Source organism: Microtus oregoni, unplaced genomic scaffold (assembly GCF_018167655.1).
Source record: "Microtus oregoni isolate MIOR12 unplaced genomic scaffold, Mior012 000055F_ref0000237, whole genome shotgun sequence".
Classification (NCBI taxonomy): Eukaryota; Metazoa; Chordata; class Mammalia; order Rodentia; family Cricetidae; genus Microtus; species Microtus oregoni.
Window position 1 is genome coordinate 13,689,474 of NW_024543831.1, and position 66,437 is coordinate 13,755,910.

At 51.5% G+C, this 66,437-nt stretch overlaps 1 protein-coding gene and 1 long non-coding RNA gene across 2 annotated transcripts; one reads left to right on the top strand and one right to left on the bottom strand.

Annotated features, from left to right (window-relative positions):
• Nucleotides 1–631: 631 nt before the first annotated feature.
• LOC121438243 lies at nucleotides 632–3,671 on the bottom strand. Its single transcript, XR_005973082.1, has 4 exons — nucleotides 3,660–3,671; nucleotides 2,565–2,633; nucleotides 2,054–2,110; nucleotides 632–643 (listed from the first exon to the last, which is right to left on the bottom strand). It is a non-coding gene; the product is annotated as an uncharacterized LOC121438243 (long non-coding RNA).
• Nucleotides 3,672–5,053: 1,382 nt separating this feature from the next.
• On the top strand, nucleotides 5,054–40,687 carry Cspg4 (chondroitin sulfate proteoglycan 4). The gene is made up of 10 exons (XM_041638632.1): nucleotides 5,054–5,223; nucleotides 23,819–23,982; nucleotides 25,624–29,163; nucleotides 30,495–30,977; nucleotides 31,214–31,390; nucleotides 33,148–33,346; nucleotides 33,455–33,589; nucleotides 33,694–33,860; nucleotides 37,251–37,434; nucleotides 37,731–40,687. The coding sequence occupies exons 1-10, from the start codon at nucleotides 5,136–5,138 to the stop codon at nucleotides 39,563–39,565; spliced, it is 6,972 nt and encodes a 2,323-aa protein (XP_041494566.1). The 5' UTR covers nucleotides 5,054–5,135; the 3' UTR covers nucleotides 39,566–40,687.
• The last annotated feature ends 25,750 nt before the right edge of the window (nucleotides 40,688–66,437 follow it).

The window sequence follows — 66,437 nt, forward strand, 5'->3', positions numbered from 1 at the left end:
AGACATCAGATCCCTGGAGCTGGGGGTTCAGGCAGTTGTAAATTGCTTGGTACAGCTGGGCAGTGGTGGCGCACGCCTTTAATCCCAGCACTTAGGAGGCAGAGGCAGGCGGATCTCTGTAAGTTCGAGGCCAGCCTGGTCTACAAAAGCTAGCACCGGGACAGGCTCCAAAGCTACAGAGAAACCCTGTCTCAGGGGCGGAAAAAGTTACCTGATGTGGATGCTGGGAATTGAACTCAGATCCTCTGAAAGAGTGATGCACATTCTTATCAGCTAAGCCATCTCTCCAGACCTCTCTCCACCTTATTTTTGAGACAGAGTCTTTCACCAAATGCAGAGCTCCCAGTTTTAAAACAAACTGGCTAGCCAACAAACTCCCAGAAACTGCCTATATCTACCTCCCAGATCTGGGATTACAGGCTAGGTCATTCTTAGCTTTCTGCATGGGTACCGCGGATAAAAACTCAGGTCCTCACATGCACTCAGTCTTCTCCCCGGCTCCTCCAGGAGGATTTTCACTAGGACAAGTAGTCAATGCACCAGGAATGGCCACAGCCCAGGCTGTGCAGGTTTGTGTAGCGTACAAGCTCCAGACAGGGTGTAGCCCCACCAGCTTGCTCCAGGTCCCTCTCCTAAAGGAATCCTGAAAGTCATAAACAAAGAGTGAGGCGCTCCAGGCTCTGCCCTTGGGTTTGCAAAGCCTCCCTGTCTCAGCGAGAGACCATCAGCCCAGGATTATGGTGGCTCTGTACAGAGGAGGGGAAAGCACAGATAGGTGACGTGACTCATCCAAGGCACACAGAAAAGGGTTGGCAAGACCCTGCTGCTGGCTCCTCACCCCACATTCTTTCCATTGCCCTACCCGGGCCGCCAGCTCAGACCCACATCTAAAGCCGTTGCAAGTGTTGGTCCCAGGCCCAAGCAGGTATTTCTCATCCTTCCAAGAAACCCAGCCGAACCCCTCAAAGGTGCCCAACGCATGCCGGACCCTGAGCGAGTACACGCACAGATTTTCCACCTAGCTGGGGCCCATTCAGCCCCCCTCCCAGAGGCTGTCTCTGCAGGTGGTCACTGTCCATCAGAACAGCACAGCAAGGGCTAACAGCATACAGCACAGCAAGGGTTAACAGCATGAACTAATATTTAGAAATAGCACATCCCAGAGGAGTCAGCTGTGGCCAGCTGGTCACAACCACTGAAGCCACAGCCTTTGTGGACATGGTATGGCAGGGGGAGAGCCTGCTCTGGGGAACCTGAGAGGCCCTGAGAGGGTAGACCACTTCTGTCCCCACCCCATAGCCCCAAATATGGCATAGGCGTGGCCCAGAGCCCCCCTCCCAGGGATTGGACAAGCAATGTTTCCCATTGGCCTCCCATCCACAACCTTGCTCCCAAAGCAGCAAAGACAACTTTTCAGCTTCTGAATTGTGTAATTGTTGGGACTAACTGCTCCTGCCCGCTGGAGTCTGGCTGCCTGCACTTGGAGGAGCCCCACCAGCTCCTGGGCCAGAAGCCGGAGCAAGACCACTCCTAACAGAGGCTTCGCCTGAGGCTCTGCAGAGGAGTTCCTGATTATGAAACTACAGAGCCAAGGAACCAATACCTAAAGCCCATGTCCCCTTGCACAGGGTAGTCTGTGCTCTGTGTCCTTCATGGCAGAGGGCCAATTCCCTAAGGGCAGGGCCCAGTTGAAGCACAGCGCGGCACAGACACCGCCCCTTTGAGGGCACAAGCACACGCCATTTACCAGCAGGCTGGCTTTGGCCACAGGCTCCTTGGGTGGAGCCAGTTGGTCAGGGTGCATAACACCCAGGCTGAGGGCAGGGTGGGGCTGCAGCCATTCCCAGCGCTGGCATGCTTAGTCCCAGATGCACTGGGGATGGGGGACAGTAAAAGTAACCAAAAGAGCTTGGCCAATCTGCAGGGCTAAACATTGGTGGGGAGTAGAAGTCGTTAGGTGTCTGTTGTCTCGTTCCCCTAGAGTTCTTAGGGAAACAGAGACATATACTACAGATCATTGAAACTTCAGAGAATTTGTAACCCTCTGACTTACATTATAGGTGGAACGTTCTGAGCCATCCTCTTTCCTTGTCTGCTTGGGTGTCCTGTCCTGTGAAAAAGGTGTCACTGTAGGGGGTGGGAAAAGCACTGAGTTACCCTCGCATCCCATCAGTCTAACTAGAGAGAAGACTCTATGGAGTCTACACAGAAAGCTCAGTGTGGGGAAAAGAGGCCAGAGAGGGCTTCCTGAGGGGAAAAGATGTGACCAAGGAGGTAGGGGCAACAGAAGCTGCCTGTGGATGTCTGGTCAGCCCAACTCGAGGAAAGTCATGGCAAAGGTTAGCAGGCAGAATGGAGGCAAAAGTCAACCTTGAGAATGCCAGGGAGGTTTGGGTCAGCTCTGCTCAGGACAGGCATGCCCTAGAGGCTGGGGTGAGGACAACGGAAGAGCTGGCATTAGCCACATCCAAGAGCACAGCTCTGAGTCAGTGGGAGATGATTAGCCTTTCTAAAGCTTCAGTCCAGGGTTCAAGTCTCATGCTACAGACTAACAGAGGTCAAACCTGTCTGCCCAGAGCCCCAGTGACCCTTCAGCTTCAGAGCCGCAGCTTTCTCTTTCATCTGAAAACAGACTTATTTCCAAAGGTGTCAAGATCTCAGGTGAATAATTCTTAATCTCTCTCCCACACCCTCCACCCCAGGAACTAACTTTGTAGTTGCAAATGACTTGCATTTCCGATTCTCCTACTTCTACCCCAGTGTTAGGATTAAAGGCTTATGTCACCATATCCAGTTTTTTTTTAATGAATTTTATTTTGTGCGTATTTACGTGAATGTATGACGTGTATGCAGGTACCCATGGAGACTATAAGATTATCAGAGACGCTGGAGCTGGAGGTACAGTTAGTTGTGAGCCACTCAATTCGAGTGCTGGGAATCAACTCAGGTCCTCTGCAAGGGCAGAAAGGACTCTTAATTGCTGAGCTATCTCTTTAGTCCCGTGCCCAGTTTTTATGCTGTGTTGCAGAGCAATCCCAGGGCTTTTATATGCTGGACAGGAACTCTACCAATAAAACTACATCTCCCTCCCCACCATCCCAGTTATAAAGGTTGAATCTAGGGCCTTGTGTATGCTAGACAAGTGTTCTACCGCCTAGTTATTTCCCTTGGTGAGTGCTGTACAAACTGGGAACCCCCAGGAGAGATGTACAAGCTGGGTCATGAACGCAGTGCCTGCTGCATTCTTCTTCGGGTCTGTGTCTCCCAGCCCCAACTGGGGCTGGGGAAGGCTCTGAGCTCATCCTGTCTTAAATCTCAGCCTTGAGATGGGCAGCAGCTACTTGTCTGAAGGATCCCCAGGCAAATGATTCCTGGTGGGGGAGGGGGGCAACGAAATCTGTGGGTAGGGGCCAAGCAAGATGGGAGAAGACGGGCGGTGTGGGACCAGTGCGAACCTCCCCTCAAGTTTCTAATTCATAAAAAGGCAGACACCTCCTTTCCCTTTCATTCTTAAAACTCTTTTCCCTGAACATTCCCAGAAGCCTCGGCTCCCCAACCCTGGATCCATATTTGGACAGTAATTGGCCCCTGATGAGGACCAAGTGCCTGGCTGACTCAGAAAAGGAAAACAAGAGAGGAGGACTCAAGGCCTCACCTACCTAGGGTGCCTGGATAGTTCTTAAGTTTGTCAAAGTCCCTGTAAAATAGTAACAAATAGCACCTTAGCCAGTTTTAGCGGATACTTATTGAACACCTACTATACACAAACAACTGCCTCTTGAGGGGAAAGTTGAAGGTTCACAGAGGATACTCCATGGGGTCGGGGGAGGTGAGTAAGTTGTATACAAACTGTGAAGTGCTGGAATGTACAGAATGAAAAGGGGATACAAGACAAATAGATGCACCTACTGTATGCCAGCCCCTGGGGTAGGCATTTGAAACATACTAAAACACTTAATCCTTATAAATTCACACTAGCCCAGACCAACTTACTCACCCCTTTCATCTCGCTCAGCCTCAGATTCTCCATTCGTGGGGCTGGGTTCTGTGGAAAGTTATGAAATGTACTCGATCTGACTGCTGCTTGGGGACAAGGATTGGGACGAGGGTGTACAGTGGAGCGTGGGCTGCAGCAAGGAACCCAGCGGAGGGACATGTGTGACAGAGGAGAGGTACAGGGGTACCTTCGGACACTGGAGAAACCTAAGCCGGGTCCCGTTGCAGCTGGGGCTGGCGAAACACAGGCACTGGGAAAGGCCACAATACTCCGCTTTTTCCAGCTCTTGGTTGGGACTAGGCAGGCTTTTGCCTGGGATGGAGCCAGGAGGAGAAGGCCCCAGCCTGAAGCTGTTAGGTAGGAGCTAAATCCAGGGCCAGATTTCCAGGAGGCAGTGGGGCGAGGGAAAACACCCAGATTCTTAGGTCAAGAGGCCTGTGCTCCTGGCAGGAAAGGCCAGGCACCTGCCTTTGACCCTGAACTCTGAGCTGGGCTCCTCCTAGACAGAATGAGGGAAGGGTGCTCAACCCCCGCCTTGAGGGTTGTTTTGAAACATATGTTATGATCGGACTGAGCTAACCGTAGGGTCGAGATCCGTAGTCTTTACAGGCAGAGAAAGTACAGTTTGTTGAAAGAGGAGACCAAACTCAGGGTCCTGTCTAGCGGTCCGCTCAGTGGAATCCTCAGAGTCCTGTGACGGTGGGGGCAGCTAAACCCTCACCATTCCCTCAAGGGCAGAAGAGGACTTGCAGCTCACACTTCCTTTCCCATTCTTAAGCGATTCCTGCCCACAGTGTTCTGGGGGGTCTAAAGTCTCAGACACTTTGTCCCAAATCCTTAAAACAGGGCATGAGTCTGCCTTCGCGGTAAAAGTTCTTCAACCCTGACCGAGAGCAGGAGCCCAGAACGGCCCCTTTAAGAAGGTTGGGGGTGGGAGCAGACATCGGGAACCCCCGCCCGAAAAGCAAGCGCGGGTCGGCGCCTGCCCCGCCCCCGGAGTTAAGTACCGGACAGCCCTTGCCTCCTAGCCCGCGCGAGGAGCCCTGCTCCCTCGACTTACGACTGGAGACTCGCTGCTGTCCAGACTCGGCACGCTCTGTTCCCTAGCCTTTCAAGTCCAGACACCCAGCCCGCCGCGATGCTTCTCGGCCCAGGACACCCGCTGTCAGCTCCAGCCCTGACCCTGGCTCTTACTTTGGCCCTGCTGGTTAGATCTGCATCTCCCGGTGAGTGAGGGGCTGAGACCCTGACCCAGCCTAGGGGATCTATGTGGAGACTGCACTCACAGGCCAGGATCAAGAGTCCAAGGGCCCGTACTTCTTCCCCAACCTGAGGGTCTGGGAGAAAAGCTTTGATCTCTGTTTATCGGGACTCCAGCTATCCCAGGTTGTCTGACTTTCTTGACCCTAGAAAGTCAGACCCGAGGAAAGGGGCCCCTGGAGTCAGATTGCCAAGGGCGTGGTTCTGCCCACCCAGATTGTCCGGGTCACTCAGGCCACCTCAGTGCTATCCAATCTCTTTGCCAGACAGGTTTGGGGTGACCCTAGCGGTACTTAAAGAGCACCCAGTGGCAGTAATAAGTGGGCATCCTGAACACAGATACCCTGAGCCAGAAACGGGGAGTGTTGTGCGGTGGGAAGTGAAGAGGAGGCTTCATGCACAAAACCCTGTGTGTACCCAGCACACCTCTGCCATGGCCTCCTCTCAGTGCCTAGCCTCTGGACCCTTTCATAGCTCTGCACCCCGCCTTTCATGCCAGGGCTGGCTGGCTTCTGCCTCTACCTACACCCACCCTTATGTCTTTTTCCCCCCATCACTGCTTTCCTCACTGAAAGGACCTGGTTGGTGACAGACAGAACCACCCCCTCTTCAGGTCCCAGAGTCAAGGCTTCTACCCCTCAGATATCTCAGCCCTGGGGCACCCCATGCCACACCCCCTGTCCCTAGCTGTGGTGCCTGACCAGCAGACTGAATGGAAGTGTACCTTCTGAGAGGTGCTAGTGCACCCCGCCTCTGTCACAGAGCCAGGAACTCCAGCATTACAGCATTCTTCCTTTGCTGTAGACGAGGGCTGAGGTGCCATGAGATCTGCAGCCTCAGGGCCCATCAGTCACCACTACCCATGTATGAATCAGGCCTTCAGCCTACCTCCTTCAGGACCATTTCCAAGGGCAACTAAGAGCAGAGAAGGAACTCGAGTCTCCCTTCCAGGGACCCAGGCCACACCCTTTTCATCCGATGGGGGAAACCAGCTCTGAAGAAGGGGATCACAAGGCACCCCGAAGGGAATGAGTCAGAGAGGGACCCCCTGCACTAACGTGACTCATGGGTAGATACAGGCTCACCATTTCTGCTTCACAGACTTTGCTTTCTAAAATTCCACAACCCTGGTGGCGAACAGAGCTGAGAGACCTGAAAAGGGAACACCTGAGGTAGCTGGGGGTTCGGCTCATCCAGGCCCCAATTTCCAGCCAAGAGGTTGTTCCCAGCAGCCCCTACCTACATGGGCTTCAACTGAGAACAATTCCCAGACATCATCTTAGCACTGACAATGTGAGACACAGCACTAGGGCTGCGCAGAGATGGGCAAGCTGAACCAGGGTGTGGCATTGCATGCCTGCAATGCCAGCACTGGGGAGGCTGAAGTTAAAGGATTGCACTGTGGGTTCAAGGCCAGCCTGGGCTTCAGAATGGGTTGCAGACCCGTCTCAGCTAGAGTGAGACCCTACCTCAAAGACAAACAAAAAATAAAAAAGTGCAGGGTGGAAAGGAAGAAGAGGGGTGAAAGAGAAAAGGGGGAAGACGAAGGGGGAAAATGGAGATAATTTGTGTTAATTCAGGAGTTAGAAAAATGAAGTAAAATTCAAAGAGCAGTTTCTAATTGTGTAGAGAAAGATCCACATGCAAGGTGTGGAAGAAATCAGATGCAAGATGGGTGGGCCAGCTGTCCTTGACTCGGCCCTGGAGAGTGGGAAAGGAGTCTGCACTCCTGTCTGCGGTCCTCAGCCTGGACAGGGGCAGGAGGTGGGTGTAACAGGGTGTTGAAATAGAAAGACCAGCGTGACTGGAAGGCGTATTTTGAGCACAGGACAGGAAGAGCCATTGGGCTGGGACACAGAATCCTTAAATGGCAAAATGAAGCCCATAGCCTAGGCACTGTTGGTAAGGAGAAGAGGGTACAGGTACAGCGCAGGGAGCAGCCTGGTGCCTATGCCTAACAAGAGACCATCCTGGATTCAGCAAGAATCTGAGCAGGGGGGAGGGATGAAATAGCTGATATTCTCCCCTATGCCAGACAGAGCTTCTGCATAGCACACCCAACTCTGTTACCGCAACACTGTCTAGGAGGTTTATACGTGGGAGCTGAACTCACGGCCCAATATCAGGAGTCCGGGGGAGGGGGTGGCTGTGTTTCTTCCCCAGGCTGATTTCTGTTTGTGGGGCCTCCAGCTATCCCATGCTGCCTGGCTTTCATGACCCATGGAGTCAAATTGACCAGACCCATCCTGGGCTCTGCCTGAGGAAAGTGTCACTACAACACCTCTCTTGGAGGTACTTGAGTTCTCTTGTCCCAGCCAGGGCACACTTGGGTGGCTCCCCTGCACCCTATCAGCATTCCAGAGTATCCAGGTCATGGGATCTGGAAGGCAAGTTTTCTTGGCAACCATTTGGGGCAATGTCTCAACTGTACAGACAGGAGAAATGAGCCCCCAGAGAGGAAGCCAAAGTCTAAGGCCTTTGCAGAACCCCAGATGCCCAAGAAGAGCCCAAAGGAAGAAATGGAGTCCACTTTTCTGAGCTCTGTGGGAGGCCCTCGGCAAAGGACCAGAGGCCAGGTGAAAGTGATGTCCGAAAGACAGGCTGGGAGACAGAAGGTGGCTTTCCAGTACAAGAAGGCTTGGCTCTAACTCAGCACCTGGGGTGTGTCAGGGTACAGCTCTGAGGACATTGACTCTCATACCTCTTCTCTGGTCCGGCCTTACCTGGGATATAAGGGCCTGAGGTGGGCCTACATAGCGGAAGCAGTCAGGATTATCTGGACGGGGATCTGAAGAGATGGAGCATTTAAGACAGCGGTGCTCCGGGACCCAGATACTAGAAAGAGAGTCAGAGTGGATTGATTCTGTTGGCTCGGAGAGTGATTTGCAGGGCATCAGTGGCGTGGAGACAGATGAACCTTGTGTCCGCACTGTGCGCGCTGGCCCGGATCTCTGAGGCAGGGCAGAGGCCAGGGCCTTAACCCAGCCCACCCAGACTCTAGAAAAGCTGCCCCAGAACCAAACATAACTGAGCTCCCGCTCCCAGTGTCCGCATGCCCAGGCAGGACAAGAAGAGCCTTTTAGCAGTGCCTGACTGGGGAGGGCTATGGGGGAGGGTAAGCCATGCCAGGTGGGCCAGGCTGCTGGTTGCTTGGACCAGAAGAAGAGAGGGCCACAGGGAAAGGAACAGGCATGTGTGGTGCTCACACAGGAAGTGTATAGGCTCTCTGGGAACTGGGCATGCTGCCCAGGATGGGGTAGGGGAGGGGGACTTGGATATCCCTGACGTCCATGCTTGCTTGTTCACTGGAGCACACAGATGGGGCGCGCACATGAGGACCCACAAGCGCAGGCCATGGTGGTATCTGACTGCTCTCACAGAGCGTGACAGAGGCAGTAAGGTCAGGAGTAGCTGCTGCCTCCTCCAGCCCTCTACCAGACAGACCTGGGCTTGGGTGGTACCTTGGGGGACGTGAGGGTCGGGCAGGGCAGAGCTGTACCTCCTGGTCAAGACCAGGAGCAGATAAATTAGGGTCCTATTTGCTAGGATTTAGGTCTGCTTCCTCTTTGGTTCTCTGTCTTACTAACTCCCCGACAAATGCTGGCCATGTCCAGAGCCCCTCCGGCATGCCCTCTGCCCCAGCCTATGTCAATTCTGCAAAGCCTGCCAGAGATAAAACTCTTGCTCTAAGTGCAGACAAGGTGGGTCTGCAAGGAATCTGGGCATTAACTGGATCAGCACCAATAGTTGCGTGTTCAGATCCTTTCTAGGGCAGGGTTCCTTAGCCCTCTGGCCACCAGCAGAACCCAAATCTCCTAACAGGAAGAGAGTAAAGCCAGCTCATCATGCAGCCTGATCATTTTCTCCCAGAGCCAGCCCTGTTGGGTGCTGGACGGAAATCATCCCATTTTATAGAGGAGGAAACAGGGTTCAGAGAGAAGTAAGGACTCCCCCAATCACTCAAGGCATTCTCATTCATTCCAACAGAGTGGGCCGTCCCAGATCAGGCCAGCAGGGTAGAGGTATCCACTAGTGACCTCAGGGCCCCACCCCACAAGAAGAGGGATATCTTCTAGAGAAGTGCAGGTCCCTCCAGCAATTGTTCCCACCTTTCCAAGCCCTCCTGCCTCATAGCAAATCCTCCATTAAAAGCCTCCACCTACTCCCAGCTAGGGCAGCAAAGGAAGCCACACATTTGTCTCTGATATAGGTTGTAGCCTGGGGCTGCTGTCAAGGTGGCTTAGTGGTGTGGATCGCCCATGTTCTGGAGGTAGCGTGGGTGGCCCTGGCCAAGATCAGTGCCTGTCTTGTTGACCAGTCCCTCTCACTCAGTGCCTGCCCACGCCTGCTGCCTCAAAGCCTGTGCAGGAGCCCGCTCTGCCAACTCTGGTGTGCATTAGCCAGGCTGCCAGCCATGGCTCATGCTTACTTAAATGTTTCAGTATGTCCCCACCCCCTCTGCCTCCACAGACCTAACAGCAGAAACTGACTCTAGACCAGCCCCAAGTGGGTCACAGCAGGGCTCAAGAGGATGCTTGCTCTGGAATCACACAGTGCTTCCTTAGTAGATTGGGGGCCAGGCCTCCCTGCCCTTTGTCCTTATTCCCTGGCATGTCACCCATAGGAGCAGCAGCCCCGTGGGAGCAGATGTCTCATCTCCTTCTTCCTGGCTCTTGAACACATAACTGAGCGCAGGGGTGTTCCACTGGGGGCTGTGGAGGTCACTGTGCTGACCAGGGATTTCAAAATGTGCCTCAAAGTGCCCCCAGGGGTCACACTGCAGCCCACCTGGAATTATATGATTCTGGGACTATGAGATGCCTGTCTGACCCAGTGCACATGGAGCAGCTTCCTGAACAAATGTTTATAGATTGAGTTTTATGTCCTTTTTGCCAGGAGTGATAGCACATTACTATAATCCCTGTACTCAAGAGGAAGAAGTGAGATTGAATGTTCATGTCCAGCCTAGGCTATATAGCAAGACCCTGTCTCAAAATTGATGATGATGATGATGGTGATGGTGATGATGATGGTGGTGATGAGGATGATGATGGTGGTGGTGGTGATGATGATGATGGTATAATGTTAGGCTAGCGATGCAGCTTCTTTGGCAGCTTGTCTAGCATGTGTGAAGCCCTGGGTTCAGTCCCCAACAGACCCACATACACTGAGTGTGATGGCATGCACCTGTTATCCCAAGACTTGGCGATAGAAGCAGAAGGATCTGGATTTCAAGGTCATTCTTGGCTAAATAGTGAGTCTAAGGCCCTTAAACATTCTAGACTCAATAGTGAGTGAGATCCTGTGTCAAAAAACAAAACAAAAATATTCTGTTTTAATAGAAGATTCTATGGCAGAGAGAAAAGAGAGAGGAGGAGAGAGAAAGAGAGAGAGACATTGAAGCTACTTCAAAGAATCCCACTCAAGACTGATTGTGGGGTTTCCCGTGGAGTCCTTCTCCGGGCAGTTGAGCAGGAAGCCTGAAGTCAGGGATGAGCCCCTGAACACAGCCTCCTTACACCCAGACTCTGAGGTTTCTCCTGTCTTATACTCCCACTCCGCCACTCCTACAATCAAATAGGATTCCTGAACATTCAAGTGGGCAAAAGCGTCATTGTCTCACTGCCAGCAGACCCCACACCATCGCTACCCTGTGCCCTTCCCTCCCTACAGTGCAGCAGCCTCCAAGGTCAAGGTGAATCATGTCCTAGTATCTGACTGAGCCAGCCAGTTAGCATCTGCTGTTCCCAGCACCCTTCCACATCTGCCCCAGCTGGTCTCCACAACTGGACTTCCCTTCCCCAATCCTTTGAGCTTCATCACCACGGCCCCTTTTTACCACTTATGGTAAAAAGTCTTTTTACCGCTAATGGCTCTGAGACCTATAGCCTAGTAAGCTTTTCTCTTGGGGCCCTGTATAAAGCAACCTACTTTCACCGTCCCTCTGTCTCCTGACCCAGGGATAGACACTCAGCAAGTGTGCGTGCGTGAACATGTGTGTGCCCACATGTACACATACACACACACAGTGCATTGTTCCGTGGGCTCTGGCAAGAACAAGGTCCAGGTTCCAAGCCGGCAAGCCCTAGGGGAAGTCCCCCAATTCAAGACACACACCCTGGCCCAGGAAGGACCTCTGACTAAGTCTGGGCCAATCTGCTCTCTGGGGAGCAGAGGAGACTGGGGAGAGGAGACCAACTTCCGTTCCCACCTAAGAGCAAACCCTTCCCCGCCCACATTTCAGGAGGGGGCAGCTATAAATATCAATGGGCCCAGGATGCTGATTCCCACGAGGAGAGTTCCTCCCTGCTGCAGCTGGGGCAAGGCAGCCTTGCCTCCCCACCCCCTTCTGGCAGAGGGAGAACAAATCACCATTTTGGGGAGTCTCTGGGCTATGGATGAGTTCCTTTCCTATTCTCATTTTGACTCAACCCCCACCTTTCCTGCTCTCAGCCCTGGGCTGGACCTTCTATGGGGAGGCAAGAGGCTAGGCACAGTGGTTACAAACATAGTGTTAGAGCGCTCATCTGGGAGGAGATTCCAGCTCTAACACTCTCGTGTGACCTTGGCTTGGCCCCCTCTGAGCCTCCAGTTAGTCCTTTATAAAACAGGAAAGAATAATTCCTGCTTCTCACATGTGTTAAAGACAATGAAGCCAGACCGAAGCCTGGAATAAACAAACGGTCTGTGGGCCCTTGTGCCCGAGGTTGCTGGTATTCGTTCCTCCTGTCTTTCTGGTGTGGGTGGCTCAGCTGTGAGGTGCTTCTGCTCAGGAAAGGTTCCAAGGCAAGGACTCAGCGAAGGCTGCCAGTCTACTGCTGCCCACTCACCGCACCCCCAGGCCAGGACCCTTCACAAAGTGGAGACAGGGCTCCACATCTATCCTGCTTGAGGGCTCAGGTTCTGCCCTGCTCACCTACAGGAGCAGAAGGCCCCTCCTGAGTGCCCAGAGCCTGCTTCCCACTAGCTGAGAGCCCTGAACAAGGTACCCTAAGCTGGCATGCAACTGAAACTCAGTCAGAGGATGCCAAGTGAGTGTCCAAAGGTGCTCAAACCCCAGGCCCAGAGAAAGCAAGTGGGCAGGGAAAAATGGCCCCAGTACTGTTTATGAGCAGGGGACCCCAGAAGCCTGTCGTTTTCTTGCCCTCTGCCAACCCCACAGGGCTTTTCTTGATACACTGTCCAATTCTGACAAGAGCCCAATGACCTTGACATAAAGTGGCTTGACATCAGAGTACCACAGGGCCACTAACCACTTGTAATCAGCAGTGGTAGCTACATAGCAACGGGCAGAAATGCAGGCTGAGAGAAGTTGAAAAGAAATCTCTGGGATGTTGGTGATGTCCGTGTGTGAGCCCCATGAGGACAGGTGAGAAGTTAATTTCCAGAGAGGTCTACAGGGTGTGAAGTCCAGCACTGTGACTCCAGAAGAACCCTTGGAAAGAAGGACTACCCAATCCTAAGTCTTGGGTTGAGATCCTACTGTGTGGATACCTCTGCCTTCATTTCATAGCGCATTGGGAAAGGGCAGGCTAGCTCCCCGGATGTGCTAATAGAATCCAGGCGCCTACTCCTGGCTGTTTCTGTCTCCAGGCATCTGGGGCCCGTGGGCTTCTGGTCACCCATCTGCAGCCCAGCTGAGCCCTTCTAGAAATAGGGAGTGAGATGGAGATTTCTTCCTCCAATTAGTGACATCTGAGAGAGAGGTAGGGGACTTGAGCCTATGTTTACTATGCGACAGGTTGCAATATCTGACCCTGCTGTGTAGCCTTCAACAGACCCCTGTCCCTCTCTGTGCCGCTGCCTGGGAACTTTAATCTCCCAGTTCTGAATCCAAGGTCTTAAGAATGAGATGGGGGCTCAGCTTCTAGCTAGCTGCTTGTCCTGGGCCACACAGTAAGATGGGCTTCAGGGCACTGATGAGCCAGTGTTCTCTGGCATTGGGAATCACTTCCCAAAGTTAGCCCCAGACCCTGGGGCTCTCCCAGAATGAGCGCTTCCCTCCACCCCCGGGTTCCCATCTTCCACCCCCTAGCTTGGCCCCACCCTGCCAAAAATAAACTCCGACCACCCCATTTTGTCCCAGCCAGACCCACCCAGCCCCTCCAGAGCCAGTTGAGTCACTGCTCGGGACTGCTCCTTTTTTTAACTGTCTGAGTCACCGGTTGTGGCTATGGCTGCATGACACATGCCCAAGCTGCAGCCAGCCCGTAGCCCCTAATAAGAACAACGGTGACAGCGGTGACAGCGCCTGCATAGCAACTGGCAGCAGGTGGCTGTCCCTGCTGCTTTGGCTTGGAACCTCTCAGGACTGGGAAGCGCACTCTCTAGTAAGCCTAAGGTGCAGCTGACCCCAGAGGCCCTGCCTTTTTATTGCCCTTCCACCAGACCTGGTCTTGTACACTCAGAGAACCAGAGAGGGGTCCCCAAGCCCAGGGTCTAGGGATGAGTGAGAAGGCCTGGCTTCTAGAGTGAAGGTCACGGAGATGTCCACTATTGCCCTGGCCTATTTGGTTCCAGCTCAGGTCGCACACTGTGCCTGAAATGCCCGCTTGTGGCTTCCCCTGTTGCTCCTGCCTACCACTGGGATGCTGCTGTCTCTCCCAGACTCTTTCCACCCCATCTCTGCTTCTCCATCTTGACCATCCCTGTCCCTGACTGGCTCTCTCAATTTCTCCCATATCTGTGATTCCTCTCTCTCCATCTCCTCCTTCTCCATTGCTAGCTCTGCATCTTTGCCTCTCCCCCTCTGGTCCAGCACTTTCTTTCTGTCATCCTCTACCCAGTTTGGATGACAGTCTGAAGTGCTCCCTCTGAAGATGGCACCCCCTAGATGCTCCTCCGTATTCTTAGTAGACAAAATAGACCCACATCCACCCATTCCCAAATGGGAGTCTGGGCCCTGGAGACCAATAATCCCGAGAGAAATTTTCCATCCCCCTCACCCAGGCCCTGTCCCCTAGCCCAAAGCATAGACGACATCCTGTCCCAGGGAATGTCAGGATCCCACAGACACTTCCTCAGAGCCTGGGGAATGGGGAGGGGGCCTGGGAATGGCCCCTCCTTGAGCACTGCCGGAGCAAGGGCCTGCACAACTTCAAATCCTATCCTCTGTCTGTGGCTATGCCTCCAGCTATAAATAGGGGCTCACAGTCTATTTTCTTTAAAAACAAGCGTCAGACTGGGTTACCATGGCCAGAAAAGCACTCCCTGGCTGGAACAGTCTCCCACCCTTCCTCAGTCACTGTGTCTAGGCCCCTTAGGTGGTTAGCAGGGCTGGAAAGGAGGTTAGAGGTGAGACACAGTGGAGAATATTCAAGGCAGTCTCCACGGTGCTACCTGGGCCACCTGGGCCACCTGAGGGCATGTGGCCACCCTTTATACACCCTCCCTGCCATCTCCCTTGATGACACAAGTGACCTTGTGCCTGAGATCACAGTGTCAACAAAAAGAAGTGACGGCACACAACTCTCCACAGTTGAGTGACTTTGAGCCCCAAATGAAAGGAGGGTGCCTTGGCTGTAAGACAAGGGGAGGGAGGCATGAGGTCTGTTTTCAGGGAGAAAGAAGAAAGAGCTAGATCCAAGACAGGGCATGGGTGTCTGCTAGATCTGGACAGAAAAGCCTGAGGTCCAGCAAGGCTGGCGCATGGTTAAGTTCAAGGGAGATGAGGATGAAGGCTGTGGACAGGCACAAGGTCACTCAGGGTCTTCCACATGAGTTTAACTGTGGCTACTACCTGCAGTGGAAGGCAGGAAGCTAGCTTAGGTGGGCACGGGATGGTAGCCATCTGCCTTGTAGAATGACACAATGGGAAGGGAGATTAATTTGAGGGAGAATTTAGAGGCAGAGGCAGGATAGATGGAAAATGGATATTCCTTGGCTGTGAGGATGGAGGAATATGTGCATCCAGGAGAACTCAGACTTCTGTCTATCGTGGCTGGAAGTGGAAACTTTACTGGGCCAGTGTGCAGGTTGGGGCAACATGACCTTGTTTGCTATGAGTGGGGTTGGACATGGGGGTTACTGGCCCAGATGTCCAGAGCCACTGGTAGTGGACCTGGGGCTCAGTAAAAGAGGCCATACCTGAGACTGAAAGAAAAAAAAGATGGGCACATAGTAACAAGAGCAGGATTTAGCTCCTGGGAGCCACAGGTGGCAGGAAACGCAATGGGACCCACCTCCAACAGGAGGCAGACCCACAGGAGATGTGAGACCTCCGTCAGGGCTCTGTGCATGGCCTGATTAGCCCTTGACTCCGTGATTTCTGGGCCCGACCTTCTAGCCACAGACTCTACGGCTGGGCACTGGCCACTGTGATGTTTTGTTGCTCAGCCCATCTGAGACAGATCTCCTTGATAGAAATTCCCAAGACAGGCTAGGCTGTGGTGGCACACACCTTTAATCCCAGCACTCGGGAGGCAGAGGCAGGTGGATCTCTGTGAGTTCGAGGCCAGCATGATCTACAAGAGCTAGTCAAGCTACAGAAAAACCCTGTCTCGGAAAACCCCAAAAAAAAAAAAAGAAAGAAAAGAAAAGAAAAGAGAGAGGGGGAGGGAGGGAGGGAGGGAGAGAATGAGGGAGGGAAAGAAGGAAGAAATTTCCAGGACTAAGGAAATGGCTTAGAGGTTAGGACTACTGACTTCTTTTCCAGAGGACATGAGTTTGATTTCCAGCACCTGAATGGCAGCTCACAGCTGGCTATAACTTCAGTTCCAGGGAATATGACACCCTCTTCTGGCCTCCACAGGGACTGCATGCATGAGTGCCCAGACATACAACAAGGCAAACACCCATACACATAAAATAAATAAATAATAAAGTTTTTTTAAATGAAATTCTTGAATAGGACCAAATGTCACCTCCTTTTGATCTCTACTCCTCTGCCTACTGGTCCTTCCTCCACTACATGTCCATGGTGCTCCCTCCACCTACATGTCCATGATCCTCCTTCCATCTACATGTCCATGGTTCTTCCTCCTTCTACATGTCCATGGTGCTCCCTCCACCTACATGTCCATGGTGCTCCCTCCACCTACATATCCATGGTGCCCTACGTGGGGACACGAGCCTGGGTCTTACCCTGAAGAGCTTCTAGCATGCAGGCTTGTCTCTTAGTGGTAAAGCACATGCTTAGTATCACACACACAAACACATACACTGCCTGTCCGCCTGTGTGTCTGTCTGTGTTATAGGAGACAGATGATCCCTAATCCAGCTCCTGATGAGAAGCATCTATCTGGAGGTCTCTCCCTCTTCTTCCCTAAATGTTAGACATGATTGTTCCGAGGAACATGAACTGTTCTGCACACAAATGCCACCAAGCTTTAACTTCAGAACTGCCCAGGCCCACAGTCATTGTTTCCTATCCCAGCTCACCCCTTCCATCTCCAAATCCAGCCTGCCAGGCAAGGGAACTCTGAGATACCTTCCCAACACCCACACTCTCATGACTGGTCTGTGGCACTGTGGTCTATGTCTGTATGAGCTGCCTGTGAGAGGACTTGGCCCAATAGACACTCTCAGAGTAGCTCCCCACACACACACACTCCAGGCCTAGTTCCTAGACCCCCTTTTCTCCACTCTCCCTGACCTCCAAGATCCCAGTGGGCAGGACTGGCTCTTAATCACTGGCTTCTGAGAAGACTGGGCCACCTCTTGCCAGCCCCTCCCTCTTCCAGCAGCTCCCAGAGCCCACCCACAGCTGCTCCAGGAGAAGCCAGGCCTCCTCACCCTGCCAGCCAAAGCAGATGCGTTCCCTCCGGTCCTCCGCTCCTCCCACTTCCACCCGACCCTGACAGAGGGAGCCTCAGGGGGACAAGAAGGGAAAAAGTGTGTCTTCCCCAGGAAAGATGCCAAGCCTCACACCCTCCTCCCACCACAGCCAGTGCAGATGCTTCACTTCCGATGGCAGCCACCACTTCTGTGTGCATACACCTCCCTGCTGGCACCCACATCACCCAACTCTGGCACCACACCCCCAGGGACTTCAGCCCTGACCCCTGTCCCTACGAACCCCTTGCACAGGGAATTGTCGTCTCTAAGCCTCAGTGTCCCCACTTATAAGATGGGAGGTGTCTCAGGGAGATCCTGCTAGGGCTCCAGGGAGTCCCTTCTTTTTCTTTTGCATGCCATTAACCTTATCCCAGCCTGAGCCCACTGAGATGGGAATCTCACACCCCCGAGGGCCTGGCCAGCAAGGGATGGGGAATGTGGGAGAGAGCCTAGAAATCCACCCATCTGAACAAGGAGGAAAATTATAAGGCAGAGAAAAGCCTCTTGGAATTGCTCCCCCCCCCACCCCCCATCGCTGGTTCCTCCCTCTTTGCCTCAGGCTGGGGAGCAGCGGAGCTCTACAAAGACTCCTTTGAAACCCGCTTCCTCCAGTCCCAGCCTCCAGCCTGGTGGACTCTGCGCTATTGGTTCCATCACAACCTCTCATTTTCCCTCCTACTTCCTCTAGTGCCCCACATGGCCCCCGGGCTGGGATGTGTGGCTGAAAGCCCAGGACACTAGCCCTGCCCCTAGAGAGCTCACAGGGCATCACCCAGCGCCTTCCTGCTTTCTCTCCAGGAGCCCGCATCCCTCATGTGAGCCTCTGCTTTGAAAAGCATCCTCAGTCTATGGCCCACAGCATGGCTGAGTGGTGGTAGTTGTTTAGAGGACCAGGAGCTGAGGCCAGGGCCAGAGGTGGAGCTCAGGCAATAACGGAGGAAACCATCTTCTGTTCTTGCCTCTTTGGATTTTCAGGGGACCAAAAAGTCAGTGAGAGAGTGAAGGTCCAAGTGTGATTCTTGTAGCCTCACAGTTGTTGGGGTGAGGGGAATTCTGACCCCAGCAGAAGTCTTGGTGTTCATTGGCGGAGGCCATTTGCCTGTGACTGTGACAGTGCTTGGTGGTCCGGCACTGCCCTGGGATGGGGTCTCGTCCTGAGAGGGAGAATGAATGAGTTCTACTCTAAATCCCAGTCCCTTGTGATTTTGAGCTAGCCCGGAATCAGATGGGTTTAGCTAAAGAACAGTGACCATGTGCCGTCTTCAGGGAGCCCTTAGCAGGGGGAAGTGACGAGGCTGCTCACCCCAATGTCATGCCTATGGAGGCTGTCGCCCCTTTGGTCCGACCTGAATCTGTTCCATTTCATCTTCTCCTCCTAACCTTCAGAGTAGCAGAGGTGAAGAAAGGTGGTGGCCAGGGTCAGGGTGGTAGCTTGGCCTCGGAGTGGGTGAGTGTGCTGATGGGGGTGGGAGGTGGGGAGCAGATTTGGAAGTAGATAACCACCCCCAAGCTAGGCCCACTAGGCAGATTTGCCCTTGCCAAGGGGTCCAAGAAACGGGCAGTATGGTAGATTATCCTGTAGTCCTGGTCAACTAGGATGCAGAAACCAGTTCTATGAGTCTTTGGACCCGGGGTCTCCTCCCCCCAGACCTCACTTTCACCTACATGCTCTGTCCAGGTGTGCCGACCCGCACCCACCCCCACACACACCCTAGTCTGTGGGGACTCCATAAGCTGCTTTTGCCTCCCTACCACTTTGCTCCCCCAGCCCAGAGCAGGGAGAGCCAGTAGCCAGGGCACCAGTCTTTGGTGTAGAAAAGAGAAGGAGTCCTTGGAGATACAAGGAGAGGCAGACAAGCTGGCCTGAGGGCTGGGTGACCTCAGAGAGAGCTCCGTGGCTCATGCAGGGCATTGGGCCCATTGCTCTTACAAAGGCTGTATTCAGCCCCAGGTGGGTCCCCCACCCCCATGGCCGGTAGACAGAGAGCCCTTCATCCCTGCCTCAGCCCTCCCAAGAGTCTGGACCACAGACCTCTAGACTCCCTTGAAAACTCCAACCTCACCCTGCCTTCTCAGACCTGGAACCAGGATGGATTATTACACCAATGGCAAACCCCACAGGCTTCAGTAGAGAAATCCAGCTTCCCTGAGGCAGGATCCTCTTCTTCCCCATTCACTGGGCACCCTCATTGCAACCCACAGCAGTAGGCTTCTGCCTTTGCTGTCTCCCTTGGCTTTTCCATCTCCTTTTCTAACTCTAGGCTGTGTCCCTTGCATTCAGTCTTCGTGAGGAGGGGCACTATGTCTCATTTTCAGTGTTTTCCTCAGATTTTCTCTCTCCCAGACTGGCTCTTCTTTTCCATCCCAATTGCTGCATTAGGCTCTGTGTGTGTGTCTGTGTGTCTGTTTGTCTGTGTCTGTGTATGTACCTTTCTCTGTGTGTCTGTGTCTCTGTGTGTGTCGTGTCTGTCTGTGTTTGTCTGTCTCTGTGTCTGTCTTTGTGTCTCTATGTGTGTGTCTGTGTGTATCTGTGTGTCTGACTGTCTGTATGTGTGTATAGCTGTGTATGTATCTGTCTGTGTGTCTGCCCGTCTGTGTGTGTATGTGTGGCAGTGTGTGTGTGTCTGTGTATCTGTCTCTGTGTCTGTCTGTCTTTCTGTCTCTGCGTGTGTCTGTGTGTATCTGTGTGTGTGCGTCTGTATGTGTGCGTGTCTGTGTGTCTGTCTGTATGTGTGTGTGCCTCTGTGTGTCTGTCTGTGTGTCAGTCTGTCTGTCTGTGTGTCTGTGTAGGTACATGCATGTGTATATAAACAAATGAGTGACGGATGAAGCTTGGTCCCCTGTCTCTCTCACCTACCTCTCTTGCAGCAGCACTGGGCGTCACCCCATGTTCACATACCCAGGGCTCCCACCCCCACCCTGCACTCAGCTGGGCAGCAGGCACTCCTACTGCCATCCTGCCCAACAGCTCTGGGCTCCCATTTTCTCCCTTATAAAGTCAGGCGACGGCAGACAACGAGGAATGCTGGTGCTGCCCATGACGCAAGCCAGCCGTGGAGGCCAGCCTGACTGCCCTAGGCTATGAGGGGCTGTAAGCATGGAGCTCACAGGGGTTCACTGCCAGGGTTTGGGTGCTGGGGTGAGGTTCAGACAGTGGCTGAGCAGAGACCTCAAGCTTACCTTTCTGAGACCAAGTCTGATAGCTTCCCCACTGTGTCCCCGATATGTCCTGTGCCACAGAGAACTTTGATGTTGTGGAACTTGTTCTGCATGGGTGGATGCAGGATGGGTAGCCAAAGGCCTGACTCTCCGGTACTTCCTAGGACAGGGAGTTGTCTTCCCAGTTACAGGAAGATGGGCATGAGGGATAAAGGTGAGAGAAGAGAGAACAGGAGGGTCAGAGGCCTAAGGTGGGCTGTGGCAAGACCGAGAGTCATAGGCAGAGGCATTGAGAGGACAGATGGAAAGAAAGACCATTGGCTTGCAGAGTTCGGAGGAGTATGAGGAGCTGGGTCTACAGCAGTGCCCCAGCACAAGGTAAAGCATGTAAACTGAAAACCTTGCACCTTGCTCCCAGCCAGGCAGGGAGAGCTAAAACACATAGGTACTCCCTACATAGGGCCCCTTTGTCCCTAGAGCTGACTGACCAGCCGAAGGTTGAGCATCCTAAGAAGCAACTTCAGGTGTAGCATGATAGTAATCCTGTAATCCTACCAGGTGATGCAGAATTCAAGGATAATGTCAACTACATAGTGACCCTACCCTGACAAAACTAAATGCTAAGTGCTCCCTGGGGCAGGGACCAATCCCCATGGACGCACTTAGTCGTCCCAGGCTTCCAGGAGGAACCAGCACAATCCAGGGCCTGCCAAAGGGTGGCTATCTTGAAGACTGACCAAAGCTGCCCCTGACCATCTGTGAGAGGGACCATCATGGCAGGACATGAGCTCTTTCTGTCTCCTGACCCTGAGTCTCAGGAAAAGCATAGAGCCACCCCACCCTGGGGCCCAGACAGCAGCTCCCTGTTCATGAGAGGAAGGGTGGGAAGCCACGAGGACTTCTCCACCTTCGGCAGAGCTCTGGGATGGGAGGGGCAGGAGCCCTCTAGGAACACATGGCCTCTTTGAGGGAGCAGGCCTGCCCAAGTAATGGCAGGCAGGCAAGGGAGGCAGGACGAGCTGGGCACAATCGCTCCTCTGTCCTAGCGGCTCTGAGCCCTTACGCGTATATACAAACACATAGCCTTAGACAAACCCCAAAGACTCCCGGCAGCCACCCACACACTCAAGCACATGCACGCACATCTGCGTAGCCCTGGACACTCACCTGTAACCTAAGCCCACACACAGGCAGCAAGCAGCCTTCCTGCCTCTCCAGTTCATCTCCCAGAGCCTAGGGCGTTTGCCCCTCCCACACAGAGGGCTTGGCCTAAGCACACTACAATAACCTCCCCTCCTCAGCCCATACCACTAACTCTCTCTGCCTGTAAGTTATCTAGAACCAGCAGGGGGCATGGGAGCTGATGCCGCCACCCCCTTCCTCCTCCCTGCAGAAGGATCTCTGCATCCCTACCAGCCTTTCACTGATCCTAATCTCTGAGAGTATTTATTCCCCTTCCTTGGTGATACCACCCTCACCTCCTCCAGGAAGGCCTCTGAGATTGACTTCTAGCTCGTTATTTCTTCATCCCGCACCCTCTTTATATCAGAAGGCCCCTTTCAGCTGCCCCCTACCTAATGACAGCAATTCTGGATGCAGCCTATCAGAGGGAGTAAGAGGAACACGAATATGGAGGTGAGCGGTAGTCCTGTCAGAGTTTCCAAAGCCCCAGCCAGCTTGGCTTTAGAGGCCTCTGTTCGGACAAGGGGGCTTGCCTGGCCTGCACACTCGAGCAACACAAGGCAGCCAGTGTGAGCGACTCTCCACACAGGAAACAGCAGGGCCCAGGCCCTCAATGGGCTTATTCAGACCCCAGCTCTCTGGAAAGTACCTCTGCTTCCTGCCACCCTCCCACTTAGCCAAACGGGCTGCTGCTCTCTCTCCTGTGGGAAGAGAGCAGAGGCAAGTGGTTCAATGGTTAGGGCCAGCCGTGTTCCTTGGTGCCTGACCCACAGCCCTGGCTTCATGTAAGACCTAAGAAGTTGACATACACTTTCTGTGCAAGGGAGTTTTGGCCAGATCGCTCTCACCAGAGAGAGAGCGCCCTCTTCCTTGGGGGTGGTGAGCATCCCAGATCTCCTTTGCAATGTTTGCCTCTGCAGGGTATAAATATTCTCGGAGTGGGCAGCATCACCTGGCTCACAAAATCCCTAAAGGTTTACTGCTTAGTCTCAGCAGCTGCTCCAAGCCACTCCAGCCCACCGAAGTGGTGGCTCCATCCGGTGGGGGCTGTGCGCCCCAACCTCTGTACCCTGGCTGCCCTTGGTTTAGCCTGCAGCCTTTCCCTCAAGCAGATACGGCACCCCCCACAAGCACATACTGCCTGCCAGTTTCCTTGGTCTGAGGTTCCCTGGCACAAGATATGCGGAGCCTGCAGAGCCTGCCAGCCACACCTGGGCAGGTGGCTTTGCGCTCGCTCTATCCAGGAGCCAGCAGAGAGATTTCAGCTCAGCCCTGAGAACAGCATTATCTTTCCCGGCCATCCTTCCTGGGGCGGAGAAGGCAGGCGCAGGCCCCTGCGGTGGCTGATGCTGCTCTCTCAGGCGGATGTCAGCTGGCTCAGGCTGGCCAGGGCCCAGCGCTTGTGTGGCTGATGCCAGATCACCTCTATCAGAGCCATCAGCCTGACTGGGCCCTGAAGTCTCAGAGAGGCCTGACTGGGATGAGTCTTTTCCTCCTCCTGTAGCCTTTCCCCAACGCTGGATATCTGCAGGCCGTCAAGGTTTTAATCACCATGAAGGAATGGACCAGAAACCGGTGGTGGGCGGGAGACAGACTGAAGGAGGGCGATCTCAGAGTGGTCCAAAGGGAGCCTGGCTGGCGGTCACTGACCCTGGGGAGACCTTGTCTGTCCTGCTGCCTGAGGATGCTTGCTTTGGTCCAGCCGGCAGACCCGTGGTCCCTCCTACCCTTGTGCTCAGATTCAGTCCTGGCTTGGCCTAGAGAAGGAAACTCCGCCGTTGTCTTCCCTGGCTCCTTGGGCAAGCGTGGAAACAGAGAGCCCGGATGTGACTATTCACCAGAGACTGGTGGTAGTGCTGCAGCAGGAAGCAATCGCAGAGTGATGGAGGAAGTTCTGGCCCATTCTGAGGCTGACACTACGCGTGCTTTCCATCTGGCCTGAGAGCCTTTGCTTCTTGGCCGACTCCAAGCACTGAGCCGCCCCGCCCCACCCCATCCCCAGAGGCACAAGGAAAATAGCACGAGAGAAGAAATTACCTGTCCACATTCCACCATCTGGCACCAGCTCTGGCCAACCACAGAGGCGAAACATGACCGTGGCAAGGGGTATGAAGAGCCCACCCTAGGAGCAGGAACGTGACCAGGGATCCCCTGTTCCCAGGGACTGTGCCCACTAAGAAAGATGATCAAGACAAGACAGGGAGAGACCAGTCCCAGGACGGGCAGTCTCCAGGGCCCAGAGGTGGTGGAAACATGTGACTTCAGGAACCCAAGCAGTCCCCAACAGCTGGAGTCCTAACAAGACCCCTAGACAATGCCACAGAGAGCTATGGGACGCATTAGCATGGAGGCCCCTCCGGCAGCACAGCTGTCTATCTCTGCGATACCTCGCCTCCTCCTGCCAGGAGCCTGGCCTTGAGCACAGATCTCTCTTTCTCTCACCAGCCTCCTTCTTTGGGGAAAACCACCTGGAGGTGCCCGTGCCCACAGCCCTGACCAGAGCAGACTTGCTGCTCCAGTTCTCCACACCTCAGCCTGATGCCCTGCTTCTCTTGGCAGCAGGCCAAGCTGACCACCTTCTGCTCCAGCTCTTCTCTGGATGCCTGCAGGTGAGTGGCGCGCCCGGGGACAGGGATAGGCGTTCCTTCTCTAGCTTAGAGCGCCTTGCTTCTGGCTGTGCAACCTCATGGACATCACCTCTGCCCTGGGGACTTGGTCTGTCCACTGTGAGTGGGCGACATCCCAGAAAGAGTCTTTCTGTTATGGCGCTTCTGCCTACTTGCTGACTCGGAGCTCACTTCTCTTCCTAGCCCCTGGCTGGCCATCTGGACTTGAGAGCACTGAACCGCTTCCTCTGTCCACCTCTTCACAGTGTCTGACTGACTGACAGGCTTTCTCACTATGGCCCCGGCTTTTCTCTTTGCCTGCCTTCCTCTCCCCTGTGCCTAACCAGTCCTCCTTCTTTGACATCTCTGTGTGAGGGAGCTAGTCCCTTTTCTAGGGAGTGTCCCATGCTACTCACCTGACTCAAGTCCCTCCACTGGGGTTTCCACTTCCTGCTAGGCTCCCCTGTGGTATTGTGATACACTCTGTGATCATAACACTGCCATTATCACCTGCTTCTTATTTCCTGCTTTAAGATCAATATTATTAGCAAGGGGGCATTTGGCTCTCTCTTGAATCTTCCTACTAATCGTGAAGAGTTTATGGTCCTGGCCTTGGACACATCTGCTTTTGTGCCCCATTGGGGTTGGGGACTGTGAACCCTATCATCCTAGGGCTGCCATGGCTTCTTGCTGCCACAAGGTGTCACCCAGGGCCTGATGCAGTAGTCACAGTGGTGCCCATCACTGTACAGAGATAGTCTGTGGATAGCTAAGGTCTTGTACTCTGCCACCACCCACTCTGGTTCTAGTGTCCATGTCATGGAGGGAGCCTTCTCTGCTGGATCCTCAAAACAGCATCTGGGCTGCTGGGATGGCTCAATAGGTAGATGCACATCTGTGCAGCCCTGATGGTTGAAGTTCAGTCCCCAGAACCCACAAAGTGGCAGGTGAGAACTGACTCCTGAGAGTTGTCTTCTACACGCACATGCACACGCACACACACGCACATGCACACGCACATGCACACACATGCACATGCACACACACGCACATGCACACACACGCACATGCACACACACGCACATGCACACACACGCACATGCACACACACGCACATGCACATGCACACACGCACATGCACACACACACATGCACACGCACACACACACATGCACACACGCACGCACGCACACACATGAAATTAAAAAAAAAAAAAACACAAACCATCCCTTTAGGTTCTTATCCTGTACAGTGAGCCAAGCTACTTTTCCTTGCTAAAGGGGTTCACCAGGAAATTCCAGAGTTCCTATTGCTCCTCCAGAAGTAATTTTTCTAGAATCCAAACCAGGTTTTCTGGCATTGCTCACCCAAGGAAAAAGAGGTAGAATGAGATTGTGGATAGCGCTGCTTCACGAGAGAGCCTTGCTTTGTGGAAATCCCTGAGGTTAGGATTACACAAAGTACCATGGAACCTTGACTCTGCCCTGTTACTGTTGGTCAGTGAGGGACGCATGAGTGATGTCACGAACGCCTTTGTCCTGGTCCCACTTTGCGGGGGGCTCGGTGTGAGAGACCCACTGTGCTTTTGTGGGGTAGATAGGAACGTCCCCTATTCCCACCCCTGATCTCCCTATCTCTCTCCAGGTCAGACTCGTCCTGGACCAAAAGGAGATGAAGCTGCAGACCCCAACAGACATAGTGCTGAGTGATTCTGCCCCCCACACCATAGTGTTTACTGTCTCTGACGGCTTGGCTGTGCTGTCTGTTGATGGAATTCTAAACACCTCGGCCCCAATCCCAAAAGCCCACCTGGAGGTCACCTATGGGCTCTTTGTGGGGGGCCCTGGAAGCCTTGACTTGCCTTACCTGAAGGGAATCAGCCGACCCCTGAGGGGCTGCCTCCACTCAGCCACTCTCAATGGCCGCAACCTTCTCCGTCCACTAACTCCTGACGTTCATGAAGGTTGTGCTGAAGAATTCTCTGCTGGTGACGACGTGGGCCTGGGCTTCTCTGGACCCCGCTCCCTGGCTACCTTCTCTGCCTGGAGCACTCAGAAGGAAGGCACACTGGAGTTTACCCTTACAACGCGGAGTCAGCAAGCCCCCTTGGCCTTCCAAGCAGGGGACCAACGTGGCAACTTTATCTACGTGGACATATTCGAGGGCCACTTGCGGGCTGTGGTTGAAATGGGCCAAGGCACCATGCTGCTTCGTAACAGCGTGCCTGTCGCCGATGGGCAGCCCCACGAGGTCAGCGTACACATAGATGCTCACCGGCTGGAGATCTCTGTGGACCAGTACCCTACACGCACTTTCAACCGCGGGGTCCTCAGCTACCTGGAACCACGTGGCAGTCTACTCCTTGGGGGCCTGGACGCAGAGGCCTCTCGCCACCTCCAGGAACGCCGTCTCGGCCTGACACCAGGGGCTGTCAATATCTCCCTGGTAGGCTGCATAGAAGACTTCAGTATTAACGGCAGAAGGCAGGGCCTCCGGGATGCCTGGTTGACCCGTGACATGGCAGCAGGCTGCAGGCTTGAGGAAGATGAATACGAGGAAGAGGCCTACGGCCCATATGGAACTTTCTCCACCCTGGCACCAGAAGCCTGGCCAGCCATGGAACTGCCAGAGCCATGCATCCCCGAGCCAGGACTGCCTCCTGTCTTTGCCAACTTCACCCAGCTGCTTACCATTAGCCCGCTGGTGGTGGCCGAGGGTGGCACAGCATGGCTGGAGTGGAGGCACGTGCAGCCCACACTGGACCTGATGGAGGCAGAGCTTCGCAAGTCCCAGGTGCTGTTCAGCGTGAGCCAGAACGCACGCCATGGCGAGCTGGAGCTCGACATCCCAGGAGCCCAGACCAGGAAGATGTTCACCCTGTTGGACGTGGTGAACCGGAAGGTCCGCTTTGTTCATGATGGCTCTGAGGACACCTCTGACCAGCTGATGCTGGAGGTGTCAGTGACCGCTCGAGCCCCTGTCCCTTCCTGCCTTCGAAGAGGCCAGATTTACATTCTACCCATCCAGGTGAACCCTGTCAATGACCCACCCCGCGTTGTCTTCCCGCACGGCAGCCTCATGGTGATCCTGGAACACACACAGAAACCTCTGGGACCTGAGATTTTCCAAGTCTATGATCCAGACTCTGCCTGCGAGGGTATCACCATCCAGCTCCTTGGTGTTGCCACTGGTGTCCCTGTGGAGCACAGGGACCAGCCTGGAGAGGCAGCAACTGAGTTTTCCTGTCGGGAACTGGAGGCAGGCAACATAGTCTACGTCCACCGTGGCGGGCCTGCCCAGGACCTGACGTTCCGGCTCAGTGATGGGATGCAGGCCAGCGCTCCAGCTACGCTGAAGGTAGTGGCTGTCCGGCCGGCCATACAGATCCTCCACAACACGGGGCTGCACCTAGCCCAGGGCTCCGCTGCAACCATCTTGCCTGCCAATCTGTCCGTAGAAACAAATGCAGTGGGACAGGATGTGAGCGTGCTGTTCCGAGTCACCGGCACCCTGCAGTTCGGGGAGCTGCAGAAGCAGGGGGCAGGAGGGGTGGAGGGCACTGAGTGGTGGGACACACTGGCATTCCACCAGCGCGATGTGGAACAAGGCCGCGTGAGGTACCTGAGCACTGACCCACAACACCACACAGAAGACACCGTGGAGGAGCTGACCTTGGAGGTACAGGTGGGCCAGGAGACCCTGAGCAACCTGTCTTTCCCCGTGACCATCCAGAAGGCTACAATATGGATGCTGCGGCTTGAGCCTCTGCATACCCAGAACCCTCATCAGGAGACCCTCACCCTCGCCCACCTCGAGGCTTCCCTGGAGGGGGAGGCAGGCCCGTACCCTCACACTTTCCGCTACGAGTTGGTCCAGGCCCCCCGGAAAGGCAACCTGCAGCTCCAGGGTACAAGGCTATCAGATGGCCAGAGCTTTAGCCAGAGTGACCTGCAGGCCGGTCGCGTGACCTACAGGGCCACCATGCGGACCTCTAAGGCAGCGGATGACTCTTTCCGTTTCCGTGTGACGTCCCCACCGCATTTCTCCCCACTTTATACTTTCCCCATCCACATTGGTGGTGACCCAAACGCTCCTGTCCTCACTAACGTCCTCCTCATGGTACCCGAGGGAGGGGAGGGAGTCCTGTCTGCTAACCACCTCTTCGTCAAGAGTCTCAACAGTGCCAGCTATCTCTACGAGGTTATGGAGCAGCCCCACCACGGCAGGCTGGCTTGGAAGGAATCGAAGGACAAGGCCACCCCAGTGACCTCCTTCACTAATGAGGACCTGCTGCATGGCCGGCTGGTCTACCAGCACGATGACTCCGAGACCACCGAGGATGATATCCCATTTGTGGCCACACACCAGGGCGAGGGCAGTGGTGACATGGCCTGGGAGGAGGTGCGCGGTGTCTTCCGAGTGGCCATCCAGCCTGTGAATGACCACGCCCCCGTGCAGACCGTCAGCCGAGTCTTCCATGTGGCCCGGGGTGGACAGCGGCTGCTGACCACAGACGACGTGGCTTTCAGTGACGCTGACTCGGGTTTCACCGATGCTCAGCTGGTGCTGACCCGCAAGGACCTCCTCTTTGGCAGCATCGTGGCTATGGAGGAACCCACACGGCCCATCTACCGCTTCACCCAGGAGGACCTCAGGAAGAAGCAAGTCCTGTTCGTGCACTCAGGGGCCGACCATGGCTGGCTCCAGCTGCAGGTGTCTGATGGGCAACACCAAGCCACTGCCATGCTGGAGGTGCAGGCCTCAGAGCCCTACCTTCACGTAGCCAACAATTCTAGTCTTGTGGTTCCTCAAGGAGGCCAGGGTACCATCGACACAGCTGTGCTCCACCTGGACACCAACCTGGACATTCGAAGTGGAAATGAAGTCCACTACCACGTAACAGCTGGCCCTCACTGGGGACAGCTGCTCCGGGATGGCCAGTCAGTCACCTCCTTCACTCAACGGGACCTGCTGGATGGAGCCATTCTCTACAGTCACAATGGCAGCCTCAACCCCCACGACTCCCTGGCCTTCTCTGTAGCAGCAGGGCCAGTGCACACTGACACCATACTACAAGTGACCATTGCCCTGCAGGGCCCCCTGGCCCCACTACAACTGGTCCAGCACAAAAAGATCTACGTCTTCCAGGGGGAAGCAGCTGAGATCAGAAGGGACCAGCTAGAGGTAAGGAACAAGGAGGTGAGCATGGCCACGGGCCAAGCAGAAGGCCACCTCCATGAAGGGGATGTTACTATGGAGACTCAGGGCTTAGCAGTATTACATAGCTTCAGTACTCACCTATATGTGCTTTTAGGGACTCTGTTACACATACATCTCCCTGTAAGCTGCATGTACCTGCAGGGGTCACATATACACACGTGTCCTTGTTATGGCTAACCATGAAAAATCTGGGCTCTAGTGAGACGCACGAAATCTATAAAGTAGAACCCACGCATATTTATTAAGTTCCCTAGGAGGTTGCCATGGGCCATGAGCTCTGAGGAGTACTGTGGCTCAGATCCCCTGGCCTTCAGTTCTTTTCCCAGACCCCAGACCGGGACCGTGAGGGTCTATGCAGTGCTTAATAACTCAGGGAGTTCGTAGTACGACGCTGCCCAGCAGCCTCACAGCCTTGCTGTGCCACTCAGACCAGATTCTGTCTTGACACCCTTCTCATTCTGAGTGTTGGAACTTTGAGGAAGATCATGACTAAACAAGTCAGGATGTGCACACATTGGAGGAGATAGCGTGTGAGCCCTAACTGTGGTGACACACCTTTAATCCCAGCACTTGGGAGACAAAGGCGGGTAGATTTCTGTGAGTTCAAGGCCAAGCTGGTCTATTTAGTAAGTTCTAGGCCAGCAAAGGCTCAAAAGAATGGCAGGGGCTAGGGGAGCACATAATACAGACGACCAAAACTAGGGATAGCGTTTTCAGCAAAAGGAATGTGCTCTGCAAGGGCATAGAGTCAGACGCGTAAATCTGAGGGTGGCACTTAGACTTGTTTGTTTGTTTGTTTGTTTTGTGTCTAGATCCAGCTTTGAGGGAGTACTCGGGAGCCTTTGGGCTGGACCTAGCTCAGCAAACTGCTTATAACCTGTAGTGTGGGAGCCTGTGCTTCTAGGAATGGTAGAAGTGCCCTCTAGTGGTACACAGTGGCAGCCATAACAGGATTGGGGGCTGAAAGCCCTAGAAAAATCCACCTAACAGATCTAAATAGTGCCTGAGCAGAGCCCCAGCAGAGAAACGTGTGTGTGTGTGTGTGTGTGTGTGTGTGTGTGTGTGTGTGTGTGTACGCACACACTTTTGTCACTTTTATGCCTTTGATACTGAATCTGGTTGCGACCCCTCTGGCCAGCCGGCCATGAGTCTAGACATTTTGCATGTGAACCCAAATGCATGTGAGCAGCAATATCCTGGCAACATGAGCAACAGGTGGAGAGCAAGCCTGTTCTGCCAGCTGAGGTCCACAACAGCCTGTGACCCCGTGTGTCCCCATGGTCTCTGTTGACCAGGTAGCCCAGGAGGCAGTGCTGCCCGCGGACATCATGTTCTCGCTGAGGAGCCCCCCAAGCGCCGGCTACCTGGTGATGGTGTCCCACGGTGCTTCAGCGGATGAGCCGCCCAGCCTGGACCCTGTGCAGAGCTTCTCCCAGGAGGCAGTGAACTCAGGCAGGGTTCTCTACCTGCACTCTCGTCCTGGAGCCTGGAGTGATTCCTTCTCTCTGGATGTGACCTCAGGCCTGGGTGACCCTCTTGAGGGCATCTTTGTGGAGCTGGAGGTGTTGCCCACAGTCATCCCCCTGGAGGGGCAAAACTTCAGCGTTCCTGAAGGTGGTACCCGTACCCTGGCCCCTCCACTGCTCCAAATCACTGGGTCTTACTTCCCCACACTGCCAGGCCTCCTCCTCCAGGTGCTAGAACCACCCCAGCACGGGGCCCTGCAGAAGGAGGACCAACCTCGAGACGGGAGCCTCAGTACCTTCTCCTGGAGAGAGGTATGTCTGTTCCAGAGACCTCAGGGCCGCAGCTCGGCTCTAATTGCTGCTACTATTTTATGCTTTATTTCACGTCTTTCTCTGGGAGCTGGCAACCATTGCTCCCTGCCTTCTTACCTGTGGAAATGGGTTCTAAAGGGGTCTGTCTTCTCCTGCACCCAACAACAGAACATTGAGGGTGCTGGTAAGTCTTAGGCTAGCTGAAGTCTGACAACCAGCCCTGGGTCTGCTTGTAGGTGGAAGAGCAGCTGATCCGCTATGTGCATGATGGAAGTGAGACACCAACAGACAGCTTTGTCCTGGTGGCCAATGCCTCGGAGATGGATCGCCAGAGCCAGCCCATGGCCTTCACCGTGACCATCCTGCCTGTTAATGACCAACCACCTGTCCTCAGCACAAACACAGGCCTGCAGGTGAGTTCACCCCTGGGACCACCCCATCTCCACTTCTGGAAAGAGACTAGGGTCCCCTAATTCTCCCCTTTGCTCGGGGGATGCTGTCCTCCTCAGTTTCATCCTCTAAAAGGATTTGCTGCCACATACTAGGTTACCAGGCAGAGAGACGTGATACGGCACTGAAATCAGCGCCTCTATGAGGTCTTGCTCCTGGGTACTTAGAAATAAAGTGGGAAGTCTTGCTTTCAAAAGGTCATGCTTGACCTCACTGTTCCCTGGACTCGCCTGTAGCAGAAGGCTTCCCTCATGCCAAGCCCAAAACACCTGACAAAATTTCCTACAAGCCCTGTAGAGTGAGCTGCAGGTGGGGAGCTCAAGCACCACGTCAAATAAAGACCACAGCTAGACTCCCCAAGCTTCTGTGCTTTCCAGGCTGTGGCACCCCTGTTCTGTAGAAATGGGAGCTGCGGTCCACAAGGACAGCGCTCCACGATCACATGGTATAGAAAGGATATAGCTTGACAGGCCTACTTGGGACAACAGAGGTTGGACTAAGGTTTGGATGACAGCATCTAGAGCAGTAGTTCTCAACCTGTGGGTCACGACCCCTTGGGGTTGAAGGACCCTTTCACAGGGGTCACCTAAGACCATCAGAAAACATAGATATTTTTACATTATGATTCCTAACAGTAGGAAAATTACCATTATGAAAGATAAATGAAAATAATTTTACGGTGAGGTGGGAGGTCACCACAGCATGAGGAGCCGTGTTAAAGTGTCACGACATTACGAAGGTTGAGAACTCCTGTTCTAAGGATAGACCGCCACCAGGAGAGCTTTGGGAAGCTGTAGAAGGGCAACTTTGGCTGCTACTGACCTGGGGTCTGACTCTTTTGTGGCAATCTGTGGAGAGGTGGTATAATGTTGCCTGTGGGAAGCGGTTAAATTGGAAAAGCAGGACTTGGTTTCGATCACTAAGGATTGCCTAGGACCACAGGTTGGAAATGCTGTGTGGCAAATTGGCCACCAGATGGCAATATCCACCCATGTTCGCTCCCTGGAGCCCGACAGTGAAGCTTTCTCTTCCTGGGACTCGATGAGGGAGGAGCTCATGGATGCAAGAAGGATGTTTTTTAATGAGGACCCCTACCCAGAATGGCCCCAGTGACCGGCCCTCTGCCACATGCCCAGGAAGAGGATCTTGCCCTCCTTGGGAGAATAGCCTCTGGGGCCTCCCCTGCATTCTGGTTCCTGACTTTTCAGGAAATTCTCAGCTCTCTTCTCTGCTCTTCAGCTCCTCCCCGCCACCCCCACCCCTACCCCCATCCCCACCCCCGCCCAGCATTCAGCTGGTAAGAAAGCCTATTTCTATGTATCCTGTGCTGGCCAACCTCACCACCTCTGCCCTGTGCCCACCCCTGCCAGGTGGTGCATGCCACAGTAGGAAGAAAGGGAGGTCCCTGCACACCTTTGGTCAGGGATGGGGATCTCTGGGGAGTAAGAACTCAGTAAGGGACAAACAGGAGTATTTCTAGTCAGGAGGCTGTCAGCTGGCTTTGATGTACAATTCAGATTAGGACAGGTGGAGAAGAAGGAACCAGGGCTGAGGTGACCAAGGAGGAGAATGGGATGGAAGGCCCTTTATGTAATAGAGCCCAGAAAGACACAGGCATCTATGACAGCTGAGTAAAGCAGGGTGGAGCCCTGGTGTCAGTCCCAGGGCCAGGAAGTGGGCAGACGATGAGAACAGAACTTTCACATGCCTGTGTCCCCAGATCTGGGAGGGGGCCACTGTGCCCATCCCTCTTGAGGCCCTCAGGGGCACAGACAATGACTCGGGGCCGGAAGACCTGGTCTACACCATCCAGCAGCCCAGCAATGGACGGATAGCGCTGAGGGCGGCTCCAGACACAGAGGTCCGCAGCTTCACACAGGCCCAGCTGGACAGTGGGCTTGTGCTGTTCTCACACAGAGGTGGGTGCTGAGCAGGTCTTCAGCCCTCACCCCCACCCCCTGGGAGGTCCCTTAAGGGAAGGGAGCTCTGTTGGGCCAGCAGGATCCAGATCCACCCCTTGTGCTCAGGAGCCCTGGAAGGCGGCTTTCACTTCGACCTCTCTGATGGCGCACACACTTCGCCTGGACATTTCTTCCGAGTGGTGGCCCAGAAGCAAGTGCTTCTCTCCTTGGAGGGCAGCCGGAAGTTAACTGTCTGTCCAGGTAGGGCTCCCATGCTGAGTAGCTGGAGTAGAATTGAGGGTGGTACAACAGGTCCCTGGCCCTGGCGCCTACTCAAAACTGACAGGCCTCTTTGTTCTTTCCAGAGTCTGTGCAGCCCCTCAGCAGCCAGAACCTGAGAGCCAGCTCCAGCACGGCCACTGACAGCCGACACCTGCTCTACCGGGTGGTCAGAGGCCCCCAGCTTGGCCGACTGTTCCATGCCCAACAAGGCAGTGCAGAGGAGGCCTTGGTGAACTTCACCCAGGCCGAGGTAAGGGCCAAGACACAAACCCCAAACTTTCTGGTAGCTGCCAGCCAGAGCACACACATCCCTGGTATCTGAGCTTTTCTGGAGCCCGCCCTAGTTCAGGGCCTCCAGACGGAAGCTGTAGCTGGATCCTAGCCACTTAAAAAGGGCCAGAGTAAGGAGGAGCAGTGGCACCCCAGCAGCTGGTGCTGAGCCCAGCTTGCTTCAGTGGGACAGAGCTTGGAATAAAGTTGAGCTTGGGGCTCAGGGCAGGTGCCAGAGAGGACAGAGCAAGCTGGGGGCAGATAAGTCTCAGGCAGAGTGGGCCAGGCTGAGGGACACTCTTATCCACCCTTTGGAGCAGAGTTCCTAGCCCATGCCAGGGCCACCAATCAAAATTATAATTCGCAGCCTCAAGTAGAGGCTGGCTGGGGTGCTGAGGCATCAGGGCTGTCTGTGCAAACCAGCGGGAACCAGCAGCCAACACTTACCAGGGTCTAAGGGACTGTGAGCAGCTCCTCCGGGCCATGGACAGGCAAACAACACACTTGGGGCACCCACCTAGAGCCCATGTGGGCACATGAAACTAGGGCATGATCCCGATTATTTCTATGTGAGCAGGCTCCAAGAAGACACAGCTGGCCCTGCCACTCTGTGTGTAGTATTGTGAAGCTGCTCCAAGAACTTTCCAGAGGGGCTTACCCCGGCTCTTGAAAATGGCAGGACCCACCCCCAGGACTCTTTCCAGTACTCCTTCCCCTCAGAGGCCTCCTGGGTCCTAAAGTTCCTTTCCGCTCCTTCGGGGTGTGTGCTCCCCCTGAGAAGTAACTGGATGGAGAGGCTAGCAGATAGCTCAGAGGAGGAAGATGGGTTAGCTACCGTGAATAAGATTTCTCGGGTCTGTCCCATCATTTGCTGGGCTTGAGTGTCCTCTTCTCCTGGGCGCTAGCCTCTCCCACAGCCCCTCCCCGCAGTGAAATCAGCCAGTGGCTAGGACAGCTGTGTGCCCCAGTCACTGGGAGTCCTGTCATCAGAGACCAAGAAGGAGGGGAGAATAGGACAAGGCCACGCATGCCTCTCCCCCCCAACAGCAGTCTGTGCCCCCTTCATTCCCCACCACCACCACCACCACCACCACCACCACTCCAGCAACATGAAGGACCAGACTGAATGGCCACCAGGGGGCCAGCCTGGCAGTGCCACCCGAGGAGGCTGAAAAGAGAGTACATGGCACAGGCGCCCTCCTCCACTGGAAGAGGGCAGGCAGCAGTGGCTTGACAGTCCCACTGCTCTTCAAGACTCTGGGTATGCGGGGCAGGGCTCAGGTAGCCTCAACTTGCAGACAAGGATGTTCGTTTGGAAGTCAGGTGACTGTGCAGTGCACTAGGCTAGTAAGCCGCTAAACCAAGACCAAGCCTTCTGACTGCTCATCGAGTTCCCTTCGCCTAAGGACACTGTTTCCCACAGCTTGGGAGACCTCTGCATGCCTGGCCTGATTTCTGCCTTTTTCCCATCCAGGCATTCTCCTACAGGAGCACTGATAGCCAGGCATCACCCTGACCTCCACAGCTGCTGCTGAGGGGTGAGGGGATGTCTCCATTTCTAACATGTCCACCATCAACCTGGGCCAGAGGTTTCAACAGGCAGTCATCAATCTTTTAGAACACATCTGGCCCACAGATGTGTTTTATTTGAGTACACATTACATTTAATATTTTAACATTAGTTGTCAACATTGGAGCCTTAGGAAATGTCACACAAACCTGACACCCTGATTCTTCAAAGGCCTGTGTTCCTTCTTGTAGCAAAGCACTGGGGAAGAGCCTCTCTTGGCATGGGTCTGTTCCCAGGGTAGCCAGCACGGCCCTACTGAGGTAGACCCTTCACTCCCAACGCTCCCACACCGGCTCCGTGTTACCACTGCACATGTCCTGTGTTACTGAAAGGAAAACCTTTCTGTGTCTCCTAAAAGGGGAGAAGCAAAGATAAGGCATGAGGATGTAGCATTTGAGGAAGAGTGAGCTTAAATGCTGAGCCTGGCACGATGGCATGTACCAGCTACTTAGGAGCCTGGGGCAAGGGGATCACTTGAACCTGGGAGGTCAAGGCCAGCCTGAGCAATACAGTGAGACCCTGGTTCAAAAGAAAAACAGAGTGGACTAATTGTATATTTTCAAAGACTCACTCTGTGTTAAGACTCTGCAGAGGCAGTGGGCAGAGGCCTGGGGTGGAACACAAGAGAGGAACCTTGCAGTAACCCAGGCAGGACCTGTGTGTCAAAACAGAGAGGAGCCAAGGAGGTCTCTGGGGTTCCCCGTAAGCCACTCACCAGCAAAGCTGCTGACATGGTGATGGAGTCTCAGGAGGCAAGGCCGCTGGGGCATATCTGGGCCTAGGGAGCTTGGAATAGCTGGTAGACATCTCTGTGGAGCAAGATACAGATGGAAATTGGAGACTAGGGGACCGGTGAGAGTGAGAGTAAGCTGGGGATTCTGATAAGGGTGGTTTGAGGCCCCCAAGACCATGCCACATGACTGGGGAGCAGGACCAGCGAGTCTGAGGTGTGAGGAGCCTCAAAGCAGAACAGCACACTCAGAAGCTTCATTTGTTATCAAGTGATGATCAGACTGAGGACCTCTGGCTCTAATGCAGAGGACCCATTAGTACTACTTGATGAAATAGGTTTGGTGACATCATGGGAACAAAATCCCGTGTGGAGTGGTGTGTGTTGACAGTGGAGATTATTCCTGAGGAATTTCACTGCAAAGGAAACAATGAGAAATGGGAGGGAGCAAATGCCGTGGAAACTGTGGACTGAGGTGCAGGGGTATAGCTCAGTCAGAAGAGTGCCCGCCTAGAATGCAATAATCCCTGGGTTCCGTCATCAGCCACCACATAAAAGTGGCATTTTAACAAGCTCCAGGTCAGACTAGAATGCATGAAACCCTCACAAAAGACAAGGAAAAGTCAATTCCAGAGTTGTTTTCTTTAAGATGAAAGAAAAAATTAACTCGGTTGCATAGCAAGAAAAAAAGATCATCTATTTGGGGGAAAGCTGACATAAGAGAAGAGAGAACAGAATGTGGGAAGCAAGGAGGATGGGACCCATTGCAAAGGTGGCAGAAAGACTCCTCTTTCAATGGAAACTTGAATAAATGACCAATTTCCCCAGCTAGAGCTGGGGCTGAAACTTAGGCTTCTGGCTTCAAAGCCCAGCTCTTCTCTGCCACATAATTGCCTATTGGTGACGCCTTGAAGCAATGAGGTAGACAGCAGGCTACATAGAGAGACCTAGGTCCAGCCAGAAGAACACTGGGGACATGAGAGTGCCGGTGTCCTGCCAGCCTGATAGGAAGCTTTCAGGTACTAGAGCGTGAGCTTACCTGTCATACCCAATCATAACGTCTTCCCCAGGTGAATGCTGGGAATATTCTGTACGAGCATGAGATGTCTCCTGAGCCCTTCTGGGAAGCCCATGACACCATTGGTCTCCTGCTGTCCTCACCGCCTGCCAGGGATGTGGCTGCCACCCTTGCTGTGCTTGTGTCTTTCGATGCTGCCTGTCCCCAGCGCCCCAGCCGCCTCTGGAGAAACAAAGGTGAACGGCACGATGGGATGGTAAGGTTGAGGATGCAGAAAACTGCCACAAACACAGGGCTAGAGGCCTGGCTAGCCGCTCCTGTCTTAGTCCCAGGCCCTCAGAAGGTATGGGGATAGTGTGTGGGGAACACTGACAGCAGAAGGCACAGTCCTTGTTCTCCCAGGGCCATGAGCCCCATCCTGGAGCTACCCGTCTAAAGGAGAGGCACAGACTTGCTCTGGGGTCTCCTTTCTGGGAGTTCATGGCTCTTCCTCCAGTGGACCAGACCTTCACAGCCTATGTCTCACCCCTAGGTCTCTGGGTCCCTGAGGGCCAGCGGGCCAAGATCACCGTGGCTTCTCTCGATGCCTCCAACCTCCTAGCCAGTGTCCCGGCATCTCAGCGCTCTCGGCATGATGTGCTCTTCCAGGTCACACAGTTCCCCACCCGGGGCCAGCTGTTGGTGTCTGAGGAGCCACTCCACGCGAGGAGGCCCCACTTCCTGCAATCTGAACTGGCTGCAGGACAGCTGGTATATGCCCATGGTGGTGGGGGCACCCAGCAGGATGGCTTCCGCTTCCGTGCCCATCTCCAGGGGCCAACAGGATCTCCCGTGGCAGGACCCCAAACCTCGGAGGCCTTTGCCATCACTGTGCGGGATGTGAATGAGCGGCCCCCTCAACCACAGGCCTCCATTCCACTCCGGGTCACCAGGGGCTCACGAGCCCCTGTCTCTCGAGCCCAGCTGAGTGTAGTAGACCCAGACTCGGCTCCAGGGGAGATTGAGTATGAAGTACAGCGGGCACCCCACAATGGCTTCCTGAGCCTGGCTGGGGACAACGCTGGGCCCGTGACCCACTTCACACAGGCTGACGTGGATGCAGGGCGGCTGGCCTTTGTGGCAAATGGGAGCAGTGTGACCGGCGTTTTCCAGCTGAGCATGTCTGATGGAGCCAGCCCCCCGATACCCATGTCCCTGGCTGTGGACGTCTTGCCGTCCACCATTGAGGTGCAGCTGCGAGCACCCCTGGAGGTGCCCCAAGCTTTAGGGCGCTCCTCACTGAGCCGACAGCAGCTCCAGGTGATTTCAGATCGCGAGGAGCCGGATGTAGCTTATCGCCTCACTCAGGGGCCCCTGTACGGGCAGCTACTAGTGGGTGGGCAGCCTGCCTCTGCCTTCAGTCAGATGCAGGTAGACCAGGGGGAAGTGGTCTTTGCCTTCACCAACTTCTCCTCCTCTCAGGATCACTTCAAAGTTCTGGCTCTGGCTAGGGGTGTAAATGCATCAGCCACCGTGAATGTCACAGTGCAGGCTCTGTTGCATGTGTGGGCAGGTGGGCCGTGGCCTCAGGGTACCACCCTGCGCCTCGATCCCACTGTGCTAGATGCCAGTGAGCTGGCCAACCGCACAGGCAGTATGCCCCACTTCCGGCTCCTGGCTGGACCCCGATACGGCCGTGTGGTTCGTGTGTCCCAAGCCCGCGCAGAACCGAGGAGCAACCGGCTTGTGGAGCATTTCACTCAGCAGGACCTGGAAGAGGGAAGGCTGGGTCTAGAGGTGGGCAAGCCAGAGGGTAAATCCATGGGCCCAACGAGTGACAGTCTTACTTTGGAGCTGTGGGCAAGGGGTGTCCCACCCGCGGTGACCTTGTTGGACTTTGCCACCGAACCTTACCATGCAGCCAAAGCCTACAGTGTGGCCTTGCTCAATGTTCCCAATGCTCCTCGGACAGAAACAGAGAAACTAGGAAGAAATACCCCCACTGGCCAGCCAGGCCCAGCAGCATCCAGCCCCGTGCCCACTGTGGCCAGGAGCGGTTTCCTGGGCTTCCTAGAGGCCAACATGTTCAGCGTCATCATCCCTGTGTGCCTGGTCCTCCTGCTCCTGGCCCTCATCTTGCCCCTGCTCTTCTACCTCCGCAAACGCAACAAGACAGGCAAGCATGATGTCCAGGTGCTGACCGCCAAACCCCGCAATGGCCTCGCCGGTGACACAGAGACCTTTCGCAAGGTAGAGCCGGGTCAAGCCATTCCACTCACCGCTGTGCCTGGCCAGGGGCCCCCACCGGGAGGCCAGCCTGACCCAGAGCTACTGCAGTTTTGCCGGACACCCAATCCTGCTCTCAGGAATGGCCAGTACTGGGTGTGAGACCTGGCCTGTGCCCAGAATCTGCCCACCCTCAAGGCTCACTGCTTCTGTACCCTGGTCTGGCCTGAGGATCTCCAGGGCCAAAAAGACCTTGAGATGCCAGGGGTAGAGGGGACTGGGAGACAGTCTGGAGATCCTGGAGTGGGTGGAGTCAAGAGCTGGAACCTTCCTCAGCTCACTTAGACCTGGAGAACTGCAGGGGCCAAGGTGAGAGGCAGCTAAAGGCAGCTCACTGTGGAAAACACGGTAGCAGCCTAGATTGATCACAAACAACTCTGGGTCCTGGGTCTGTGACCTTAGATAAGTCATACCTGACCCAGGCTGCCTAGAAGGTCAGGTGAAGAGAGCACCCTGGGTTGTCCACCCCAGCTCTGGCCATTTGTTGTCTCTGAAGTACAAACTCTCCCTCCCTGGCATTTTCCTGAAGCTGAATGGGGAGGAATGTTAGTCAGTAGATTAATATATTCAAGGTGCAAAGTGGGTGGGTTTCTCTGGGGCTGGTTAATTTAAGGCAAGAAAGCTATTTAACACGGCACTGGGCTAGCCAGGCCTGATGGAGCCCTGGAGTGTATGGAATGGAGAAGTGTCTGAAGCCGTTTACCCACAGAACCCTGTGGTACGGCACTGAAGCATTGGTGAGCAACCGTCGATGCCTGGACTGGGAATGTCGAAGGCCATTCTGATGGCCATGCTCCCCTCAAGACTAGGGAGCAGACAAACTGGGGCACTTGACCCCATGGAGCCTCGATAAATGGTGCTCCAGAGGCTCCAGGCAGCTGTGCCTTGTTTGTCTTTGTGCACTGGGCTCTTATCCACGACAGCCTCACTCCCCTGGGGCAGGCCGTGTGGCCTAACTTCGTGGGGGTGGGAATAGACAAATCTGGGCAAGCTCTTAAATTTCCACGTCCTGGAGCCTTCCCAAAGACCTCACTCTTACCTGTACAGGCAGATGGGCTGTTTGTTGAGATGGGACCAAAGCCCTTACTCTACAGGGAACTTCAGGGAAAAATAAAATAAAAAGAAATGCTCCCAGTCCTAGACTTCTTAGCCTGGGTCTTGGCCTCCACAGCCCCATCCTTCCTCACCTCCTTTCCTTTTAGGTGTAACAGCAAAAGTGAGAGAAATGGCAACGGGGGGTGGAGGGGTGGGGGTGGGAGGAGCTTGAGGATGTCAAAACTTGGGGTGCAGTGGGTGCATAAAGGGAATATCTGGGTGTGAAGACTTCTGTGTGATCTTTCAGTATCTCCATCCTTCACCAGAATGATCAAGGTACTTTGCCAAAGGAGAGGAAGCGATGCAGACCCAGGGAAACCTTATGGCCTGTGCTTGGCCCTAGGGCACACCATTCAGCTGGCAATGGGTCCTAAAATGCCAAGTCCCCAAAAGAAAAGCCATTATATGAGTTACACGGTGGACAGAATTCTCTGGCCCTTCCTAAAAGAGGATGATGCAAGATCAGGGGCAAAGAAAACAAACTCTGGCCCAGGGGATCATCTGGTCCTGATAGTGGATTCAAGTGTCACTTGTCTGTCACCCCAGCATTTGGGAGGTGGAAGCAGGAGAATGAATTCAAAGCCATTCTTGACCACATTCAAAATTCAATATTCTGACAGAGACACTAGGGGTCTGAGCTCCAGGGGGAAATTAGGATTTCTTGGGGCCCAAGAGCAGGCAGGTAAGAGGTGAAGAGCTATACTCAGCCTTTGGCAGCTGACCTGCATCTGGGGACCAGGATGATCTCCTGATGTGCCCCAGCATCTGTAACATTTGAGCCAGGAACAAGGATAGGAAGGGAGCCCACTCTTTCTCATCACCAGCCTGCCCCTAGAGAATCCAGGTGTGTCAATGACATAAGGGAGGGTCTCCAAAGGAACCAGAGAGAAAGGGAGACAAAATCGAAAAGGGTTTGTGAGAGTTACCCAGCAAAACAATGGTAGATAAGACCCCTGAAGCCCAGCAAGACTTCAGGGGTGCCTCTCAGAAAAGCACCGCCCCAGAAAGCACTGACCCCTAGAAGCCTTAGAGTTAACTCTGGCCCCCAGAAATACACTACTTTCCTTTTATAAACTGCATGTCTCTGGTTTCCCAGGTTAGGAAGACCAAGTCCAGAGTGTCCCCAGACCGCACCCACAGCTCGGCCTTGGCACTCCCAGGAAGTTAAGGCTGGCTCCTCAGGGCCTTGATATCTGGGGCCAGTCTCCACCCAGAGTCACCAGCTCCCTGAAAGCGTAAGCGGAGCTGTGGGTGACAGACCTGCCAGGCAGGATCTGCCCTGTCTCCTGTTTCCCCTAGAGGACTGACAACACCCTCTATTCACACAGCCTGCCCTGCCCCCAGGCACTGGCGCAGGCTGACACAGCTCTGTGCTCCAAGCCTGGGTTAGGTGGTGGTACCCAGGCTTTGTGCCTACAACCCTGCTGGGACCTGCGAGATTTCACTACACAGCTGAGCTGAGGACCTAACACGACTGCAGTGGGTGGGGATGGGGGGCACACGACTTGGCCCTTTTGACTATACCCCTAAAACTTAAGGGCAGGGGTTCCCTCCCCTCCACTAAATAACTCAGCCAGGCCAGGATATAGCTCAATGGAAGAATGCAGGGCTGGAGGGCTGTCTCAGCTGCTAAGAGCATTGGTTGCTCTTCTAAGGAGCCAGGTTTTGATTCCCAGTACCTACATGATCACTCACAACTAACTGTAACTCCAGTTCGGGGCGGGGGGGGGAATCCACTATCCTTTTCTTTCTTCTTTGGGCACCAGGCACACACGTGGCATATAAACATACATGCAGGCAAAATACTCATACACTTAAAAAATATTAAATCTTAAAGATAAAAGAAAAACAAAAAACCACAAACAAAACTTTGACTAGAATAAGGGCCTAAGTTCAATGTTTTGTAAGACTAAGGGGAGGAAGGATTACCACACCATCCATCCTCTCCCATCCTTAAGGATTTGTTTCTTCTAGGCTGTGGCTATAAATAGGAACGGACCTGTGCCCCATGTTTAAGATGTTAAAAACTTAACCCTCTATTTTGTACACAATCACACATGGCTATATATTTGAACATGGGTTTCTTGTAATATTTGGACACACAGCACAGAGATCAGTATCTGTCAACATAATATACAATCCACGAAGGATGCTCACAAGCTTTGGAAGCATGGACCCTTTGCCTGTGGCCCTCTCAAATGCCTAGGAGCTAAGGGAGTCAGGACATCCTGCCCATTTAAGGACCTATGCCAACATCACTGAAAAGAGAACCCATGGATATAGGGAGGGCTTGCCACGGGGGCCCAGATCTCTAGGTCCCCAGCTTGGAAACACTGCCTATTGCTTTAGAGTCTCTTAAAGTGTAAAGAAGGGAGCCCTCTAAACTGGCCCTTTAAGTGTGGTTGCTATGGCAATTGTGCAGCTCACTGAATTAGAATACTCATCTTCCAATAAGAAGCCAGAGAAGTGCTCCCTCTAACTCCTACCTAACCTCCCTCTGACCAATAAAAACTGCTAGAGCCGCTGGTATCTTCCTCACTTCCCAGAAGTTACAGATCTTAAAGGAGTGATGGTCCCAAGGCAGACCTTCAGAGTCTCTGATTGGGTCCCTTTCCTGTCCACAACATGGCGAGTAGGTAAAACTGGTCGGACGTCCATCTTGTCCTGGGGCCCCTCACAGTAAGCACTAGCAGTTCCTATGTACTTTGAAGTTATGCCGAAGATGACTCAGGTCTTGGCACAACGAGCCACAATTGCTGTGGTAGATGCGAATAGGAGTCCACTTAGCCCTTCCTGAAGAGCCCCAGACATTCCAATAACTAACAAACCACAATGTGTGCCCCAAGCCAGTTAGGAGAAGCCCAGAAAGGAGGGAGAGCTGGCTGGCTCTGTCTGCTCCCTTCTCTCCTCACAGACTTCTGGGCATTTCCATTGATGAAACGGCAGGCAGCCACAGGAACTGAGGCTGTTTCCATCCTTGGTGTACTGAATCATAGTCTTTAACTGATGGCTGCTGTCCTCATGAAGGGCGTCACCTCCTCAGAGGGCCTCCTGTGGCCACCAAGATAATGAATGGGTTGAACTGTGTTCCTTTCCATTTCAGATGTGAAACAACCTTTAGCTAAGTCAAGCAGTGATCAAGAAAGGACTTTTCTAGACGAACAGAAGTGTGGCAGGTACTCGAGTTCTCCTGTCCCCCAAACCTGAGCACTGTCAGCCAGAGACTGAAACTAATTCCAAGATAACTTTCTGAAGCTCTGTCAGGGGTGGTTTGCAGAGGAGCTCATGTGGCCCCCCCACCTCTGGGTCCCTCAGCTCAAATAAAAGAGGTTGTCTTCTTTGCTGCTAAAGAGCTCTGTGGGCTAGCAGCATTATCTATGAACTTGTTAAAAAATAAAGCATTTGGGGCCGGGCGGTGGTGGCGCACGCCTTTAATCCCAGCACTGGGGAGGCAGAGGCAGGCGGATCTCTGTGAGTTCGAGACCAGCCTGGTCTACAAGAGCTAGTTCCAGGACAGGCTCCAAAACCACAGAGAAACCCTGTCTCGAAAAACCAAAAAGAAAAAAAAATAAAGCATTTGGATGGTAGAGACAGGAGGATCTGAAGATCGAGGCCAGTCTTTTTACATACCAGGTTCCAGTCCAAGGCTAGCCTGGGCTGTATGAGAACCTATCTCATATAAATAAAGGAAAGACATGAAGAACCAGGTTGGACTGCAGCTCAATGAAGGAGCCCTCACCTAAGCCGGCATATAAAGCTCTGGGCCCAATCATTAACACTGCAAAAAGGAACCAGAGATTCCCAGGCCTTTCCCCAGATGGCTGAGTGAGATTCTATTTTAACAAGGCTAGGGGCGATCGGAATTCACACTGCACAGCCGTTTATGGTGCGTTGAAGACATCTCCCCAACCTGGAGCTAGCTCATTATACTGAGGGGGTGGCAGGAACAAGGCCGGTTACAGCCACGCCATTAGTAGCTGGGCTGGAAGGCATCAGACCATACAAAGCTGTCCAGGACTTTCACTTCATGTTCCACGTTTATAAATTCCCCTACATGCCCTGCCTTACGGTAGGGTTCTGAAATGTCTGCTAACTGCAGGGCATTCCACCACGGTCAAGAGAAGGAAGTTGAGTAGAGATTGCTGGTGGACAACTGTTATGTCCAGATCATGGAGTCCTCCAAAAACCAACTAGGAGACCAGGTCCTGTATATAAAAGCAAAGAGCCTTTATTCTTGTTCAAGTCCGAATTCAGACTTTCCGTGTGTCCAACACATTGGCACAGAGAGTCCCAGCTCAGTTGGGATGGGGATTTTTACCATAGCAGAGGTTGAGGGGAGGGATTTCTAAGGTTTAGGAATCCTAATTGGCTGACATTTGTCTAGGGGTGTCCTGGTGAAAAGCCATGGGTGTATGCTGTCAGGTGATCCTGTCTACAACAGTCAGAACGTTATAAATTTCCTTTGCATGCTCTGTTCTGGGTAGCGCCTGGTGGTCTCAATGTGTGGTCTTTCTTGGAACCAGGTATTGCCTTAGAGTAAACTCCTGAGACTCTTGGGCCTCTATTGAGCTTGTCATGGCTAGGCCCTACAGCAACCAGGTCTACTCGGGTAGAGGGAACGGTTAGGAATATTCTTAAGACAAGCCTCTCTGCTGATGCAAATAATTCCAATCAGACCAAATTAGACTGAATAAAAGATGCCCACGTTTAGTGCAGCGCTCCCGTGTGGCTGGGACAGCATGGCAAGGGGGAGAGAGCCAGCAAGACCACAGGGAACCTGAGCAGCAGCCTAAATGGCCTGTGGGAGTCGTCCTGACCCTCCCTAGGGAGGGGTCAGTTTTTGACAGGCTTTCCCAGAGGTGGAGTCAAGACCAAGGCAACTCCCAGGGGAGGGGACTTCCAAAGAGGGATGCCCAAGGTTGGGATGAGGCCCCCAACTTAATATTAGAGGAAACAGTCCACTCCTACCCTTGTCTCCCAAAGGCCAGTCCCTGATTAGTGCAGCAGCCCCAAACTCACTGCCTTCTACAGAGAAGTTAGTCCTACTTGCCAATGAAAAGGACAGGAGTGTCTGGCCAAAGTCACCGCTCCATGCTCACCTGGAAAGGCCTCTTTCTGGAAGAGCAACAGTTGCCAGCAGAGGTGGAGGATAAAACTTATCAGGAAGGAGTTCTCCATACATACACAGTGGGTAGCCAGGCATAATGACATATTCTGTAATCCCAGCACTTATGCGACCAAGGAAAGAGAATCTCAAATTACCGGCCAGCCTAGACTACCCAGTGAGATAACCATCTCAAAATCAACAACAAAAACCAGACATTGGAACTAAAGCTGTCACACTGTCCTTTCTTCCCTGAGAGGGAATATCAAACGGTGTGACTCCACCCTGGGGGCTGTCTGGGTGGAAGTACGCCTGCTGTAGAAGGAGACTCCGTCCTTCCCATTCCCCCACCCCCACCCCACACCCCGATTGCTGAGTGACTGGCCTGGGCAAAGGCCCAACTATCCCGACCAGCGGGATACCAACGGAGGTCCTTGATAAACTTAGTGGAGAGGAATGAAAGGTACGAGACACAGGAGAAATGACGGCAAAACAGGATCAAGCTGTCCAGTTTATTATTTCCTCAGAAGCTGTTATATAGCAAACGGGCCAAGCGGGGAAGAGAAGGGTGTCAGGGGGGAGGGAAGGGTGTCAGGAAACTCTGGTCTGCTGGAATTCAGGTCCGGAGATGTCCCCAGCTGATAAGTAAAAACCGGGGGCCTGTGATTGTTGACTAACAAAGGAAAATGCTAACTGATTCCGGAGCCTGGTGCTTGCAGGTCTCTGCTAGGAGAAAAGATGCCAGGTTGATTTCCTAGACCCTGCAGAGGGGATAGAGATAAATATTTTTCTTAATTTGTGAGCTTAAGATGGCTGTAAACAAAATGCAGATCTCAAAATACAGGTCTTTGCTTCCGGAATGTCCGCCCTTTTTAAGTATTAGAATGAGGCGAGTTAAAGCTCCTCTGGTCGATGAGCGGGCATTAACCAGTGGGGGTGGGGGGGGGCGGAACAGAGGCCCGATCCTCCCATGTTTAATTAGTGGGGGAAAATTCTTTCCAACTTGGTGGAAGAATTTTCTTTTCAGAGTCTTTTTGGGGAGGAGAGGGTCTAGGTTTTTATGTCAATACCCCTGGACATCAACCCCGTGCAATCAGGCATGTTCCTCAGGAGACCCAGAGACAGAATGCATGGTCTTCTCCTTGCAGTGCTTTGCCCTGCACCCCTTGCTGGTGCCCATGTCTGTTGTGGAAAGGCACACATATCTCTGGGTTTTATATGGCTCCTATAGGAGACTCGCTCTCAAGGGGCTCTTCTAGCCCTCGATCAGACAGTGATAACGGACCTGAATGGGCTTGGATGCCACCTGTTACCAAATAAACTTAGTGAGCCTATTAAGGGCCTATGGTTCAAAAGCCATCAATAATAAAAATCCTAAAAGGGGGTTTGGAGGGATGGCTCAAAGGTTAAGAGCACTGGCTGCTCTTCCAGAGGTCCTGAGTTAATTCCCAGCAATCACATGGTGGCTCACAACCATCTGTACTGAGATCTGGCACCCTCCTCTGGCGTGCGGGCATACATGGAGGCAGAATGTTGTATACATAATAAATAAATAAATCTTTTTAAAAAATCCTAAAAGGGGGCCCCAAAAAGAAACATAAAAGGGTGGTGACCCAGGGAAAACCATCCCTCTTCTCTCTCTCTCTCTCTCTCTCTTTTTTTTTTTTTTTTTTGGTTTTTCGAGACAGGGTTTCTCTGTGGTTTTGGAGCCTGTCCTGGAACTAGCTCTGTAGACCAGGCTGGTCTGGAACTCACAGAGATCCGCCTGCCTCTGCCTCCCGAGTGCTGGGATTAAAGGCGTGCGCCACCACTGCCCGGCAAATCTAAAATTCTTAACATATGCATTAAACCCAAAGATTTTACAAGGTGTGTCAAACTTTTCTCAACATCTATAAGAAGTTACAAATATCATTAGGTCAATTCCAGTAAGAGTACAATGACAGACATTGTTGTTATTAAACACCAATTCCAGTCTCTGAGCAACAGTCAAACCCCAAGTCTGCCCCCTTCTTAAGTGAAGAGGGGTTAATATTTCAATCAAAATGAGTTCTGTGCCCCAAAGATTAAAAAAGTCAGGTGTTTAGTCTGCATATTAGCTCCAAAGCAAACAGGATTCAAACTGCAGAAAACTGTAGTCGCCATGGTCAGGTCATCTCAGCAGGGCCTCTGTGTCTGCGTCCCAGGTCTGGAAGCAGCTCAGCATTTGTGCTTCGGGGCAGGTGGGATTCCTGGGATTCAGCTACCTGAAGCACAGCTTGGCGATTATCTCAGCGGGGTCTCTTTGTGTGGAAGAGCCTGAAGGCAGGATGTGTAGGGTGGCTTAGCAGGTACTGCTATCAGGCATTTTTCTCCGTGGGGGCAGGGAGACTGTCTCAAGGATTCCTTTCCAAGCTTTTCTCGAACTTTTTTTATGGGGGTGCTATGACATCATCAGGCCCAGCTTTATTTTCTTTCTGTGAAAAAAACACAAACATATCCTCGACCTCAAATATTCATAGGTCGGGTCTTTTCATAATGCATTGCAAGGGCTTTTTTACCTTGCCTTAGTAAAGGCCAGCTTGGTGTCTTCAAGCCAGATCTGTTTGCATCAGGAACTGTCTGTAACTTTAATAAGTTGTTTTCAAGGAGCCATGGTATGCTCCACAATTTCTTTTTATTACTAACCATATATGCAGTTTTTCCATTGGAAAAGCCATTGTAAAATTTATTATAAAATCCTTTAAGGGATTTTTAGCTGTAGAACTAGCATAATACAGTAGTGTGAATTGTAGCAATGATCATCTGGGAAAAGATTATTATTCTGGCCTTTGAATTAAGCAAACACAATTGTCCAGGAATCAATCTTAAAATTATCAATGAATCTGTTGCTTCATATAAGAAACATTGATCATAGTCAATATTCTGTTAAACAATCTCCCAGATTTCATCCTGCTCTTTTGTACCAGACAAGCTACTGCTCTAAATTAAGATTTTAGTATCTTAACTGACAAAACTGGGAAGGTGTAGCCATAAAAAAACATTTTGCTTTTTCATAAAACTGTTGTAGAATAAGTTTGTACTTAATACACGCACTCGCCATATCTGAATCATTATTAATATACTGTACTTGTACATTATTGTATACTTTACCTGTTGATCTATACTTACCTGCTTGAGTACCTGTTAGGCAGCTTCTTTAAGCTCTCTATTGGAAATTCACTCATTGTTTTCTGTAAGAATTTTACCTATTGGCTCAATATCTCCCATAAGAATATTATAACTAGCTGGGCGGTGGTGGCGCACACCTTTAATCCCAGCACTTGGGAGGCAGAGGCAGGCGAATCTCTGTGAGTTCGAGACCAGCCTGGTCTACAAGAGCTAGTTCCAGGACTTTAACCATTGTATATCTAATTAAAAGTTTGTAAGCTATTCTCTTCTTAAGTTGCAAGTCTGCCTAGCTGATAGGAAAATGGAAAAAGGAAGCATTTTAACTAATGATGCTGGCCTCATTAGACATCAACATGTAGAAGAATGAAAATAGATCTCTATGCACAAAACTCAAGTTTAAATGAGTCAAAGGTGTTGTTCTCTTGCAACACTACAACTCCCAGCATCCCTCTGGACTCCAGCGCACGCAAGCGTGGGACACATTTCCCAGAAGCCTTTGCATCCTCCATTAAAAGCAAGGACAAGTCACGAGTTCGCCCCTTCTTGCCCCTTCCTTTCGCTTCCCTAGTGTGTCTGCACATTTTCCCTTACCTGTTATTACCCTTCCCCCTCCCATTAAAGTGTACCACGTGGGACCGCCGCGTGTCTGTGTCTTTCCTCGTGTAACCCTCGTCTAACCCGCAGGAATTAAGAACAACAAAAGGCCTCAGCATATAAAAATTACATTGAACCTCACAGAGAAAAAATTAGTAACATTTTTTTTTTTTTTTTTTTTTGCTTTTTCAAGACAGGGTTTCTCTGTGGTTTTGGAGCCTGTCCTGGAACGAGCTCTTGTAGACCAGGCTGGTCTCGAACTCACAGAGATCCACCTGCCTCTGCCTCCCAAGTGCTGGGATTAAAGGCGTGCGCCACCACCGCCCGGCCTACACAGAGAAAAAATTAGAAGTACACTTTGCCACATCTTAAACATAGCCTCAGTGGCATAAACATTGAGAGAAACAATAAATTAGATCTCCTGAATTGAGAAACTTTTGTATAGTAAACATATTATCAGCCTATAGAATGGAAAATGATCTTTACTTATCATAAACCCACTCCAAAAACATATGAAGAACTCAGAAAATTAGTCATCAAAAAATTAATCCAATAAAAATATGTTACAGACCTAAACTGAAAACTCTCTACAGTCAAACTTAAAAATGACTGAGAGATGGGGCTGGAGAGGTGGCTCAGAGGTTAAGAGCACTGACTGCTCTTCCAGAGGTCCTGAGTTCAATTCCCAGCAACCACATGGTGGCTCACAACCATCTGTAATGAGATCTGGTGCCCTCTTCTGGCATGTAAACATACATGGAAGGAATGTTGTATACATAATAAATAAATAAATAAATAAAATGACTGAGAGACACTTAAAAAATGCTTAAACATAACATCCTTTAGCTATCAGAGAAATGCAAATCAAAACTCTGAGATTTCATCTTATCCTTGTAAAAATGACCAAGATTAAAAATTACTGCTCACAACACATGCTTAAGAAAATGTGGATAAAGAAAAAACTCCATTGCTGGAAGTGCAAACTGGCACAGCCGTTTTGGATAATTCACAGTGTGGCTATTTTTAAAAATTAGGCAACCTTTTACCTTAAAACTCAACAATACCCCTTTGGGCCTAAATACAAAAGTTGTTCAACCGTACCATAAGGACATGTGCTCAGCTATGTTTACACCAAAATTACTTTATCATAGCCAGAACCTGAAAACAACTCAAAATGTACCTCTTTTACACCTAGGATAAATGAGATATCATCCTTTTAATTGCCATAAATACCACAAAATATCTTGGAGTAACTCTGAGCAAGCAGGACAGAAGGTTGGGTCCTGTCATCTCTGCTTGTGAAGGGGGAAATGTTTTTCATTTTTAACCATTATTATCTGCCAAATTAGAACTCTGGTCCTTGATAAATTTAGTAAGAGGCCTGAGTCTCAGCAGTGGACCCTGAAGCAACACCTGGCAGCAGGAAAGGACCACAAGCTGAGACAACTCGACTCCCATCCAAGAGCAGACCGTACAAACCGAAAAACTTGTATGATAAGAACTTTAAATCTTTTAAGAAATTTAAGACATTAGAAAATGGAAAGATTTCCTATTTTCTTGGGAAAGTAGAAGAAACACAGCAAAAATGACAATCTCACTGAAAGCAATCTACAGATTCAGTGTAAATGTCCATTAAGTTATAGCAACATTTCTTACAGAACTTGCCTACAGATTTAATGTAAATGTTTATTAAAATTATAGCAAACTTTTTTTACAGAACTCGAAAGAACAATCTTCAACTTTATAAGAAAATATAAAAACTCAGGATAGACTAAACAATTTAAAAATCCTATGCAATTAAGGAAACTTTGAATGTATCACAATCTTTGATTTTAAAATTTTCCTACAGAACCACAGTACTGAAATTAACCTACCTTGGATATAAATTTATATGCCTACAAACTGAAGATTTTTGACCAAGAAGCAAAATTATAAAATGGAAAAGAAGCATATTTAACTTCCTTTTACTGTCCTGAAGCTGTAGTTTTCTGAGGCTAGTTCCCTTTTTGCAAACCTGCCTGGCAGCTTCTGCTCCATATGGCAGGGGGTTAAGACATAGGCTCTCTAGGCCTGGCAGCCAGCCTGCTTGGCAGGCATAACTGTGTGGATCCATACCCTTACTTCTCGCTTCTTGAGGGACTCTTTGAGTCCGCGAGTAAATATATCCTGTTTACAAAATGCTTGCACCATGGCAAAAATTTTTTACCTTGCATCACTGATGAATCCCCTCGAATCTGTCTCATGGTCGGGTTACCATGGCGATTCTTGCTGGACCAGTGCTTTGCCCACTGGTCGTGGTGGTCCAAGTGTGTGTACAGGCCTGTCCTCCGTGTGCAGTGATGTTCCTCAGGCCCTAAGTTGGGTGCCATCTATCCCGCAAAATGCGTATCTCAAAATACAGGTCTTTGCTTCCGGCACCCAAACCTTCTCATCTTGTAGTAAACATTGTTTAGTTCTGTCCATTCCAGGTAGAGTCCAGCCCGCCCCAGTCACTGGTATACCCAGCTCTAGGTACTTAGTGGTTTGCAGTAACAGTTATTGTTCCCACAGAGATACCCTCAAGCCAAGAGGCCTTTAATGCCAAGATGTCCCAGGCTCAAACTTTGGGAGTTGTAAAAAGAGCCCCTGCAGGGCTGCAGCTGATTTGATTCTGCCAGGGTTAGCACCTAGACTGCTATTTTGACTCCAGTACCTTCTGTTTAAAATATGTCAATCTTGTCTGGGAAGTTCCTAAGGGTGCAAATGCAGAAAGTGTTTGGGGGAGGACTCAGCAAACCAAGATGTCTCCTAACTGAAAATCTGCATTGGCGTTGTCTCTTTGGGGAGCTTAGATAAGAGGTGTTGGTGGATGAAAATTGACTTGCTATTGGTGTGAATTGGTATAATAATAAAAAGGCTTTTTGCCTTTTTGCTAAACAGCAGTGAGTCAGTTCTCCAGAGGCTGATCTGGCCCTCCCTGCCCCCCTGCAGCTGGAAAAGGCTAAAAATCATCCTTAGAGTGCCTATGTGTCTTATTTTCGTGAACCCACACCTGATAAAATGGAGCAATTTTGGTTCCTCTGACTCCATAGGGGTATCCAACAGCTACTTTGTTACCAGAGCTCTGCTAGCACCCAGGCAGACAGAACACTACAGTTTGCATTTCTCTGCAGAGTTTGTGTCTTACGACACACACACACACACACACATCCGTACTCACTGTGGCTCTCTCCTACCCACTGTGTATCTTATCTGAACTCTATGGGCAAAACTTGCTTACAAAGCTTTCATGGGCGCTCATCACATTGAGACAAGGGCCATTAAGAGATAGATGCAAGCAGTGCATACAAGCCTCCTCAAACTCCTCCCATACTCTGACAGTATTCGTGCAGAACCTCAATGTTCTGTGAGCCCCTGATGCAGCAAGGCTGAGCATTTGAAGGGCTCACTGAAGCCAACCTCGGGTGAAGAGCGAATCCAAGGTGGCCTTACCCCTCCCACCCAGAGGGCCCTGCATTCACCCTTCCGCCCAGAGAAGAGTATCTTGTCCAAACCCACACATGACTCACTGACAGAGCTGGGCCTCTGTAACAGAGCTGGGCTGTAAACACTGCCAGAATCTCATTTTTAGCAGTTGACTTCCTGGTGGAGAGGCACCTGGGCATACTTGACAGACAACGGACACACCAGAGACCTTCAAAGACCAAGCACAATAAGACTCAGGCTGGAAGGACTGCTCTGGACTCTGCCTGTGAGCATGGCTAGGCCTAGACACCCCAAGAAGTTCCTACACCCTCAGAGGGCTTCTCCTCTTCTGTTCAAGTTTGCCCAGAGAGCAAGATGGCTCTACTGGTAAAGATGCTCGCCATCCAGTCAGACAACCTGAGGTTGTCACACACACATACACTCGCAAGCACACACACACACACACCCGCAAGCACACACACACACACACCCGCAAGCACACACACACACACACACACAAGCACACACACACACACACACCCGCAAGCACACACACACACACACCCGCAAGCACACACACACACACACACCCGCAAGCACACACACACACACCCCCGCAAGCACACACACACCACACACCCGCAAGCACACACACACACACACCCGCAAGCACACACACACACACCCGCAAGCACACACACACACACACCCGCAAGCACACACACACACACACACCCGCAAGCACACACACACGCACATCCGCAAGCACACACACACACACCCGCAAGCGCACACACACACACACACACACGCAAGCACACACACACCACACACCCGCAAGCACACACACACCCGCAAGCACACACACACACACAAACACACCCTCAGGTCAATCTCTGGGACCCACATAGCAGAGAGAACTGTTCTTGCAAATTGTCCCGGCCACACACACAGGAATAAAAGCTGCAGTATTTTTTCAACGATTACCTCGGTATCAGGAGACTGAATCCATAAATGAAAAGAGGGAAGGTGGAGACAATGCCTTCTACCTGAAGAATTTGTACAAGGCCACTGGCCTATTCTAACTCAGATGTGATAACTGGGCCCAGAGAGTATGGAGCCACGTCTAGGGGAATTCATTGCCAGCTTTGTGCCTAGAGTCCTACACTGGCTTTCACTTCAGTCCTATTTCCTGTCTCTACTAGTATCCACATGAGAGGGCTCCCACCAGCTCCCCCCCACCCAGCTCCCCCTAGCTCCCTCCAGCTACCCCCAGCTTCCCCCAGCTCCCACCAGCTACCCCCAGCTCCCACCAGCTCCTGAGTTATCCAGGATCCTGGAGGTCTGTGCTCTGTGCCACAGGTCAGACCCTCTGGCCCATCATGTATGTCATGCTGCTGTTCCTCCCTGTGCTGGGAATCCCGTGCTGAGGGCACACTCTTGGCAGGTAGAAAGGCTTCAAGCATTTAAGCTCTGCCCAGCTCTGCCAATGAGTTGCTGTGTGACCTAAGGCTGTGGGGTTTTTTGTTTTGTTTTGTTTTGTTTTGTTTTGAGACAGGGTTTCTTTGTGTAACAGCCCTAGCTGTCTTGGAACTCACTTTGCAGACCAGACTGGCCTCCAACTCACAGAGATTCACCTGCCTCTGCCTCCCAAGTGCTGCACCACCACAACCCAACAAGACTGAGTCTTAATAGGAACTTTGGATACCAAACTGAAAATCTGTGAGTAGTCCTTGGACTGACAGGGTGTAGTCCCTGGAAGACACTGGTGATGGACTGGCTCTTGGGTATTACCAAACTCTCAAACAAAAAAGAAAAATCTTTAAGATACAAACTGAAGCTGCGTGGTGGTAGCACACACCTTTAATCCCAGCACTCAACAGGCAGAGGCAGGAGATCATTGAGTTTGAAGCCAGCCTGGTCTGCAGAGCTAGTTCCAGGACAGTCAGAACTACCCAGAAAAACTCTGTCCCAGAAAAAAAAAAATGAAGAAACTGGTGTAGCTGGGGTGCGGCTGAGTCCCCAGGGCAGATCTCTGCTCTCAGTCGCCCCACCTTCGAGGCTTTTGCTCAGCTATTCAGCAGCCACGCTAAGAACCAGCAGGATGGGACACGGCCACCCTTCCTACAAATATACCCTAAATCCCACTCGGCTGACGCTGGCCCAGCGAGACTGGGCTTCAAGGCTGGAGAGAAGGGGGAACCTGTAGTTCTGCAGGGTGGGGCTGGCAGTTAGCCAAAGAATGACGACAGGACAGGACAAGACAGGACAGGAAGGAGCTCTCGGAGAGCCTCCAGTGGACTGGGGAAAGCCAGGGCACACCTCCCTCCCTCTTCATGCCTGACTAAGAGGGAAATACACCCACGTGAGTCACGGGGCCTTGGAGGTGTGGGAGATGATGTCAGGAAGAAGGCATGCTCTCCACCACCAGCTGTGATGACGGCAGCACACACAAGCTCATGAACACACGCACAAGCTCATGAACACGTACCCAGAGGACTGCCACATGCTTCCGTGCACACGCATGCGCTGAATCTCACTGGCACTGCAAGGGACACAAAACCACAGGAGAACAGCTGACATCCCTGCAGATGTCCAGAGTCACTTGCTCTGAGCAAGGCTACGTTAGATATGAGGTGTAGAGGAGAATAAGCCGGACAAACCCAGCTGCCTGGAACACCACTTCGCATCTAGGCAGACAGCTTTCGCCAGGAATTCTAGCACTTTGGGAGGTAGAGGCAAAGCATTTAAAGTTATCATTGACCGCATAGTTAGTGTGAGGCTTGTCTGGGCTACGTGTGACCTTGTATCAACAAAATAAAATATAAACAGAGACAATAACCTTACCAGTTGGGCCTCATGATTCATACCTTTAATGCCACCATATTTAGAAAACTGAAGCAAGGGAAATGGGAGCCCAAAGCCAGCCTGTGCTACACAAAAGCAGCCACAGGTACTACAATATCACTTTCTTACAGTGTGCTCAGTATATAGCTAGCCTTCCATTTCTGGTCAAAAATAAGTTAAAGTTTAGTAAAACAAAGTTGAGTTTATAATCCTAGAACTTGGGAGACTAAAGCAGGATTGTAATGAGTTTGAGACCAGCCTGGGCTACATAGTGAATTCCAGACCAGCCTGGGCTACACAGTGAATTCCAGACCAGCCTGGGCTACATAGTGAATTCCAGACCAGCCTGGGCTACATAGTGAATTCCAGAGCAGTCTGGCCTACAAAGAAAGATCTTGACTCAAAAAAATAAAGCCTGGGGCTGGAGAGATGGCTCAGTGGTTAAGAGCATTGCCTGCTCTTCCAAAGGTCCTGAGTTCAATTCCCAGCAACCACATGGTGGCTCACAACCATCTGTAATGAGGTCTGGTGCCCTCTTCTGGCCTGCAGACATACACACAGACAGACTATTGTATACATAATAAATAAATAAATTAATTAAAAAAAAGTAAAGCCTGATGTAGTGGCTCATGTCCTTAATCCCGGAACTTGGGAGGCAGAGGCAGGCAGATCTCTGAGTTCGAGCCCAGCCTGATCTTCATAGCCATAGCCAGTTCCAGCCTAGGCTACATTGAGAGACCCTGTTTCAGAAAAATAAAATAAAATAAAATGAAGGAAGGAAGGAAATAAAGAAAAAGAAAAGAGAAAAAAGGATAAATAAAAGATAAATGATATCTGTGGGTCATATTCCCACTAAAGGCCGTGTGGGTGTCCGTGGTCTGTGCTGCTGCCTAAGGCCATGTTGATGTCCATGGCTGGGCTCCTGCTGGAGACCATATTGATGTTCGTGGCTCATGTTGACCTGGAAGTCATGTTGATGACTTCTTATGCTGCAACCAAGAGCCATCTAGATATTCATCATCTTTACTGACACCAGAGACCATGCTGAGGTCTGTGGCGCATGCTGACAACCAAAGACCATATGGATGTTCATGGTCAGCAAAAACCATTTGGAAGCCGGGTAGTGATGGTGCATGCCTTTAATCCCAGTACTTGGGAAGCAGAAGAAGGTGGATCTCTGTGAGTTCAAGCCCAGCCTGGTCCACAGAGTTAGTTTCAGGACAGCTAGGACTGTTACACAGAGAAACCCTGTCTCGGGGGGGGGAAAAACACGTGGAAGTCCATAATCCATGCTAACGCTGACTGTTACGGACAAGGAAGCTACTTCTGCAGTCGTGGCTATGAGTGGTGCAGACTCACGGTTGAGAAAGAAGGACATAGAAGGCTTCTGTGACAACCCTTACCTCTCCACAACCCCACCTCCCAAGAAGATAACAACCTTGACAGAAAGCCATCAAAGAGAACTCTTAAAAAGCATGAAAAGGATGCTGAAGTGTAGATGTCCACAGATTGTGGCTTCTGGTGGGGGTGGGGTGGGAAAGGACTCGGTTCCTTTAAGGGGCTGGCCACTGGGGGTTTGACAGTGTTCCAGTGAGTATATGGGTAACACAAATTGGATATGTTTTTTCTTCCTCCTCCTCTTCCTCCTCTGCCTTTCTTTTTTGGGGAGGAGTTCACAAGGGTGGAGAGGCAGAGCTGGAAGGACTGAGGAGTGAGTGCCTTATGTGAAATCCCCAAATAGAAAAATATTACATTGGAAAAGATGAAGAATAAGCAATAAATATCAACCTTTGCATAGAAGTGTTTGCAGATAAGATGTCTGGAGGGGAGATAAGACCTGCCTGCTGGTGATGATTATGAGCTGAGGGACAGACTCATGCAACCCGTCAGACAAGCTTCTCTATTCTTATACATGTTTGAAATGGTCCATAATATAAAAGGCTAAATACTCCTGATTTGGACCTTGAGATTTCTGTCCGGTGCTCCAATGTGGGTCTCTGTCTCTGTCTCCGTTTATCGCCTGATGAAGGTTAATATTCAGGAGGATGCCTATATGTTTTTCTTTGGGTTCTCCTTCTTATTTAGCTTCTCTAGGATCACTAATTATAGGCTCAATGTCCTTTATTTATGGCTAGAAACCAAATATGAGTACATCCCATGATCCTACTGCACATACTGGCTTTGTGGGAGCCTAGGCAGTTTGAATGCTCACCTTACTAGACCTGGATGGAGGTGGGTGGTCCTTGGACTTCCCACAGGGCAGGGAACACTGATTGCTCTTTGGGCTGATGAGGGAGGGGGACTTGATTGGGGGAGGGGGAGGGAAATGGGAGGCGGTGGCGGGAAAGAGACAGAAATCTTTAATAAATAAATAAATAAAATAAAAGGCTAAATACTACAATTACAGCTGGTAATAAATGAGATTTTTGTTGTTGCTGTTGTTGTTTTTGAGACTGGGCGTCTCTGTGTAGTCCTGGCTGTCCTGGAATTCACTCTGTAGACCAGGTTGGCCTCAAACTCACAGAGATTCACCTGCCTCTGCCTCCCAAGTGCTGGGATTAAAGGTGTGCACCAACACCTCCAACCCAGCATGAGATAAATTTTTAAAGGTGTTATAAGGGGACAGAAAACTAGGAAGTCTCCTTAGAGTGGGTGGTCAAGGAAGGTTTCTCTGAGGAGGTAGCATTTAGCCATGCCGGTGCACATCTGTAATCCCAGCCCTTAGGAAGTAGAGACAGGATCAGGAATTCAAGGCCAGCCTTGGCTATACTTGATGTGGGAGTGATTTCTTATTAATAAAGAAACTGCCTAGACCCATTTGATAGGCCAGCCCTTAGGTAGGCGGAGTAAACAGAATGGAATGCTGGGAGAAAGAAGCTGAGTCAGGGAGTCGCCATGATTCTCCCACTCCAGACAGACGCAGGTTAAGATCATTCCTGGTAAGCCAGCTCGTGGGCTACACAGATTAATAGAAATGGGTTAGATCAATATGTAAAAGCTAGCCAATAAGAAACTGAAACTAATGGGTCAGGCAGTGTTTAAAAGAATACAGTTTCCGTGTAATTATTTCGGGTAAAGCTAGCCATGCGGGCGGCCGCGTGCCAGGGACACAGCCCTGCTGCTCGTAACACAACAGAGTGGCGCCCGACGTGATGGACTAAATCCACTTAAAAACCTGAGAAGGCTTAAAAATAAGGGAGAGAGACTTTAACACAGATTTTTGCTGTTTGTTGGTGGCGTGCTGTAGAGAGATTTCCTGATTCGGCAACAGCAGCAGAAAAAAAAGCTGCGTCATTTTAAAGTGCGGCTTCTTGGGACTGTGCCGCCAGTGCAAACTCTGGCTTTAAAGCATTTCAATGGATTTTATGGGACTGGATGTTTGTGTTCCCGCTTGGAATCGGAAGGAGAGTGCTCTCAGCGCTCCCCGCCTGCACCTGGGCAGATGGCAGAATCAGGCTTAGGCAGGCGGAAGAGCATGGTGGAAGAGACGTGTTTTCAGACTGCGCAGTGCTCTGCGTGTCAGATTTGGTTGTAACTTGGATAAAAAGAGTTTCTGTGCTGCATGCTCAGTCTCAAAATTAAACTGCTGAGTGCGGCTCCAATGAGGACTTGCTGTGTGCCTGGAACTGTGCACAGCTCAGGGGTACCAAATGGATCTGAGGCAGGAGCAGCTGCTCCTTGATGAACTGTGCTGCTTGGCAGGAACTACCGTAATTACCATAATAACAGCACAGTTAAGGTTTAGACTGGGCAGGACACAGGTGGTACCGTATTACCTGTACATGGTGCAACTTAAGTTTTTAAGAAGTGCTTAACATTTTAAGAAATGCTCCTGGATAGTAAAAATATTACAGATTCACAATAAAACAGATTCAGACATAACAGACCTCAGTGGATCACAGTGTTGGATGAATGTACATAGGCTTGAGAGAGAGAAGAATAAGAATATAGAGAATAAAGTAAATGTCTTTAAAAAAGGGTAAAGTCTTTAAAGAGACAGAGTACAGATAGTTAAGAGATTAAAAGAAATAAAGAAAAATAAGCCACGTAAAAATGGAAAATTCACAGAGAGTCTGGATTATGTACATTGTGTTTTCTTTAAAATTTTTGACTGTAAAGGAGCTAAGTACAGACAGACATTTCATTACATGGGCTGCCAAGCTAAACCAGAATGGATATAAGGGTATTATGATTTCAAAATTTGGGTCTAAGGATATGATACTTTGGAAAGGGTCTTCTTTTGTTTTCACAGAGGACCAGACCCTGTGGATTTCTTCTATCCCAATTTGGTATGATAGACCACGACCTCCCGAAAAGTTGTTGTGAACATCTTCACAAAATTACTTCACTCAACTGCCAACTGAGATGAACCTGACACACAGGTTACACCCTAAACGATCTGATTAACAGCGCCCCCATTCAGCAGGAAGCAGTTTGGAGAGAAAAAGCTGCGCCCATGTTCCCAAAATATTGTTTATAAATGTTCTTTTACATTTAAAGGGGGAAATGATATAGGTATGAATAATTTGCATTGGTATGGATTTAAAGGTCAATTTTGTTATATATATATGTATTTCTGATCTTGATTAAGGTATTGTGATTGTGTAGTTCATTTAAAAATGTAATGTATAATTAAGAAATATAGGTTAATGGATAATCATCAGTAATAGTCAAGCTTGTAGTCATGTTAGTTAGATTTTCTAGATATATAGAGATACATTTCAGTTAGATAGACATTCTTCATATCTTTCAAAGACTACAGAATATGTCATTTAATGTTTTAATAACTTAGGACTTTTCATGACAATGAGACACTCTGCTCCTGGCAGCACCAATCTACTTCAAGAAGAAGATAGGCATCGAAGAGGATCCTTATGGAGTTTGGTAGCCATTTGGGCAAGAAACTGTTCTTGACTGGACTGTTGCATAAACTGGACAAAGAGAACCCACAGAGAGAGGACTACTGAACTTGCCTAAAGGTGAGACGGTCTTTTGGGGTTCATGACTCATGAAAGAGTCTGCGAGACATTCTACAGGACACAGCAGATAGTGACTGAAATTGAAATGTCTTTGAAATTTCCTGTTTCATGGAAATGTCTGCTGGATATTATGGGCCTGAAGGCTGAAGATGGATGCCCCAACCATACAAAGGAACTTTGGGCGACTGTCCAGGCAGTGAGATGTCTCTGTCATTTCTAGAGTTTTCTTATTTCTTGTTTACTTAGGTAATATTATATCCTTCTGGAGTCTTTGATGGAATTGAAGAATGAATAGATAGTTATTGTTTTCCTTAGTTATGATAAAAGATAAAATAGATATAAATATTGTAACTGTAATTCTTGCTTGATAACTGTTTTGCTATATGTAATTTTACTATGTTAAAGTTAAAGCCTTTCTTTTTTGTTTAAACAGAAAAAGGGGAAATGATGTGGGAGTGATTTCTTATTAATAAAGAAACTGCCTAGACCCATTTGATAGGCCAGCCCTTAGGTAGGCGGAGTAAACAGAATGGAATGCTGGGAGAAAGAAGCTGAGTCAGGGAGTCGCCATGATTCTCCCACTCCAGACAGACGCAGGTTAAGATCATTCCTGGTAAGCCAGCTCGTGGGCTACACAGATTAATAGAAATGGGTTAGATCAATATGTAAAAGCTAGCCAATAAGAAACTGAAACTAATGGGTCAGGCAGTGTTTAAAAGAATACAGTTTCCGTGTAATTATTTCAGGTAAAGCTAGCTGGGTGGCGGGACACAGCCCGCCGCTCCGTATTACAACATATACTGAGACCAGCCTGGGCTACATAAGACCCCATCTCTAAATAAAACAACAACAAAGCTGAATTAACAAGTGCAAATCACATGCACACATATATATATATATCTCGGGGAAGACCACTCTAGACACGGACAGCAACACAAAGGCCATAAGATCCTAGCAAACATGGACGAGGGAACATAAGATGATAAGTCTAGAGTTCCAAAAATGAAGGGGGGCGCCCAAGATGAGACCACGGGGGACCCTGACAGGGAAGCTACCATCTATCCGGAGCATGAAGAGACATGGTGTGATCTGGAATACAACTCCAGAGATCCCTGTGGCCCCTGTTAGTGTTTGCAGAGTACTGTGTCCGTCCAGGCAACCAATAATGAGGGAGTGAGAGCATCAGTTTGGGATTTTTTTTTAGGCTTTGCTCATGGACGTGGTGTAAAGTATGACGGCAAAAACAGAGCAAAGTACCATTCCGAGTCTAGATCTGAGTTCCAAGGTCAGGGATTGCTCTGTCTAGGCTGGGAAACAAGGAGCTTTGTGGCTTAAGTTTTGTGACAAAGGTCACTGAACGCCACTATCAGGACATGGCACAAACCACACAGATGAACACCACACATATCCGTGTATCTGGAGCCCGCCTTCCTTGTCTCACTTTTCCTCATGGATGACCGCCAGAGTCACTTGCCGGCTCTCCAGCTTAGCCAGCACTAACAAGACCTATTTCACCCTTTCCTTGCTAGCTCTTGCTGCCCTTGGGTTGTAAACTTTTCACAATTACTTGTTTATTTTTGGGTTTGTGGCCACGGAACCCAAGCTGGTGCCCCGGAACTATCTATATCACTCAGATTGTATTCAAGCTCATAATAGTCCTTCTGCCTTAGCGTTCTGTGTACCCTGTGCCCGGGAAATGCCTTTGCCTCCCAGGATTCACCTGGCTCTGACAGTTCTTGATGGAGGCCTGTCCCTGCCTCCAGTTTGCTTCTCCTGGCTGCTTCTCTCCACCGACAGGCCTCCCTCCCACACTCCAGCCTGAAGCCCGGTAGAAAATGATCATTCAACAAATATTTGTCCAGTGCTGTTTGTGGGTCAAACTCTCTGCCCTTCCCCCTTCTGACATGAAGGCAGAGCCTCAGCATACAGGGCGGTTATATGCCCATACAAGTAACTCAGTGCCCCTAAGCCACTGTCCACTGGAGTGTGTTAGCGGACTGTCTAGGCAACACAGCAGGATTTAGCCTAAGGCACACAGTAAGCATAGCACGCAGTATGGAGTCACAGGTATGCGCTCAGGCCTGCCTCTGCTGTCTGTCTGAAACACAGCACACCTGGGATAGTAATAGTGTCCACATTTCTGACCTTGTGGTCCTTTTAACCATAGCCATTGTTGGACTAATGTGGGGGATGAGGAAGGAGCTGAAACTGAAAGGTGACCTTGTCTGTGGTCACCCTTGAATTTATCTATGAGAAACTTGGATATGACACTGAGTATCTTAACTCCGTATTGCACTCTGGCCAGTGGCCTCAAAGACCCTCCCTCCCAGACTGATGGTTACCATGATGTCTGGAAATAGCTCACTATACAAACAATGTGGCAAAGGGTCAGGACCCAAGGCTTGGGGTTGGGGGGGAGACTTGACCCCTGGTACAGCCAGGCTATCTATGGTGCGTGGGCCACACAGGGCTTGCTCAATTTGTCTTCTCACCTAGGAAGCAGAACGTCGGAATTCTTGGCACTGTCCCTCTCCAGGGCTTCTTTGGCTCCACCCAAAGTCAATAATCTCAGTCACTCCTCACAGAAGTTTGCTGTGCTGTCTCTGCCCAGCGGATATGGATATGTTTGCTCCGGGAACTCTCCCTACAGCCATCTGGAACTCCGTGGCATGAAAGAGAATCGGAAGCCTGAAGCAACTAAGAATATCAGCGTAGCGAGTACACCTGGGCAGAACTTGTAGTTGGTTCATCAGGTCTGCAGCTCTGCCTCTTAAAGGAAAAGCAGCCAGAGCCTGTGGCCACCTGAGGAGCAGCTAGGTGCTGTCTCACCCTGGCCCTGGCTGCTCCGGCAGCGCCCCTTCCCTCCTCTGTAAAATAGGGTGATCATCTACTGTCTCGCTCTGGCCCTGGCTGCTCCAGCAGCGCCCCTTCCCTCCTCTGTAAAATAGGGTGATCATCTAGTGAAATAATGACCTTTCAGTGTCCACCACAGGCTGCACTGGGCAAGGGTAGAGGCCTCAGGGCCAGTGAGGTTCGAGGGACTGGGACTTACAGCCCTTTCTCAGGGAGACCAGCGAGGAAGTAGCCTGGAATGTCAGCAGTCTCCAGAGCCTTCTGTGCTGTGGGATGATGACCTACAAAATACAGGAGGGACCTGGCACGGGGCGACAGAGGAAGAGAAAGGACCAAACCCATGGAGTCTGGGTTGGGTATCTGGGGACAGGTGGTAGGAGGCAAAAGGGGGACAAGGAGCGCCCACTGCCATCAGAGATAGCTACAAGCACAGCGCCAGGGTCAGCTCTACAGGAAAGAACAGCTCTACATTCAGGGTAGGGGTAAAGAAAAAAAAACAGCAGGAAGAGAAAAAAAGAACTAAAAACAAAATCAAAGTCAGCGGACTTTAAAATTAGATCTCTACAGGTAGAAGCACTGTCAAAGAGTAAACCCAGTCGTTTAGAGTGGAACAAATGAGAATATGTGGGACCCAGCCTTTGAAAGCCAGTCTGCCAGCGGCCGGCAAAAGGTCTTCAGATACGTCAACCCCAAAACTTACATACAGCCCCCGGGAAAAGTTGCTTCCCCCAAGTTATTCGAGATTATTTTTCTACCACATGGGAGAATAGAGGGGAATCCAAGGCAGGCTACGACAGGTGTGATGGTTCACGACTGTAAACCCAGCACGCAGAACATGGAGAATGGAGGATGGCTGAGTTGTTCAAGTTGACGATCTCGAGACAAAAACGTGAGGTTAGCTTCCTCACATACTTCCATCCGTAAATAGCCCAACGTGCTAAGATTCACCGTGTAGTGCTGTCTTCCGTTTCCTATGGGGGAGTGGGGGTGGTAAAGAGGGCCTGCAGGGCCTCACCCATCCTCAAACCAACCACACTTGTGAAGCAGAGGTCTGCTCCCTGTTTTCTTTAGACCTCAAATGAATTCATCAGCACAACTTCAAGGAATGGAGCCAGAGTTGGGTTCAAGACCAGCCCTGCCTGGGCAAATCCATCTTCCGTCTGGCCAAGTCTCAGTCTCTGGAATGTAACTGAGAGGCTGAGCAGGACCCGTGGGTGGAATAGGGAGGCCACAGCTATGTGACAGACACTGCTTTTTAAACAGACTGGACTGCACTAGGGTTTAACTAACAAAACAAACCCAAAAGAAAAATGTTTAGGTTGAATTATGTAGATCCCCAGGGCTGGGTTTTGCAATCAGCCTCTTTATCTGGCAGTGATAAGTTTTGACCTTACCCCATAGTCTCCCCCTGCCCCAGTGGTAGAGAGGGCAGCCGGAGGGCAGTGGTAAGGAAGCAGGTTGGTGTGGGTGAGGGAGCAGTCTGTCAGGCTTGGCTCCCAGAGGTCTGAGTCAGCGGGGCAGGCAGGGTGTGCCTGGTCCACGCATGCTGTGGGAAGGCCCGGGTATAGGAATGTTCCTCCCATCCAAGGGAGGGCCCTGCCCACCGCATCCTGGCATCATGTCCTTCTCCCTTCTGCCTTAGACACCGCAACTCAGCTGCAGACGGGGATGCTCCAAAGCCTGGAACTGTGGCTGATGGGTTCCGCCAGGGGCCTTCAAGAACAGCCTGGTCGCTGGGCAGTGGTGGCACATGCCTTTAATCCCAGCACTTGGGAGGGAGAGGCAGGCGGATCTCTGTGAGTTCGAGATCAGCCTGGTCTACAAGAGCTAGTTCCAGGACAGGCTCCAAAACCACAGAGAAACCCTGTCTCGAAGAAAAAAAAAAAAGGAGAGAGAGAACAGCCTGGTCCTCAGGACTGGCTCAGGGTGAACAAGGCCAGGCCAGCCTGACCAGAGCTGGTCTCTGGCCCCAGAGGATCCCTTGCCCTGCTGGGTGAGGTGGCCAGGTAACATCTTCATTAAGATTCAGGGTCACTATTCTGAACAGTAAAGTTGAACTTGGTGTTGTGGGTCCATCCTGTCTGGACACCCAGACCCCCTAGAGCACAAGCCTATATGTGGTACCTGTAACTTACTCTGCATCTCATCTGGGACATGGGCCTTCTGGATTGCTTGTCCCTCAAAGTTCTCTTGAATCTCATCTAAAGAATCTTCAGGGGGTCTATGAAGTGATAGATGTGGTACCAGTGGCATATACCTATGGAACACCTTTGTTTCAGATCATGTGATTCTGGCTATGTAAGGTTATTATTGTGTGCCAAGGACTGTTGTGATGACATAGCAAAGTGGCTGGGACATATCTGCTAACAGATGGTAACATGTGTGGTCATAGCTGTGGATACACGACACAGCGTGGTGGTGTGACCAAGGTGCAACTCTGTGAGGGGCTCAAGTGTGAGTGGCCGCCGCAGCCTTTGAAAAGTACAGGACTGTGCATCTGTGTCTGTGATTGTGCATCTACAACCCAGGGACCGTGTCTGAGGCTGTAGTACCACGGCTATGGCACGGACGCTCACAGCTCTCCTGTAGCCTAAGGAGACAGGATGTGCAATCTCAGGTCTGCCTCCATCCCCATCTCTACATAAGCACAAAGCAGACTCCTTTTCCAGGGCTGGGCCAAGATTGGGAACCCAGGAGTCCCAACCCCCATCCCAGGTTCTGGTAGCTGCCCAGGACAGAAAAAGAGGCCTTGTTTTCCAACCCCCTCAGAGCAAAGCGAGAGAGGAAACTAGAGGCAGCTGGGCCCAGCTCAGTCTGGAACATCTGCCTAGCATGTGACTAAGGCCAACAAGCCCTGTCACCACAGCATTGCCCCCCCCTCCATACTCCCTCCGTCTCCTGCTGGGGGACA

Excerpts from the sequence above, each read along its gene's own strand:
- Cspg4 (XM_041638632.1), top strand. The coding sequence starts at position 5,136 with ATGCTTCTCGGCCCAGGACACCCGCTGTCAGCTCCAGCCCTGACCCTG. Across the intron at positions 23,983-25,623 it reads TCTTCTCTGGATGCCTGCAG|GTCAGACTCGTCCTGGACCA; the intron begins GTGAGTGGCGCG and ends ATCTCTCTCCAG. Across the intron at positions 33,347-33,454 it reads TGTGCTGTTCTCACACAGAG|GAGCCCTGGAAGGCGGCTTT; the intron begins GTGGGTGCTGAG and ends CCTTGTGCTCAG.